General features: G+C 45.5%; 2 protein-coding genes across 3 annotated transcripts; both read right to left on the minus strand.

Annotated features, from left to right (window-relative positions):
* Positions 1-2,081: 2,081 nt before the first annotated feature.
* RNF122 (ring finger protein 122) lies at positions 2,082-18,907 on the minus strand. 2 transcript variants are annotated; one of them, XM_014786329.2, is made up of 6 exons: positions 18,515-18,907; positions 12,641-12,797; positions 7,641-7,686; positions 7,290-7,331; positions 5,970-6,049; positions 2,082-5,728 (listed from the first exon to the last, which is right to left on the minus strand). In XM_014786329.2, the coding sequence occupies exons 1-6, from the start codon at positions 18,537-18,539 to the stop codon at positions 5,614-5,616; spliced, it is 465 nt and encodes a 154-aa protein (XP_014641815.1). In that variant the 5' UTR covers positions 18,540-18,907; the 3' UTR covers positions 2,082-5,613. The 2 variants fall into 2 exon arrangements, with proteins under 2 accessions (XP_014641815.1, XP_004428901.1); XM_004428844.3 differs by having other exon boundaries at positions 5,970-6,052.
* Positions 18,908-31,341: 12,434 nt separating this feature from the next.
* On the minus strand, positions 31,342-37,333 carry DUSP26 (dual specificity phosphatase 26). Its single transcript, XM_087418496.1, has 4 exons — positions 37,189-37,333; positions 34,876-35,171; positions 33,221-33,435; positions 31,342-32,233 (listed from the first exon to the last, which is right to left on the minus strand). Exons 2-4 carry the CDS (start codon positions 35,094-35,096, stop codon positions 32,034-32,036), a joined length of 636 nt encoding a protein of 211 aa, XP_087274622.1. The 5' UTR covers positions 35,097-35,171; positions 37,189-37,333; the 3' UTR covers positions 31,342-32,033.
* Positions 37,334-56,766: the final 19,433 nt, after the last annotated feature.

Here is a 56,766-nt window from a genome sequence, read left to right on the forward strand (position 1 = left end):
AGGCAAGAACTTTACGTTACAACTCTTCAACATGAAAAGGATAAAAGGTCCCAAGGTTAGAGGGGACCTGCCCCTTAGCTCCCAGGAAGCACCCAGGAGATGGTGCCAGTGGAGGCAGCTGTGTGGGACGTAGACAAGCTGAGCCCTTGACACCTCGGCAAGCTTCCCCTACTCCAAACTGGGCACCAAGGATGATAGATGTGAGAGAACAGACGGCTCATTGGTTAAGTAGTGTGTACAGGATGGGAGAGAGGGTTGATCTGTGTAAGACAGACTTGTGAATAATTCCGGGAGGAAGGCAAACACTACAGATGGGGAGAAAGTTGGTGGCTCAGGGTCAAAGGCAATTTAAAGGGGAGAAAACAATACGTTTTTGGTTTCTGGAATGTCAGTTTGTGATGGAGATTCATGTTACAACATAACATTGAAGACCACCACTAAGTTCTTGCCCCTTGGTTTTTATCTATCCAGGTTTAAAATACTCTAGTTTTTTCCTCATGGGACTTTTATAGCTTCTCTGTTTTTTGGCAGACATAAAATCTGAGCAAAATAATCTAATAGAGATTTGATCAATACTGAAGAAGGCAGAGAGGATGACTTTCTGGCTGGGTATAGTTGCACTATTGTGTTTGGATTTGTTTGAATTTTTCCTGACTTACGCCCAACTTGACATCTACTGTGCTTGCAAATCAGTTTCTCCCACAGTGAAGCAAATCTGGGTTTTCCTTCTTTTGGATTTGGATTTATTGGCCTCTCTTACATTGCATGATGTCTTTAATGTATCAAAGTCACCATGGATTCTATTCCTGTCTTTGAGGATATCAGCCACCTTCTTGAGATTTAATAAACATATATAATATTAAACATTTAGAAACTCAGAGCTGGTCCCTGGGGTTGCTTACACAATCATTTGGATGTAAACCCTTGGTAATTGGTGTATCTTTCTGAACCATTCATGAAAATCCTGGCCCATCAGGAGGGTTCTGCAATGGCTTCAGTGCTCTAGGTAATATTAGAGAACAGGCTGGGATGAAGAAAAGAAGGGTAAAGAAAGGAAGAGGGGAAAAAAAAGGAATGAGAGAGGGTGGAAGATGGATATGAAAAGTGTGCCAAGGTATAGCACTGGCAGAGAAGTGATAAAGGCCACGAAGAGCCCTCAGGAGCCCTCACAAACATCTTCTTGTGCCTCCTGGTACTGTTGTTTCCCCTTCATCTACAGAGCACAGGCCCTAGTTTGTTGCTGAGACTGTCACACAGAGACAGAATCAAGGGCCATGCCAAAGTACAAAGGTGACATGGGTCATGTCCTCCCTGCACAGTCTGCCAGTTTATCAGAGAAGGAACTAAAGGGGCAGGATGTTTTTAAAAATAGGATTGGTAAGAATCCAATGCTGTTGATGGTCTGGGGCATAGTAAACAGCTTGATTTTTTCCCCATGAATGGCTTTGTTGTACAAGCCTGCATGACTGGTCATCAGTTTGTCCTTCTTGTCTCCAATTTGATCATATCTGTTGCTCTGAATCCATGCATATGGCTTTAACAGAAGATTCATCTGTGAGTGATATGGTCAAGGGCACACAAGATGTTATTCTGATGCCCAGAGAGACCGACAAGGGTGGTAGAATGAAAGGCAGAGGTTGGGTTAGCCTTAGCGGGGAAAATATGACAAAACTAGGGAGGCATAAGAGGCCCTAGTGAAAAATGGGAAAAGCCCTGGTGGGGCATTGGGTGACTGAATTGGAATGGAAGGACTGATGGAAGAGAAGGGGGAATGGGAAGCCACAGTTCTTCAAGGAACCCAATCTATTGAAGTCAGTGATTTTCAAATTCTGCTCTGAGTTTCTCTTCTTCTTCTTTTTTCTTTTTTTTTTTTTTGTTGAGGAAGATTAGCCCTGAGCTAACACCTCTTGCCAATCTTCCTCATTTTTGGTTGAGGAAGATCAGTCCTGAGCTAACATCTGTGCCAATCTTCCTCTACTTTATATGTGGGTCACCTCCAGAGTGTGCCTGACGAGTGGTGTAGATCTGCACCCAGGATCCGAACATGCAAGCCCAGGGTGCCGAAGCAGAACACACTGAACTTCACTACGCCACGGCGCTGGCCCCTGCTCTGAGTTTCTCACCTCCACTTATGGTAGGTCTCCATAAGATTTCCTTAAGAGAAGTAATCCACTTGTGGAGTTTAAAAAATCCATGGTCCTAGATAATGGCAAGCACACAACTCATTTGACAGTTATCTGGGTTTTTTTGTCTTCCTGGACTGCCTCAGCCCAGGAGCTGATAAATAGCACCTGCTATTTTGAGTGTCTTTATGGGGAGCAATCTATCTTCAAAGTTATGTGGGGCAAAGAAGCAAATGATGAACTTAGATCTGCATGATCTGAGTTTGTGCCTTGGCCCTGATGTTTATTATTTGTGTATTGACGGGTAAGCCATTTATTTGCTTCTCTCAGCACTATTTCCTAATCCCAGACTCAGAGGGATATACACAGAAAGGAAAGCAAAATTTATCTTGTGAAAGAACTTGATGGGTTCATTATCTTTCAATGGATCCAATGTATTTGCTTGCCATAGATAAGATCCTCAAAGTTGGAATCCTGGTATGTATGATTATCACCCAGCTTCCTTCAGTTTTTTACTCTTTGAAACACGTTTAGGGCGCAAATTCTTCAGTAATGGGAATAGTATGAAGAACGCTGTAGTTGCCCATGAATATTTCATGCGCAGAGAAGAAAAGCATTGGCTTAGCTCCCAAATGATGCCCAGATCTTTTAAAACAACAATCTAAAGAAACTTCAGGATTCTCATTCCATCAAGTGCCAGGTTCCTGGCACCACACAGGACTATCTCATTCCAGCCTTTCCCCACCTCAACTTCATACTGAATTGTTTGTACTCTCTGGCACCTAACAGGCTAGTGGATCCTTGAATGCTTTTGTCCACGTTATTCTCCCAAGACACAGCTCAGGCATCATCTCCCCCCAGGCAACGCTGCTGTCACTTCCACACCAGTTGAGCTAAGGGTCTCTCAGCCATACAAGCTTGCTCCCCCAAAATATAGTGTGTTTACACCCTTTCCCAAGGCAACGCTGCCCGTCTCCCAGCACCGGGCACAGTGGCTGGCCTGGGAGGCAGGCTCTAGGAATGCTGACCTGAGTAACAAGACCACACTAATGACTACGAATTTGGGACTTGTGACTAACTTGTGATCAGCTGCTGCCAATTCACCTCTGATCAGCTAAAAAATATGGATTTCCCTTCTCTGCATGCTGTAGTACATTCTACCTAGCTGTACAGAAGTACTGAAAGTAATACAAGGCATTTTTACCCTGTCATTCTGACCTCAGGACAATGCTATTCAAGCTTGCAAACACAGACATTTTAGAGCCAACGTTTTAATCAGAATATGCCAAGACTGATGAATTTTCCTTAAGAGGAAGGGGAGATGGTGAGGCAGGAGCACGTAGATGTCAAAGCCAACCTGCAGACCACCTGTTTTCCCCACCTCATCCCAGTCATGCATCCAGGAGCTAGACGGAGGGCTCTTTGTTTTGCTTAGGAAATGCATTTTATTCCCTGCACTAAAGCAAGCTGGCAGTACTAGAGGAAGAAGTGCCCCTGAAGAAGAAAAGATCAGGCCTTGTAGGGTTGGCAGGAGCAAGCAGGGGGTAGAAGCTTTAAGGGGAAGCAGGAGTTACCCCTCAGAATGTGAAGGAGGAGGTGGTGGCAAGAACAGGTGCACCCTTGGGCAAAGGACCCCACCAAGACAGGTGCCAACTTCACTAGGACCATCAGGTGCCCCAGCTGCAGCTCAGGTCTGTCTAGCATGAGCATCAACTGTGCCGTCAGCCTCCATACCCGTTAGGCCTGGCTCCTCTGGGTACATGGGCATCTCTTGCACGTCTGTGACCTACCACTATACTACACTTTCCTCCTCCTGTGCACAGCACCTAGTGCTTCCCCCTGGGATGACCATTAGCACTGCCCTCTTCCACTGAGCAGGGGGCAACCACAGCCCAGCTGCTCTGTGCTTATGATGGCCAAGAAAACTGTTCCCATTTTGCACACCCATCATTGACTCAGCACCCCCTTGGACACTGACAGAGTGAAGCTGGAGGACATGGGTGCAAGATCTGAGTGCACATACAAGCATAAGATGTTAACAGTGCCACACTTCCAGACGTGGCATAGGAGGGCAGGATGTGTTAGTGATTGTCAGCTGGTGGGTAAGAAAAACATATAATAAGGGAAAAGGGATCAAGCCTCTACGATAGCAACCTGGACCTTTAGTTGTGTTAAGAGCACAACTGCTTGAATTGCAAGTAGAATTCTATTAATTTCAAGTCTTAGTTAATGGAATGCTCTGGTGGCGTACATCAGCTTTCTTTAAAAATATTCTAGAAATCAGATGAATGAGCCTGACTTAGTCTAGTCTTACAGTACACTGATATTAGTCTTACCTTATGTTGTACAGGCAATAATCTAATACCAACTTTTCTTTTTAAAGGTTAGGAACCTTTGTGTGTGTATGTTTGATCTGAGTATGGGGAAGTGAGGAGAGGCAGTTAGAGAACTTTGTTCCCTCTGTTGGCAGAAAAGGGCCAACAGACACGGGCCACAACCACAGGCAAAGGTTAGAGAAACTTGTTATTAAATTTAATTTTCTTTAAATACATACCTTTCTCCCACCCTCACCCACTTCAGGGAGGAACGGAAAACCCCCACCCCTTCCAGCCGGGGGATCACATGTACAAAGCCTGAGATGGTGAGGATGCAGTATAAAAATACTATTTACAAAGGGGAAGAAGGTATCTGTTGCTACCTTAACCTTCAGACACCCCCATCCCCAGGCCCCTTTTGCTCCTGGGAATCCACTTGAGTGTAGAACAGCCCTTCTTCTAGGGGGGGCTCTTAAACCCCAACATGGAGTAGGAAGCTCTGAGATTAGCTGAGGAAGACAGGGAAAGAGTAAGCACCTCAGATCCTAGCAGGGGGAGGGGATCTGCCCTCCATTACCCTGTCGTCAGCGGGCCGGCCGGCCAGCCTTTGTTTCAATAGGTCCCATGTAAACATTGACTTTCCTTTTATACATCCCTGTTCTTCCTGGTTTCCTACACAGCCTCCCTCACTTCCACTGGAGGCACTTGATTCCTCCATCTTTCCTTCCTTCCCTTCTAACCTTCCTATGGAAAGAGCAGGGAGGGGAGGGGAGTTCACAGGTGGGGCAGAGCCCATCTCATCCCCTCTTCTAGGTCAGGGCAGCTTGTCCTCGCAAGGGGAACCCTCAAGGGGTGTGCTCCAAGTTCTTGGCCAGATACAGGTGGATTTCTTTCCCCAGAGCAGGGACAAGGCAGGTAGATAGTCCAGTACCAGGATACAGTGGTCTTGAAGGGCGATGCCATCAGTACTGAGTAGCAGGGAACAAGGCTTCAGGAGGCAGAAAGGTGGGGCAAGGCAGTCTCACCCTGATGGTGGGAGACCAGCCCTGCACTACCTCCCCTTCAGGTGAGCATGACCATCACCACCCAACAGTCTTGTTCACTGCAGCTGTGCAGAGGGACCAGGCACCCACGAGGCAAGAGGTCTTCTCCAGGCCTTGGTGTAGAGGCAGCACTCACACCAGCTCATCCAATAGGATCCCGATGCTCTGGGCGGCCTCTGAGGGACCAGCAATCGGCTTGTTACACATAGGGCAGACACAGCGTACTTCTAGCCACTTCACCAGACACCTGCGGGCAAAAGAAGACCTGTTTTTCCTCTAAGAAGATTACCCAACCTACTCTAGCTATCTCTCATTCACAGAGCCCAGCTGCTTCTCAGAACAAGAAGTGTGTATTCAGACAAGATGTAGGGCATCGCTGGCAAGGGGTAGACGGGAGGGGGTAGGGATTTGGAGGTTCTAGAAGATGATCCTTGCTTATTTCTTTCAAAAGGCACCCCTGGACACACATCCCTGCTGTGGACACTTACTTCCGGTGAAAGGCATGTTGGCACGGGAGCACACCTAGCTCGTCCTTCCCCTTAAAGTCTTCCAGACAGACTGCACAGGTCTGCTGTGGAAAGAAAGGGGGCAGTGTGAGAGAAGATGGGAAGAACCTCACTCCCCCATCTTGAACACCCATTATCTCATCCCCATCCAAGAAAACTAACTCTAGCACAATCTCCTTATCAGCCAGAGAAACTTCAGTCATATTTCATAAAACTGCACTGACAGTAGGGTAGCCATTAACCATATGTGACTTTTAAATTTAAATTGGCCAAAATAAGATGAAATTAAAAATTTAGTTCCTCAATTGCACTAGCCACATTTCAAGTGCTCAATAGCCACATGTGGCTAGTGGCTTCCATATTGGACAGTGCAGACATAGAACATGTCTATCATCACAGAAACTTCCACTGGGTGGTGGTGTTCTAGAAGAATGGTTTTTAATCCTTTCTAGCCTAGAACATTTCGCAAGGGGCCATTTATCAATAACGAAAGGTAAGGATAGGGGTATGGTGTATGGTATACTTTCTTTAAATCCAGATTTACATCCCTATATAGTAACGCCCTCTATCTCAGCTGAATTACTCTTCCAGAGGAGGGCTTAGGAAACATCTGAACTTGTCAAGACGTAATAGTGGGCATCAAAAAGAGGCAAAATGAGGCCAGGGCTAGGCAGTCTCATGTCTAGCAATACCTGGGCTTCTCAGGCACTCAGACAACCACAAACACACTCTGTGCAGGAGTGTCTGTGATTAATAAAGGAAGCCTTGGGAAATGAGTTAGGTGACCTCGAAGGCATAGGTGGGAAAGGAAGAGGAAATAGGCTATTCCTAAAGAGTCAGTGCTGAAGGGACCCAAGGAGCTGGTGTGCATGTCGGGGGGGCAGAACAGCGAAGACCCACAGGGATGGAGATACTAGTCAGACCCACAGTCTGCTAGCGACCATGTATATACAAGGGCAACTTCTTCAGTGAAAAACCAAGACATGGAGCCTGAACATGGGGCAAGTTAGCTGAAATCTGTATGGAGTGGTATGACCACCCTTCTCTGAAAGATTATGCCCAGCAGGCTTCCTGGGGCCACGTGTCACCATTCATCTAAACTCTTCTGTGATCCTTTGTTTTCCGCCCGCGCTGGTTCCAGAAATAATGAATTCTGTATATTGATTACATGCTGGGATGAGTCTCTTTTATTTGGCCCAAGGAACTTAAAAAGTTCCTGAAAGGGTACAGGCTGAGAGCTGGAGAAGGTGCCATCTGCCTTACCTGCTGGGGCCCTCCCGTGTGCTGCCCCGGTACACTCACCCCATATAACTGTAACTTCTTGGCATCACCTTTAAGCACCACCTGGGAAGAAAAGAGGAGGCATGGTGTCAGAAGGAACCAACCTCAGGGGTCAGGTGGTATCAACCAATGAAGGGAGTCCCCAGTCCTGCACCGGAGCCCCTGCCTCTCCCTCCAGCGATGGGAGGGCTTTGGGCACTGCCTGGGCCAAGGCAGACTTGAAGACGTGAAAGGAGTTAGCCTCAGAGAGGGCCAGAGGTGAAGCTAACGGGGAGGCCAGGCCAGGCCAGCTTCCGCTTGCTTGCTCTCCTCCCCTCTCTTGCAGGGAAAGTGGAAGAGGAGGAAGTCTCAGGGAAAGACGTGGCCATTTACCTCCTTATATCCATATCGTTCACTCTGTGCCTGGTTCCGGAGTTTGCTGGGGGAGAAAGAAGAAGGGGAGAGAAGAGGTTACTATGCCTTTGTACAAACAGAGCCATTCAAAGCAGGACAGGCAGGCTGGTTGCTTGGGCATTCTTCTGGGGGTGGTGAGGGGTGCTCCCCATAGGGATGTCTCACCCCTAGACGCCCTGGGGTATGGTTTGGACCTATGCAGGCCACCCAGAGTGGATGAAGGACTCAGACTCAAATGCCTCAAAACTTACTGGTGGTCCCATGGATTGGGGAATTTGGTGGCAGAGCACCCCAAATAGTACATTCACTCACCCTGCCATTTCCCAGGAGGTAAATTCCTACAGGCTCCCAAACTATATAGATCAACAATTGTTTACTGAGTGTACAGAAGAAGTTGGATATTCTTAAAAGGGATATTTCCATTAAGCCAGGGTAGCAGAATAAGTAAGCCTCTGTTGACTTTGGGGAATTTTCCACCCGGAGAACAAAAGTATTCTAGAACCAAAGCACATTCTTCCCTTCAGAGTGCCAGGCAAACACAGGCGATCTCTTCTTTGTTTCTTCTTTTCGTTTCAAGCCGGTGGCCTGCATACAGCCTGACTCTCAATAGCCGAAAGGCGGCACGTTGTTACTAACGGCAACAGCACACTAGTCATCGAGGACTCGCTAAGCATGGACTGCTGCACTAACATACTCACATACATTCTCATCGATTCCCAACAACTTTAAGAGGGAGACACTTTCCTTTTTACAGATGAGGAAAGCAAAGTCCAAAGAAGTTAAGTAACTGCCCAGACTTCAGAGCTAGTTGGCAGCAGAGTCTGGATTTGAATCAAAGTCTATCTGATTACAGAGCCTAAGCTCTTTAACACACAATGTGGCTTGTTTCTCCAATTAGGTAGAACACATCATAGTCCTGAGAATATGATCTGGGCTTGGAAAATACCCTTTCAATCAGCAAGGCTGCAACTCTCTGAATGGCTTACTATGCAAATGGCCAATAATGATGCATATATATTTTTTTGCTGTTTCATTTTCAGTAAGGGAAACCTTCCGCATTCTGCAGGCAGCTCTACGGCCTCCTATGCGTGGGAGCCAGATGGGGCTCTCTCCCACTGATCATTCTATCATAGGTCTAGGTTATGGGCCTGAGCGTCAAATCCAGCTGACCACTTGTTTTATAGGGCCTATAAGCTAAGAATGGTTTCTATTCTTTGGTGAAAGTAGAAATCAAAAGACTATTTCATATTGTGTGAAAATTATATGAAACTCAAATTTCAGTGTCCATAAAATTTTATTGGAGCACAGACATGCTCATCGTTTACATACTGTCTACGGCTGCTTTTGCACAGTAGGGTTGGGTAGTTGAGATAGAGACCGTATGACCCGCAAAGCCAAAAGCATCTGACCTTTTGCAGAAAAAGATTGCCGACCAGAATTAGAGGAAGAGAATCTCAAATCATGAGCTTTAATCAAAAGGAGTGCGATAAGATGCTCCATGGGCATTGCAGAGAAGCTGAAACTGCACCCAGAGTGGTGAAAGAGGCAGAAGTGGGGGCAGAGCCACGCCTGAAGCACAACCAGGAAGCAGATAAGAAACATCAGGCTGCCAGCCACCTCCATCATTCCTAATAGGAAGTCAGGCACCCTGGAAAGGCCATCTATGCCCAGAGCCTCTTAGGAACTGTCCAAGTGGACTCCTGCCATGGGGTTGAAGCCCAGGCTGCCTATCCACTGCCTCCCTCCCTCTTCCCTTATTGGAGGGTTTCTGGTCATTGGACGGTTAGGCTAAAGGCCTAACCAGGCCTCCCACTGTCCCATCTTTAACTTGGCACTCTGTCCCCACTTCCAAATGAGAGGGGCAGGGAAGGATGCATCCAAGGCTTAAATGAACAACTGTTACCTGACTGAGATGGAGTTAAGCTGGGGAAGGAAGAAAGTGTTCTCATTGCTCACAGCCGCCTTCTGAGGGTGACACTGTTGCTGTTACCAGGTATGTACAGAGTAAATAAGGAAGTGGTGAGGAGCCTGCTTCTTAACTCAGAGACTGAGCGGATGCCACATGTCTTTTGAGCCTCAACTGTCTCACCTGCAACATGGCTATAATTAGTAGAGTGTGCAGGGCCTTTCTGCTTGCTCCATCCTAGGGTGCCAGGGGTGCCCTCCTTCCTCACCCTTATCCCTTTTATCTGCTGGCTCCCTTTAATGGTCTTACTCAAGGATCCTCCAGAAGCCAGACTGTCAGAGCCCAGGACTATGAGGACAGTGAAGGGCTTCAGAGCTGCACCTTCACCCTGCATGTAGACTTCCAGATCAATAAGGTACAGACTGTGATGAAATGAGGCCAAAAAGGTTGCAAGGGAAACAAAGCAAAAAACAAAGGCTCTGGGCCATCCCAGCAGGGGAGGCAGGGCCAACAACTCTGGACAGGTGGCCTTCTCAGCTGTTGGGTGAGCAAAGCAACTAAAAATACCCTGATTTCAATGAGACCGTTTCTAGCCACTGCCAGTGGGCTCTCCCTTGCTTCTCTTCCCTTTTGGAACAAACAATGCAGCCAGGTCCTGAAAATAATTGTTCCTTTCCTGCCTATTTGTACTTCACTGGCCCCTCCATCCTGTGTGGGGCAGAGGTCGCCTCTTAGGGCGTGAGGAAGAATCAGCGAGGGGGAGCTGGGGAGTGGAGGCTGGCCTTGGCCGATGAGCTAACCAGGTCAGGAGCTGGGGGTCATGGGCCTATTTTGGCTGAGGAGGAAACCGAGAAGCAGGGAGAGGAAGTGGCTTCTGTGCTTGTGTGTCTTGCTATATATAGACAACCACAGGCTGCCACACACCAGCCAGCCTCTGGAACCATGAAAGTCCAGGGTCGACAGGCTTCGGGCAGGCTGCAGAACAGAGGGCAGGGTGGTGAAGGAGCAGATTACTGCAGAGGGGACAGGTGGTGCCGAGCAGCCCCGCAGGGGGGAAAGCTTTTGGTATCCTGTGGTTACTGCTCTACTTTTTTTACTCTGGCCCAATGAAAATAAATCAGCCATACCTAGCTCCCCAGCCTGTCTTTCTGCAGGACCCCAATCGCTAACTGTAAGGGGGCGGCCATGGATGCCACAGCTGCTACTCCCCTTCCCCTTCACGGAATAAGAGGCAGAGAAAGGCAAATGTCTGGAATCAGACAGACAAGCTAATTGTCACCAGACTAGCCCACCTCTATCTTCCTTCATGGATGACCCTGGGCAGATCCTTAACTGCCCGAGCACGAATTTCCTCATTTATAAAGTGGCCTAATACCTAAATGGGAGGGATGTTCTGAGCACTAAGTGAGCTAAACATCTTACTAAATGCTGACCCCAATGCCTGGCACACTGAGGCACTTGGTCAAGAGTAGCTAAAAACCAGATTACACTTATTAGTGGCAGAATTAGGAAACGAACGCTGGTCACCCATTTATTGGCCCAGAGTGATTTTCTAGATTTTCTTCACTTGACCACCTTTGCAGCTTGGCATGTATGCATGTGTGCGCGTGTGCCTGAGTGTTCCTGTGTGTGTGTGTGTGTGTGTGTGTGTGTGTAGGGACCAAATAGAGCTGGTTTTACAGACTCCTCCCAGCATCATACATAAATCTCTGGTATTTAGTATGTCTCCATCTTTGGTCTCTGTGGAACTGCGTAACTTGCTTGATATGGGGAGATGGGGGTGGCTGGTAGTAGAACATGAGTTTGAGGAAGAAAACTTAGGCTTGGGGAAGGGGAAGCGGGTGGAGAGATACCAGAAATCTACCCTCCCCCTCACTTTAATATAGAAGCAAATTTTAGACACCATCGTACAAGAGGGAAAATAAACCACTATCTTTTCTGCAGACTTTTAAGTGGAAATTCCAGTCCTAGGGACTTTCAAAGTTCTGAAAAAGAAGAGAACCAAGGCAGCAACTGGGAGCACTGGGGAGCAGGGCCTGAGGGCATTTTCCCTTTTTAGAGGGAGTCTTCTAGCCTTAGGAATATGGACAAGTGTCTGCCCTCATTCTAGCCTCCTTCCAGGTGAAGCACTCACACCCACCAAGACATCTCAGTAAGGAGCCAGAACTTCTTTTCCCTTCATCTTCATTTAATCTTCTTAAATGATTTGATCAGACACTAGCTTAGACCCCAGCGGATGTCTAATCAGACATTGGCTGATATGTGTGTGGTGAGGGGCTGGTTATCACGGTGGCTCTAAGGACCACTAGCATGTTCTACTGGTCAGGGATGCTCAACACTCCCCAATATACAGGACAGTCCCATGCAATGAGGAACTGTTAACACCAATAGCGCGCCCTAGTCAGAAACACTACTTTAATTTCCATTCTAAATACCAGTCATGTCTGAAATTTTTGGTAGAAAACAGTACCAGTTCCCATGTCTTTCAACAGGAGGTGAAGAAACAGTTCCTGAAGCTTGGCTAGCCCTGCCAAGCTCAAGTCCTTCCCTGGATCCCTACGCAGTAAGAATAAGTGATGTTTTTAGTTTTTTCACTCTCAAAAGTAAGAACTTACAAGGCAGAGTAAACAAGCAGCTCTCCAGACATGAGCTTGCTAATATTAGCATCTGGCGGGTTGACAACAGGATTTCCCAAGAGGGCAGAAGAACATGCCCCTGGTGTAACTGATGCCCCCTATCCCTGGCCACCAAGAGGTGTGAGTGGGGAGTAGAGAGATGCCTAAGGGACCATCAGTGATATTACTCGGTCAGACAGTAATTCTAGGAAACCTTAGAATAACTGGCCAAGGGCAGGATGCAGCTCAACCCATGGTGACCTTATACGCTCTGGGACAACTTGATAGGCTGATGTAAATAGAAACGCCAGGCCTCAGGGGCCCAGTGAAGGGCAGGCTAAGCCCTGTGTCCCAGCGGGAGGCAAGTGACTCTGCTGTGGGAGCCTCACTTGGCTCACCCTACCCCTGGCCTCCCCCTCCCTGACTCCCCAACCCAGGTCAGCCAGTGAGCCACCTACCTGATAAAATAGCAGCAGAAGATGAGGCTGAGCATGAAGATAAAGATGCCTGTGCCGAAGATGACCATGTAGATGTTGAGAGGAAGGTCTTGGAAACTGATGGGTGGCATTGAGCAGGACTTGTTGGTACTAACCAGTCCCAGGCCGCAGAAACACCCTGCAAAGAAAGGGGAGGAAGAATTATATTATAGTTGGAAATTTACCACTGGGGCTGATGGTGCTCTGTGTCAGCAAGGATAGAGAGAGAAATGGCAGATTCTGGGCTCCAAAACCTCTGATTCAGGGGCAGAGGCTTAAGTTTATTTAATTAAATTAAATTAATTAATTAATTTTTTTGAGGAAGATCAGCCTGAGCTAACATCCATGCCAATCTTCTTCTTTTTGCTGAGGAAGACCGGCCCTGAGCTAACATCTATTGCCAATCCTCTTCCTTTTTTTTTTCCCTTTTTCTCCCCAAAGCCCCAGTAGATAGTTGTATGTCATAGTTGCCCATCCTTCTAGTTGCTGTATGTGGGACGCTGCCTCAGCATGGCTGGACAAGCGGTGCATCAGTGGGCACCCGGGATCCGAACCCGGGCCACCAGTAGCAGAGCACGCGCACTTAAACCGCTAAGCCGTGGGGCCAGCCCCAAAGGGCTTAAGTTTATTTCCTAGTCCTAACACTTACCAGCTATGTGATCTTGGGTAAAGTATTTAATCAGTCTATGAAATGGGATACTACACACAGTACTTAACACAGCATCCCCTTCTAGAAGATCCAGGATTCAGGCAATCGGCAGAAAATGGAAAACTCAATTCCATTAGGTAGAAGCCCATATAGTATAGTAGCAAAATGAAGAGGCTTAGGTGAGAAAAGGTAATTTGGGTTCCAACTCCTCCTCTCCCTAGCTATGTGACCTTTAAGAAATTACCAATCTAAGCTTCACTTTGTCATTTGAAAACAAGCGAAACACAGAGAGGAATGAAAATGATGGTGTAAGAAATGCTTTGTAAATTGCAAAGTGTAGTTGCAAAGGTCATTCGTCATTATTAAGCCACCTGCTCCAGAAGAAAAGCTGCACCAGGACCAGAATAGAAATCGTTCACTCCAAGGCTGGGCCAGCGCTCCAGAAAGTGGCAGGAGAGCCGGGGGAGGGGCAGCTGCAGCCTGCTTTTACTGGCCACCTTTCCCCTTTCTACTCAAAGCCTGGACTACACGCAGTCCCGTAATGGCAGTGTCCTCCCCTGGAACTTGCTAGAAATGCAGAATCTGGGGCCCACCCCAGAGGAAAATGAATCAGAAAGAACATTTTAACAAGGTCCTCAGCAGATTCCTAAGCGTTCAGCGTGGGAAGCACTGGCTAGCCACTAGATGCTCCCCCTTCTCCCATGACTCAGAGGTCAATCCTGATTGGTCTACCATTCGTGGTAGTCACCTTCCCCTTGCCAGGGTTTGGCGTTGAGGAAGGTATGTGACAGGGTTCTGGCTAAAGAACCAAAGAGAAGGTCTGCTGGAAAAGGAAAGATTTTTCTTTTTTTGTCAAGTCTTCCTGAAACACTTGGAATGGTGGCAGCCACGTTTTAGCTGGAAAGAGAGCAGTTCAATATAAAGCTGATGGCTGAAGGTGGCAGAGGAGACAGGGAAAGAGAAGGAAAGAAGAGAGATTATGTCAGTTGAGTTGGTGGATTAACCAATCCTGGAGCCACTCTCTATCTTGGGACTACTGGTTCTAAGAGTTAGTAAATTTTCTATAATGTTTAACCATAAAGAAAAAAAAGATAGCATATAAACAATAAGGCAGTTGAGTGTTTTTTCCTGCTTGCAGGCAGAAATAACATAGTGAGTCAAAAGGTAAGCATAAAACTTGGACTTCAGAAAGTGGTGAGGGCCGGCCCCCGTGGCTTAACGGTTAAGTGCGCGCGCTCCGCTGCTAGCAGCCCGGGTTCGGATCCCGGGTGCGCACCGACGCACCACTTCTCTGGCCATGCTGAGGCCGCATCCCACATACAGCAACTAGAAGGATGTGCAACTATGACATACAACTATCTACTGGGGCTTTGGGGGAAAAATAAATAAATAAAATTATAAAAAAAAAAAAAAAAGTGGTGAGACAAGAACACTAGAATTTACCATATACCTGCTACATCCCAAGCACATTCTCATGCTCCCAAGTTTTTCTTTGTAATGCCACAGTGAAACGATACTTTCCCCACCAGTGGGGAAAAAAGGCTCAATCTACAGTCAAACAGCTAAGAAGGCCTGGCTCCAAAGACCTCTGTACTCAAGTCTTCAACATGGGCACTTTACTGACATCTTGGTTAGGAGCCAGAATCCATTAACATACTTCGGAATTCTACATTATAATTACCAATGCTACCGCAACTCAGCAGAAGACTGGCTTGAAAGACTGGAAGTCATCTTTGACATTCTACATCTCATTCCTCTTCATCCCCTAGATCAACCCAGTGGCCATATAATGAGCCTCCTTCCACACCTCTTTCAGATTTTGTACCCAATTCTATTGCCAAGTCCCTAATCCAAACAGATTTTGGGCCCAATTCTATTCCAAGTCCCTATTCTAGACACCTAATTGATATCTGATCACTCCCCTAATTTAGCACACGTCTGACATATCCTCCCATTTGGTTTCTATCATCTATTTTCCAAACTCGTTACTGGCTTCAAGTCCTCCTAAACCTGCATGAACTAGGTCCCCTCTCTCAACCTTGTCAACCTCCCCCGCTCAGTGTCCTCCAGCATCACCCCATGTGGACCAGTCTCTTCACTATGTCTTGCCCAACCTTGTCCTCACCTGTCTCCACACCTGTTCATGCAGCTTTCTCTGCCTGCAACTTTTTCTCCCTTCCCGAAGTCCACCCAGCCTGGTCTTTGTGATATTCCAGTGACTTCTCTCTTCCTGAATTCTATAGTGCTCACAGTCTACACCACATGTTCTGGCTCCTGCATACTCAGTAACTGTCTTACATTGCCTAAGTGTTCCTAGCATCAACTTAATTTAACTCAAACATGCATTAAGCATTGATTATATGACAAGTACTACGAGAGACACTGAAGATAAAAAAACAAAGAAGAGTGACTGGCCGCTTTTTCCATCTAGAGAAGGCAGACACAAAGGTTTTCACCATGCTAAGTTAGGCACCATAGCAGAGGTGTGACTATAATCCTGAGATCAGAGATGCGAGTCTAACAAGCTTGAATGCTCCTCGTCCTGAGGACAGCAACTTGGACTTTTCTATATGCTCCAATGCCTTGCCTAGTGTTTGGCTTGTTTTTGATAACTAGTTGACAGATAAATAACTTGTGATTTTCTCCAGACAACCTAGTGCCCTTGACAAAAGCTCCCCCTTCAAAGTGAGGAGACTGATGTTGGGGAAAATAGCCCAGAAACTGCCCTCAGCTAATGGATGACCAGTCAACCAACAAGTATTGTGGAGGGCCTGATTTGCATCTTGACCTAGACATTGTGGGGAAACAAAAAGTAAAAGAAATAGTTCTTCTCCTGAAAGACTTTTTGATTAAGTTGAAAAAAATTAAATAACTAGCTATTAAACTTTGCTTTGCTCTATAGGAAGCCATTGCTTCTAGACTACAGCAAGGGTTAGAAAAAAGTTTTCACCACCTCTCTGCCCTCCACTCAAATATTTGCTCTCTGTAGGCCAAAGGAGATCAATTTTCCATGAAGACATCACGGGGGATTGGCTAGAGAGGGACAACTTTCAGTCGGCTCTGGAAAAGGGCCTCATGACTTCTCTTCCAGGGACAGGTGTCAATGCCAAGGAGGTCTTCCTCCCCACCAGGCGCATCTCCCCACCCCCTGCCTCAGCAATATATGATGCTCTAAGAGGGTCAAACCCACAATCTGCCTTGGCTCTCCATGCACCTTTTATGCGCTGGAGCCTGTTATCTTTAGGGTCCCCAAGAACCTCATTTGGTTTCCTGTTTTGAGACCTTGCAGAGCCAGTGGCTAATGCAGAGGGTATGTGTGTGCAGGCGCTCTGGCCTCCACAGACTCCTGATCAGTTTATCTGGACCACCTTATCTTGTCTGATAGAGGCTTTCCCTAGGACTCCAGAATAGGGTCAGTGAGCTTTATGTGATAAAGAAGTGGGGGTGAGAAGAGCTGAATAGCTAAGAGAAGATGGTCCATTTGCTTGTATTACAATTAAAAAGACATGGGAAAAAAATATATTGGCTAAAAGCTGAGCATGGAGTAGTTGTTCCTCTAAAACTTATAAGGACAGAATACCAACCCCAGGAAAGGGGTCCAGATGCTTTTCACAAAGGGAAAGTGGGGGAGGGACTGCTTCCTCATTTGGAGTCAAAGAACAGGACTCTCAGTCATTTTAAGTAGTGAAAAGATAAAGCAGCAAGTCCTCTGCTGGTCTAAAAACCTCACATGAAAGAGCGCTGCCCAGAAGAAAGGCCGGTGTTACTGACAGCTACCTTGCTGCTTCTCCTGAAGTCTCTGTTCCATTGTCTCAGCCAACCTATGAAAGCCTTGACATCAGAATGTCTCATCTCGGTGAGCAGGCTGGGAGCAGGAATGACGTCAAGAGAAGGGCTGGCCAAAAAAGACCAGTGGATCTGGGAAATGCTTCTCCTTCCCAGTCAACGGGAATCTTTCCCAGATGCTGGGACACAGGGTCCTCCCTCACCCTCCATCCTCCGCCCCCTCTCCCGCAAGGCAGGCCTATCACACACAGCCTGGTTCATTTTCAGGAAATTAGATCCTACCAGCAAGAGGAAGAGGGGGGTGGGGGACACTCATAGACATGCTGCTCAAACCCTGCCTTAAAACAAAAGCCTCTTGAAATAATTAATCCAAGATCTGGCAGGAGTCTGCTCTCAAGAATGGATTTTTTCCCCCTAACGAGCCAGCCTGCCATACTCAGAGATAAGGCCAGCTGCTTCCCTCCCCCCACCCTCTTCTCCAGAAACTCTCCAAGCGTTAGAACTATGCGGTCAGGACACTAGGGCCATTGGAGGGTCTCAGGGCCCATGGTATTAAACTGACCCACTCATAAAGGCCCCCCTTTCAGGTAGCTTGGGTGAGGAATCAGACCCAAACCCAACCTGTATCACCTGAACCGCTAAAAAGCCTCAGGTGAGATGAATTTAGCCTCACTCAGGCCAGGGAGGGTGGGGGCTCGGGAATAGGGTGGGAGGGGTGATTGGCTCTGGATGTACGGCCACCACAAGGTTCGGGAGCTAGTACCGTGGTCTGGCCTTGGGGTCAGAGAGCACAGCTCCCTCCAGGCGAGCCCTGCACCCAAGAGCAGCCGGGCGCCGAGATATCTGCAAGGCTTTATCAATTTCATAAAGCCACGCTCTGGAACCCGGCGTCTTCCCCCGGCACAAAGCCCCCTAGCAGTCAGCGCGAAGCCAACAAAGACGCAGAGGAAGCCGCCCCCGCGCCCCGTCCCGCACGCTGCATTGTATACATATTTAAAATAGCCTGCGAAGTTTCAGGCCGGGAACTTGAGCTCCCTCTAGGAGATCCCAGCCCGAGCGCGGATTTAATTCTCCTCCGACAACCACAACAAAGAGCAGAGTTTGAGCGCACAAAGGCAAGGGAAGGCGGCAGAAGAGCGAAGCCGCCACACAAAGGCCGCGAACCCCTCGGCTCCCACGACCCCCGCCCGCCGCACGTTCAGAGACCCTTTCCGGCCCTCGAGTTAGACCTGGATTTTTTTTTTCAAATTCCGCGCTGTGCACAGCACAGCTGGGCGCCAGGACGCCTTCTCGCCCGTCCCATTTCGTGAGAAACTTGTCTCAAGAGGGAGAACGAGCCCTCAGTCTGATCTTAAGCCCTGCGCCCCCCTCGCCTCTCCGGCCAGCCCAGCGCCCGCTCGCCCTCCCGCCCGGGGACTCACCGTTACACCACTGGAATGGGTGCATCAATGACCTCTCGGCTGGCTTCCTCGGGCGAACGAACGCAGGCGGCGGGTAAGGCGGGCAAGGTGGGCACCGGCTTGCGGGTCCGCAGGAGGGGCCGGTGCAGTCCGCGGCAGCCGCCTTTCTCAACAAGTCGAACTCCCTCCGGAATGGGGGGCTTCGGCGTGACCGGTTTTAGAGCAACAAAGAGGAAAGAGGAGAAAACAAACCCAAAGTCCCCCTGATCAAAGCAGCACAGAGGAAATGCAGGAGGGCCCCCGCGCTGGGGGAGATGCGGGGCGCCCTGTCGGCAGAGGCTCTCGGCCCGCAGAGGAGGGAAAAGCCGTGGCGGGTGGCTGCGCTCACGTCCCAGGACGCGAAGGTGAGAGGCAGGAGACTTCGAAACTGACACGAGCTGCGCACACCCCCCCTCTCTTATACTCCCCCTACTCCCCCCCCCTCCGGGAAACTCCGCCCCCGCCCGTAACCCGCCCTCCGGCCAATGGGAGCCTTCCTCCTGGCCCCGGGTATTATTTGCAGGTCCGCCCCCCTCCAGAGGGGGCGCGTCTTTGCTCCCTGGGCACCTCCTGCGTCACCTTCCCAGTCCTCGAGACACAAGTCCGCCCAGAAGCGCGCTGCACCAGGCGATGGCCGGAGCAGGCGGGGGCCAGCCTCCTCCGCCCGGGACCTGGAGGAAACCGAACAATTAGTGCCACATTGTTTTCCGCCTCCAGATCTTTGACGGCTTAGAATTTCTACAGCTCTTTGAGACGCCAGTTCTGGGGAGCTTTCCATTTCTGCTCCGTGGGCAAGGGCTTGGTCCTGGCGGCTAGCACGTGCCTTTGCTGTCTGCAAAAGGGGGAACTGAAGCAAGAAGGCAGAGCAGATGAATTACAAAAGTGAGCTCTGGAAAGAGCGTTAGTTGTCATCTCATTTTTGGCCAGCCTCTCATTTTACAAACAAGGAATTAAGGCCTGAAGCTTCAGCTTAAGGTTGACTGGTCAGGGCTCCACGCTCCTAACTAGCAGAATCAAACCCAGAAATCGATATTGGCAACACCATAAGGGCAGTGTCTTCAGCATCTAGCACCGCGTACGTGTTGAATGAATAGTAGTTGGAAGAAAGACTGAATCTCTTAATTGCCCGTCCAATATGCCTTCTTTTACCTGATATTGCATCTTTTCCTTCTTTCTTTTTCTTTTTTGTTTTCCTGTCTTTCATTTATTTAGAACACGTTCACCGCGAGCCCACTTTGTGTCAAGCACTGTTACACCGGGGACCCGTCGACGTAGTCGGAGTCAGCAAAGTTTCTACTCTCCTGGGGTTTAAATTGTGTGAGGAGACAGACAGTAATCAAGCAAGCAAATAAGGACTCAATCTAATCTTCCTATTAAACTTCATTTGTTAATTGAAGGTGATAACTACTTTCCCTAACTCTTAAATAAGATTATGCATATGACTGCTTTGTCATTTAAAAGCATGATGGTTAAAGTATCAGGTGACTTCATCAAGAAGATCTCCTAATTGGACAATTGCAAAAGCTTCCTAACTGGCCTCTCTGATTTTTGCCCACGTCTCAGACTTTAGAGCCGGCAAGAATCACCGTTATGTTAGAGGTGTTACATGTGCTAATTATCAGGCCTCCAGCTTAGAGATTCTGATTCAATAGTTAAAGGTGAGAGCCCCAGAAACGTTCATTTAACGGGCCTTGTCCCTCAAAATTCTCAGGCAGTTATGCTGAGAGAAATAATGCTCTGATGTTACTCTCGAGTCCATCCTCTCTGCTGGCTCCAGAGTTATGTTTCTAAGACATAAATCTATCATTTATTTCTCTTGCTTAATAACTGTTGGTCTCTGGTGTTTACAGGATAAAGTGAAACTCTCAAGTGTGACATTCAAATCGTTCCAGTCTGGCCTTGGCCTGTTTTCTAAAACCAGTGCACTCTTCTCTACACTGTTGGTCAGCCAGGAAGCTCTGCTGTTGCTCCTCGAACACAGTATATTCCCTCTGGACTGTGATTTTGTATGTAGCATTGCTTATGTTTGGAATGCCCTTTTTCTTTCTGTGCCTGACCGTTTGTAAGAGACACCTAAAAATTCACCTCTTCTGTGGCTCCTCAGGATCAGGTTTTCCCTATCTGCATCTCTTTCAACACTTTGCGTGTACAATGTAGTATGCTATGGGATTATAAAGATAAGTATGTGATTTCCTGAATTTGATACCTTCATGAGCCCTCCTCATAAGCGATTTTTCAAGGTATGAACCACTTTTATGGTGGTTCCGGTGTCTGGTTCATTAAATATTTTTGGAATGGATGTATGTACGTGCCTGTGTATAAATGACCATAGAGGGGCCAGCTCGGTGGTACAGCGGTTAAGTGGGTGCGCTCTGCTGCTGCAGCGCGGGGGTAGCTAGTTCGGATCCCAGGCACACAATGACGCACTGCTTGTCAAGCCATGCTGTGGCGGCGTCCCATAGAAAGTAGAGGAAGATGGGCACTGATGTTAGCCCAGGGCCAATATTCCTCACCAAAAAAAGAAGATGGCTTAGATTGGGAGATGCTGCTTGAAGGGCTTTGGTCTTGGGCATCCTTGAAAAGCTTGGTTCAATCCCGGCGTTTTCCTAGACTGAAGGTGCTATCACATTATGTCAATACAATTTAGATAACTCACCTCCCCCACCCCCACCAATGACATGATGGTTCATACCCCCAGCTTCTTGTGAGTCAGGAAGGCAAGTCTGCTTATTTTATTGAGGAAGAAACTGAAACAGTAAAGAAGATGATGGATTATACATTCAAAGCCACTTGAGAAATCTGAAGTAGAATTCTGTTTCTAAATCTTCTATGGAAAGAGAGAAAGATAATACTAGGCCTCCAGAAAAACTTCTCAGGAGTCAGGGATTCTCTTTATTTCCACTGCCCCATCCTAACACCCTCTGATACACTCCCTGTGTTGAGGCTTGCAGGCACTAGAGAAACACTTTGGGGAGAGAGAGCTAATTCTGTGGAGGAGCATGGGGCCAGAAGCCTTAATCACCCCATTTCACCTTTAGTAAGAGACTCCTTCTTCCATGGGCCTCCAAATCCATCCTTAAAATATGGAAGAGAATGCTAATGAGGTAAATTGTCACAGCATTTCCCCAAACTTTCATTTCTTAAGAAAATAATTTTTATGAGAGGAACATGCAATTCTTTGAAGGGGTGGAGAGTTGTTCATTGTACCTTTGGGCAAATGAGGCCCTTCACTCATTTTATTCTTAAAAGATCTGGCCTTCTTCTGTCCATATGCCCTGGATGTCTCAGTACCAGGATGCTTTTAGGGAACTGATGCAACTCTTGGCCCAAGGTGTTCGTTATTTACCCAGCAATGCCCCCAGGTCCTGGTCTGTGGTTCTCCAGGAACATGAACTAGCAATTTCCCCGCTCCCTCCCCCAGCTCCCAACCACATGGGAAGACCAATAGGAGAAAAAGGCATTGGTGTGACCTAGAGGCTGGGTCAGTTCTGGGATAATGTCTGGGGCTTTTTCCTAAGTATCTCTTAAGCATCCCCTGATGCTTTCTAGGTATTGGCAGCCCGGAAGGAAACAGAATCTATGGGGTTCAGACTAACCCAGTTCCCAGGAATTCTGCACAGTCCTGCCATCTCTTTGGATTTCTGGAATGAAGCCAATACTCAAGGCTAGAGCTGAACTGTTTCATGTGTGAAAGTGGAGATTCAAGAAAAAAGCAGAGGAGGGAAGAGAACCACCTTTTATTGACCACCCACTGCAGTCCATGCCCTGTGCTCAGTGCTATCCATATTTTCATTTATCCCTCACCACAGCCCTTCAGGTGTTACTATTTTCTACTTTTCTATATGATAAAATGGAAGCCCAAGAAGGTTAGATCTTCCCCCAAATCACATAACTCTAAGTTTTGGTGATGGAATTCCAACCAAACTCAGTCTCTCTCCACAAAACATGCTCCCGGCTCTGGAGTCTGGCATGGTAATAACTATGTGAAACCTTAGTTTCCTCCCCTGGAAAATTAGGGCTTGTACTGGAATCTACCACAGAGGGTCATATGAGGAAGAAAATATTTTAAAAATGCTTGGTGTGTGCCTGGCACATAAAAAGCCCCCAATAATTGTTAGTTATGGTGATCATTGAACTACATCATGAAGCATCATGGCTCAGAAGCAGCATAGGACCAGGAGCCAGTAGATCTAGTGTATTAATGAGGATACAAGCCAAGCCACCACGGTGGTTTTGAAAATATGTCCACGAAATCTTCGATACTCCTTCCTTCAAGAGGTGGAGCCTAGTTCCCATTCCCTTGAGATTGGGTTGGACTTTCAGAGTCCTAACAAATAGAATGGGAGGTGACAGTGCTTCACTCTGAAGGCTGGGTCACAAAAATGCCCTGCAGTTTCCTTCTCTCTCTCTCTCAGATCACTTGCTCTAGGGAAGCCAGGAGCCTTGTCATAAAGACACTCACCTCTGGAGAAGCTTGGAAGTGAGTATTTTAGCCTTAGTTGTGCCTCAGTGACTGCAGGCCCTGCCAGCACCCTGGCCACAACCTCATGAGACCCTGAGACAAAACCACACAGTTAAGCTGCTCCTGAATTCCTGACCCACAGAAACTTTGAGACAACAGATGTTTATTGTTTTAAGCCACTGAGTTTTGGGATAATTTCTTATTTAGCAATAAATAAATAATACAGCTACTGTACAAAGAGCCATAAGAATACAGAGGCTCAGACAAGCTGGTTTATTTCTGCCTCATGAATATTCCAAAGAAAGGAGGTGGTTCTGCTTCACGAAGTCACCCAGAGCCCCAGGTTCTTTTCTCTGGCTGCTTGGCCCTGTCTTAAGATATGTTCCTTGTTCATACGGTAGAAGCTGGTTTACCAGTTACGTGTCTTATGTTCCAACCACAAGGGAGTGGGAGGACAGCATTTCTTTTGGTAAGAAATAGAGCATTAGTTTTGTTCCCATTCCACTGGTGAAGACTTAGTCACGTGGTCACACGTGTCTGCAAAGGAGGCTGGGGAATGGAGTCTCTAGCTGGACAGTCATGAGTCTGGTTGGGCTGAGGGCAGATCTATTAATAACAGGAAGAAGTGGAGAATGGAACCTAGTGGATGCCGAGCAAGCTCTCCACTCCTGAGTCCTGGTGTTAGTGCCTTCTCTGTGACTTCCAGTCATTCACCTCTCCAGAGCTCAGTTTTTTCAATTACAAAGTGAAGGATTGGATAAGACTGGTGGTTTTCAAACCTTTTTTTGTTTTTAGTAGCAGAATCTTTTTATTAAATAATATTTAAGAACAGAAACAGCATGTATAAAAGAAATAAAAATAGAGCTGTGCTGTTTGAATCACTGTGGGGTTTCTCTGCCTGTCCCCCCTCCACATCTGTGGCCCCAGGAAAGCTCTGTGAAATACCAGGGCTCCGTGAAGCACGATCAGAAAATCATTGAATGAGAAGTGCTGGATTCCTTCCAGTTCTGGTGTTTTTGAGGTTGCGGTCACTCACCTGTGCCCTGAGCTGGGCTGGATCACAGCCTCATCTTGCTTGGCAGCTGGGAGCTTGTTGTACCTGACATATATTGGCAGAGAAAAATGGAATGAGCCTTTGTCTTGGGTGTCCAGCCTCACCTCACTTCCTTTCACCCCTTTCCTGATCTTATGACAAGGCTCTCTTTTCTCCTGATGCAACTGAGGGTCCCTCCATCCGTGGACCAGGGACCAAAGTGCCTGCATGGAGCTAAGGAGGAGTGTTCTGATTGGCCAGTACAACTCAGACTCATGCTCCACCCCTCAGGTGGGGATGTGGAGACTCTTGAAGAGGACTCTGTCTCCCTTCCTGAGTTGATATTTTTACCAACTCTCCTGCCTTCTCTTCTGGGCTGCCGTTGGCCTCAACTGGAATTAGGAGGTCAGGCTCTGTCAAGGTGATAGAAAGGGAATGTGGACTTATCCAGTCCTGACCCAGTTTGTGAGTGAACTTCAGGAACCAGGGAGGAGACGCCTCTCCCCTCTGATTTTTCCCTACCCAAACAAATCTCAGAATTCTCACAAATACAAACTGCCTCAGGGAAAGTTGCCTAGGGGGAAGGAGTTCCTTTCTGTGAGTCTGCAGACCATCAGAAGCTGGCTCTTGCACTGATAAACATTCCCCTCCTATTAACAAAATGAGGAATAAAAACCATATGATCATCTCAATAGATGCAGAGAAGGCTTTTGACAAGATCCAACATCCATTTATGATAAAAACTCTCAACAAAATGGGTACAGAAGGAAAGTTCCTTAACATAATAAAGGCCATATATGATAAACACACAGCCAACATCATACTCAATGGGGAAAAACTGAAAGCCATCCATCTGAAAACAGGGACAAGACAAGGCTGCCCACTCTTGCCACTCTTATTCGACACAGTACTGGAGCTTCTGGCCAGAGCAATTAGGCAAGAAAAAGGAATAAAAGGAATCCAAATAGGCAACGAAGAAGTGAAACTCTTGCTGTTTGCAGGTGACATGATCTTATACATAGAAAACCCTAAAGAATCCACTGGAAAACTATTAGAAATAATCAACGACTACAGCCAAGTGGCAAGGTACAAAATCAACTTATAGAAATCAGTTGCATTTCTATATACCAACAACGAAATAACAGAAAGAGAACTCAAGAGGACAATCCCATTTATAGTTGCAGCAAAAAGAATAAAGTATCTAGGAGTAAATTTAACTAAGGAAGCGAAAGACCTATACAATGAAAACTATAAGACATTATTGAGTGAAATCAATGATGACATAAAGAAATGGAAAAATATTCCATGCACTTGGATTGGAAGAATAAACATTGTTAAAATGTCCATACTACCTAAAGCAATCTACAGATTCAATGCAATCCCAATCAGAATCCCAACGTCATTCTTCACAGAAATGGAACAAAGAATACTAGCATTCATATGGGGCAACAAAAGACCCCATCTAGCTAAAGAAATCCTGAAAAAGAAGAACAAGGCTGAAGGCATCACACTCCCTGACTTCAAAACATACTACAAAGCCATAGTAATTAAAACAGCATGGCACTGGTACAAAAACAGACACACAGATCAATGGAACAGAATTGAAAGAACCTCATATCTATGGACAGTTAATCTTTGACAAAGGAGCTGAGGACATACAGTGGAGAAAGGAAAGTCTCTTCAATAAATGGTGCTGGGAAAACTGGACAGCCACTTGCAAAAGAATGAAAGTAGACCATCTTCTATTGCCATACACAAAAATTAACTCAAAATGGATCAAAGACCTGAAGGTGAGACCTGAAACTATAAAAGTCCTGGAAGAAAATATAGGTAGTACACTACTAGCCATCAGCCATAAAGGGATCTTCTTGAATTCCATGTCTACTCAGACAAGGGAAACAAAAGAAAAAATAAACAAGTGCGACTTCATCAGATTAAAGAGCTTCTACAAGCCAAATGAAACCAGGATCAAAATGAATAGGGAACCCACCAGCTGGGGAAAAATATTTGCAAACCGTATATCTGACAAGGGATTAATCTCCATAATATATAAAGAACTCACACAACTGAATAACAAAAAAACAAACAACCCAATCAAAAAATGGGCAGAGGAAATGAACAGACACTTCTCCAAAGAAGATATACAGATGGCCAATAGGCACATGAAAAGATGCTCAACATCACTAGTCATCAGGGAAATGCAAATCAAAACCACACTAAGATATCACCTTACACCCGTTAGAATGGCTATAATCACCAAGACAAAAAGCAACAAATGCTGGAGAGGCTGTGGAGAAATGGGAACCCTAATCCACTGCTGGTGGGAATGCAAACTGGTGGAGCCTCTGTGGAAAACAGTATGGAGATTCCTCAGAAAATTAAAAATAGAAATACCTTATGATTCAGCTATCCCACTACTGGGTATCTACCCAACGAACCTGAAATCAACAATCCAAAGAGGCTTAGGCACCCCTATGTTCATCACAGCATTATTCACTATAGCCAAGACATGGAAGCAACCCAAGTGTCCCTCAACTGATGATTGGATAAAGAAGATGTGGTATATCTATACAATGGAATACTACTCAGCCATAAAGAAAGACAAAATCATCCCATTTGCAACAACATGGATGGACCTGGAGGGTATTATGTTAAGTGAAATAAACCAGAAAGAGAAAGACAAATAGGGCATGATTTCACTCATATGTGGAAGATAAACCAACACACGCACAAACAGAACTGTTTGGTGGTTACCAGGGGCTAAGGGGGTAGGGGGTGGGCACAAGGGGTGGAGGGATGCACTTACATGGTGACTGATAAACAATAATGTACAACAAAAATTTCGCAGTAAAAAAAATAAAAAAGAAAACGTATTTTGTTTGTTAAAAAAAAAAAAATTCCCCTCCTGCTTCCTGAGAACAGGGCTGGGCCTCTTTCCACTGGCTTCCAAAGTTCCTTCCTGAGAGAGTGTGCCTGCCACCTTCTCCCAGGCCGGCCGATGCTGAACAGGAATTTGGCAGAGGGCTTATGTGTCTGCCAAATCAGGGGAACAATCCCAGGCCATTTTGAAGGCCCGCGACCACCGCCCACAAACAGAACATTCCAAGAATGGGGGTGGGGTGAGGATTGGGAGAAGATGAGGGAAGGTGGACTTCTTACGACTCTGGGCATCTTAGGATGAGGAATATCTTAAACTCCTGGGTAAGATATTAGGATACAGTGGTGGGGGGTTGATTTATCCCAGGGCTTGTAGGTAAATGATTTAAGGAGTGAAGCAGGTCCAGTGTAAGAAAATAGCGATAGGTTATTATGAACTAGAGAGCAGGCGCTACCTTGTCTAAGTGGGGTAGCCCCTGCTCAGACTGTTGTCACGTGCAAATGTGGGCTCACTGTCCCTTTCAACTTTTTGGTTTTTTTTGCTGGGGAAGAGTCGCCTTGAGCTAACATCTGTTGCCAATCCTCCTCTTTTTGCTTGAGGCAGATTAGCCCTGAGCTAACATCTGTGTCCGTCTTCCTCTATTTTTCATGTGGGTCGCAGCCACAGCATGGCTGACGAGTGGTGTAGGTCTGCACCTGGGATCTGAACCCTTGAACCTGGGCCTCCGAAGTGGACCAGAGCACATGGAACTTAACCGCTACACCACTGGGCCGGTCCCCCTTTCAACTTTTTAAGAGAAACCAGAAATCCAAATTTTGTGTAATGTTTCCCAGTTATTGAAACACTGCATGAAAACAGAACACCCTCTGCTAAGGGTTTTGCTCCCAGGCTGCCTGTTTGCTATCCCAATGTAAAGCCCTTGACAGATGAATCCTCCTCCCTGTACTGTGTGTCACCAGTTTTCAATTTTTAAAACCGTGTTAGAGATTAGTCCTGGCATTCATAACCAGTGGCTGGATGTTGTCGAGGAGAGGTCTTCCTGGTGAGTCCAGGGGCTTGTATTAGTTTCCTATTGCTGTTGTAACAAATCACCACAAACTTAATGGCTTAAACACTGAAAATTTATTATTTTACAGTTTTGTAGATCAGAAGTCTAACATAGTTCTCATTGGGCTGAAAAGAAGCCCAGTCAGCAGGGCTGCGTTTCTTCCTGGAGTTTCTAGGGAAGAATCCATTTTCCTGCCTTTTCCAGCTTCTAGAGGCGGCCACATTCCTTAGTTCACGGCCCCCTCCCTTGTCTTCAAAGCCTTGGGGGCCAGTCCTCATCAAATCTCTCACCACAGTTTGAAAAGCTTCTTTGCTTTTAGGAGTCACGTGATTGGGCCCAAGGATAATCCAGTGTCATCTCCCATTTTAAGGCTGCAGTTTTAATCCCATCTGCAGATAACTCTTTTGCCACCTGAGGCAGCATATGCATAGCTTCCAGAAATTAGGGTGTGAACAGGGCTCTTCCCTAAACTTTTGGATCTTTTGCTCCTCCTCCTTCCTCAAAAAAAGCTCTGAGGACACAACCTATGATAAACAGGGTCTATCTTTCCTTACAACCTGGCCCACTCTCGCTCTCTTCAGGCTGCCTTTTCTTTAAGGGGTCTTTCGAGCGCGTGCCCCTGGGTGCAGCCACGCCGAGCCCTCTCTAGCCAGCAGAATTCTCAGCCGCCTCTCCCGTTCCAGCCCCATCTGCCACCTTGGGGCTCAGAGGCGGTGGTTTTCTCTCAGCTGCCTCTCCCTGTGGAACCCCTCAGCTGGCATTAGTTACAGGGGTGAAGGCCTGGGCAAACATTCCTCCCTCTCCCCAGAGGCGGCAAGACTCCGGGCCCTGCCACAAAGGTTTGAGTTGACATCACAGAGCCCCGGCTGGAGGCGGTGAAGGGCAGGAGCAGGGCGGGATGACAAGACTGACTTGGGTTGCAGCTCCCCAGGGCCGAGGCTCAGCCGGCTGGAAGCACCGGATACATTTAACGAGAGCACATTTATTCCTCTTCATTTTCAAGTCCTTTGCTTGCGTTCCAACAGTCAACTGCCCAAGAGCAAAATGCGGGAGACTGGACTTTTAACCTTGGTTTTGGCAGGTGAGAGCGAGACCCGCCTGTGACAGGCGTCACTCTCAGCCCTCTTGGTGGATAGGACTGACTCTCTCTGTGCGATGACCAGGCTGTGGCCCCCTCTTCTCTCCCTTGAACCATCTAGGTCCCCAACACACACACACACACACATTTACAACCTCGAATGGTGGAGTCAGAGGGAGCTAAGGCATAGCAGTATGATGGTTACATACACAGATGCTGGAGCCAGAGCACTGGGTTCGAATCCCAGCTCTTCCACTGTTTTGTGTCCTTGGGAAAATTACTTCACCTCAGTTGTCCTATTCCTAAGCAATGACAATTCCGCCTATTGTGTGGGGTTTTGATGAGGATTAAGTGAGTTCATATCTGTAAAGAGAGCAGAGTGCCTGGCATAGCCATAATATGACTGTTAAATAATAAAAATACATAATCAGCTCTGTGAGGATAATCTGGAAGCCTGTTCTTTGGTCAAATATACTTTAGTAGCTGTAACTCTCTACTAGAAGTTAGAATTAAATTCTCGAATTATTCAGCTTGAAAGAAGTCTAGGGGATGTAGCTTAGGCACATTCAGACTGTGCAAATATGGTTGTGGCTGTAGTTGACATTAGAAATAATGCACTTTCTAGACCAGAAAACAGGAGGTGACAGTTCTACTGTATTCTGTACTGGTCAGATCATAGCTACAGTCAGTCCCTCTAAGAACTTGAGTTGTTTATTTTATTTTATTTTTTTAGTTATACTTAAGTCCTCTCACCCATGGTTTGCACAGAGAATCAGTGCATTTTAATTAGAATCAACATTCCTAATGAAGGCCTCACTCTATTCCTTAGATAAATTTGTCCCTCAACAGTAACCAAAATTGGAGACCGCAGTCAATAGATCTTGCTAGCCTTCCATCTTATAGGTCTAGCCGGAAGCCTTGAGACCAGTTCTGGTTGCCACAATGAGAAAGAGCTGCCAATATTGGCAAGGCTGGGGAGGAAACTTGGAACAGGACAAATGCAGACTCTTGGAAACAGTCAGAGCCATCAAGCTGAAAGTGGGAGGACACAGGAGAGCCAGGAGAGCTGGCTTCAGATCGTGGAAGGGCTGTCACAAGAGATGGAGCAGAGAAAGAACACTTATTAAATACTGACTGTGCTCAGAGCTTTATATCTCATATCTAATTAACCCCATGGATGTAGATAGAACTACTGTATGTAACTAGGTGGGGACGTGGCAAAGCGACTTGCCCACATGCCCTGATTGCTGTGTGCTACAGCCAGGCCTGGGACCCTAGGCTGCCAGAGCTTTCAGCCTCATTTCACTACCACTGTAACACGATTGCATGATGCATGTGTGACATTGGAGCTTTCCAATATTTAGAGTTGGTAAAATGGTGCAGGAGTTATATAGTGGTTCCCTCCCATCAAAGGTGTCCAAGCAAACGCTTGATGACTATCGTCAAAGATACTGAAAAGGTGATTTATTTACGTCTTGTTGGAGAGTGGACATGGATCATCTAAGAAGGTAACTTCCCGCTGGAGATTCTGAGTTTCCGTACTTTGGGGTACAATCTACACTTTAGATATAGTAAGTGATTTTTTTCCCCTTTCCTTTTCACTTCCTCTTCCATCCCATCCCCTTCTCCCACTCAGGCAGATATTCTGTTCTGGGAACACAGCTTGTTTAAAAGCAGGGATGTGGTGGCTGGCAGTTTGGTGGTTGGGGTAACAGAGAGACCATACTATTGACTCTGGTCGTTGAGTCTAATTTTTGACTAAGTTTACTAAGAAGATTATGTTACACTTCTTTGAGGTAAACCTGGAAAGATTAGAAGAGGAAGCAATTACATCCCTTCTCCTTCCCTCCCCTCCAATTCCTTGGCACCAGGCTAAACCTAACCCCCTGATTGTAGGATTTAGGGCTGGAATTGATTTAAGAGAATATTCTGCTATCCCACCAGAATGGGGACTTGATAGAGAAATCAGGTTGACGTTTTGAAAATAAAGTTATATTTCTTACACCTCTGAGCTTGTGAACAGAGCCATTTTAAGCTTGGGAAATGGAGGGTGTGCCCTCTGAGCTGCTACTCAAAAGTGGTTGCAAACCTCAAGTTTTCGGTCCTCTGCTGCCCCTGTGTGGACATAGCTGGAAAAAACAGTTCAAGATTTCGCTTGCAGAGGGAGTGTGAAATTGGACTTGGGAAAAAACTCCCCATAAGCACTGGGGGAGACTTAAAGGTTAGTGGGGGCTTATGACCAGTATGAGGGAGTCAGGACCTGTTGCTACCCCCAGCAAGGCTGGGCTTCTCAGGAGAGAGGTGGGGAACTCATTCGAGCTGTCAATGACGTCAAGAGACACCTTCGTGTTCACCATCTTTATTTTTCCTTGAAACTTGGATCTAGCAAGCGAGTGATCATCTCCTAGTCATGCACCTCTACAGTTTTTGGCCACGACCAGCACCCACAGGCACACTGCCAACCCTCCCACACCTCCTCTTCCCGTGCTTGGAGTAACAAGTCTGTAGGTTTCTGTCTCTGGTTTCACAGCTTCCACACCATCTCTTCACCGTCTGTCTCTACACTACTGTCTCCACACAAATCTACACCATCACATTCATGCTGGCCGCATCCCTGACTCCCTGCACAGGCACAGGACAGAGGCGGCGCTTTTGTTTTGATAAGAGAGAGGGGAACGCTGGAGCACAAAGAGGGGAGGGGACTGTGAATCCTGGAGCACCCTGGCTGGAATCCAGTGGTGTCTGAATCCTGGGACCACTCTGACCTATAGCTCCCTTCCCTGGGCGGTTCCCTCCTGGGCACCCACCACCCTGCCCAACCTCACTCCCCATGCCCTCCCGAGAAATAGCAACAGTGGCCTGGGGCCTCGTCCCAGCCCTCTCGCTCTCCTGCTTACAGGAGAGGAGGGTTATCTGGGCTTCCTGCTACCTGCCACCTGGGCCTCCCCTCTCCAGCTGGGAGCCAGGGCCCACACACCTGGCCTGACCTCCCTCCCCTCCCCTCATGCCTCCAGACCCTGCCGCAGCCTGCGGTCCAGGGCCAGGAGCTGCCTCAGGAAGCCCCGGTTGGGGATGATGCCTCGGTGGTCCTTGACCTTCTTGATGGCCTCTACAAGGGTGAGGCGGTGGTACAGCATGAGGTAGGCCAGAACCAGGGTGGCAGATCGGCTCACTCCCACGGCACAGTGCACCAGGATCTTCCCTGTGAGGACAGACACAAGGGACAGCTGGGGGACTGTTTGTGATGGGTTGGAGGAGGCTAGGGAGAGGGCTACTTGGACAGGTGAGGAGGAAGACAGGTGAGCAGAGTGCATGGAGACAGAAGGGGGTGCAGACGAGGTGGGTAAGAATGCAGATCCCAGCAAATGGATGAATGAGATGGAGAACAGGCAGCAGCTCAGTGCCCATAAACCCCTAAAGGGCTCAAAGGTAGAGACTCACCAATAATGTAAAACCGAGCTTCGCACAGAGCAGGGACTCAGTGGACATTTGCTGAGTGCATGGATGGAAAACACCCTGTGTCTAACCCGGCCCTTCCGCATCTCCCCCACGCTTCTATCTTGCTGTTTCTATCAACCATTTTTTGGGGTGGTGTTTAACATATTTTTTATTTACATATACATATATTTTTCTCATCACTAAAGCAAGACATACTTAAGGTAGAAATAACTGGAAAGTAAAGAAATATGTAAAGAAGCAAAAAATTGAAAAATACGTCACCTATAATCTCACCACCCAGGTGCAAATTGCCACTCTCTTAACATTTTGGATTATTTTCTTCCCGTCTTTTTATGTATTGCCTTTAAAAAGTGGTTGAGAGAGTATTTGTCTTTTCTGTTTTTTTTTTTTTTAAAGATTTTATTTATTTATTTTTTCCCCCCAAAGCCCCAGTAGATAGTTGTATGTCATAGCTGCACATCCTTCTAGTTGCTCTATGTGGGACGCGGCCTCAGCATGGCTGGAGAAGCGATGCGCCGGTGCGCGCCCGGGATCCGAACCCGGGCCTCCAGTAGCGGAGCGCACGCACTTAACCGCTAAGCCACGGGGCTGGCCCGAGAGAGTATTTTTCTTTCCTGAGCATTTTGTCATGTTGTTAAAATCTCTCTCTCTCTCTCCATTCTTGAGCCCTTGGGCTGTTCCCTAACTCAACATCCATCGGTCCTTCCCTCCTTCTTGCTTTCCCTCCTACCTCCCGGCTGGCTCAGCGCCCGGTGGATGAAGTCAGCAGCCGTCTGGAAGTGGATGCTCATGTCAAAGGCTGGCGAGTCGTGGGCCTCGACACCCAGGTAGCGGATGCCCAGCCCCTGGTAGGCCTCGGGCGTGCCTCGCCACCTGCTGTGTGAGGCATTGAGGACGTGGGTGATGCCCAGGCGACGGAGTTCACGGCTGTTGTTAGCTATGTCCCTGCATTGAGTAGAGGTTAGAGGGAGAGTGGGGCAGCTAGGCTGTGGAGGAAGAAGCCCTTTTCCCTACCCTGTCCACTGCCTAGCTAACGTCATCAGCTCCAGGCCTCCGCTTTCCTTACTGACGACCCAGAAGGGAGGAACCAAGATGGGCAATGACCTGGAGTCTTGTCCTTGAGCAAGGGTGGAGAGTACTGGGGAGGTTTTACCTGGAGAAGAGAAGACTAAGGGGGTGGGTGGACAATAGCCATAATAAAATATTGAACGAGTGCTCCGAGGCAGTGGAATTTTACTTGATCTGTAGGAAGAACTTGCTGGATCTGTACTTTGTGTAAGGAAGTACATTCTAACAGTGGAATCTAGCTGAAGAAAGACTGGAGAGTCTTCGGAGAGAGTTATTTCCTGTCCCTGGGGTATTGCAGCAGAGAGAGGAGGTCAACGTGCAGGTATGGATGCAGCAGTGGGAATGTGGACATCAGGTGACCCACTCACATTTAACGTCCCCGCTAACCTTGAGAAGATACGATTCTGACACTTGCTCCCACACCTAACTCTCCCGGTATTTTATACTCTCTTGGACAACCAGAAGCTTCTTGTGTTTTGCCGGGTATTCCATGCTCACATTTACCCTGTTTCATGATGTCACCCTCAGGTGTTCACATGGCCCACACCCCTCAGCTCAGTGGTAGACCCCTCTCAGGCAACATGGTCGTATCTCAGGGCAAACGCCCTGTCCACTGCAAATTCCTCAAGCAGGAAGAGCACTGAACTTGAACCTCCAAGTCTTGGCTCTGCTACTTACGACCCGTGTGACCTTGGGCCAGTCACAACTTCTCTGAGCTTCAGTTTCCTCATCTGTAACCTGGGGGTAGTAGTACCTACCTCACAAGGCTGTTGTGAAGATTAAGAGAGAAAATGCATGTGAAAAACTCCTTTTATACTATAAAATCCTTGAGCGAGAGAAGTGGGGACCATTCTTCCTTTGATGCTCTTCTCTCCACAGCCCCCTTCTTGTGGAACCTCTGCATACACTGCGGCTTTGCTTGGTCAACCCTTCAGCTGACTACTCACTGTTCCTGGCTCCCAATAACTGCCTTTTTTCTGAGCCATAGCACGATAGATGGAAGGTCAGAGAAGTCATCTCTTATGTCTGGTACATAGCATTGGCACTCAATAATAAATACTTGCTAAATGAATGATATTATTACTTGAACAGAGTCTGTCTGTCAAGAGGTGGGTATATCAATAATCCTGCCCAAACTCCCCTAAACCTTCCAGCCTCTATTCTCTGCCCAAGCCCCCTCCCCCCCCCCCAACCTGGAACCAACAACACAATGCAATGCCTCTCTTCCACCCTTTTCTTTTCCTCTTGCACGCACACACACACATGTGCACGCACACACACACACTCAGCCATGGTCCCAGTCTGCCAGGTACATACTGGTCTCCGAGATAGAGGCCCGGCCAGACCTCATCAGCGTGGTTACAGGCTGTCTTGCCTGTGTAGAGGAGCCTCTCCAACTCAAAGACATTGAGAAAGGGATGCTGAACGGTTGGCATCTGCTCCAGGGCCCCTCTAGTGCGGACAGGAGACCTTGAGCTACTCCGGGAGAAGCGAGCCATAAAAGTCATGGAAGCCCAGAGCCAGTTACCAGGGCACATCTTAGAGGAGGCAGAAACCGCGGCAGCTGCAGGGGTGGCTGTGGGGCTGGTGGGTCAGTCTCCAGGTAGCTGTTGCTGGAAGAGGAAGGGATGTGAGACACACCTGAGTGAGTCCACAGCAGCTGCTTCCCTGCCGGCCAACTGGGCTGCGCCCCGGGGAGAAGATTCTCAAGGGAGGGAAGGTAAGTCTGGCCCTGGCGGGGCCTCCAGGATTATCTTCTTCAGCTGCGGCAGCTCCTTTCTCCCTGCTCTTTGGCTCTGCCACGCAAGGAGGTGGGAGAGTCACATGTCCTTGTTTACAGGGACAGGGAGCAGCCCAGCTGCTGGGTTTGTGCTCCACCACCCCACCCCCACTCCCAACACACATGCATAAACACAAACACAAACATTTGATGTTTGGGTGGCAGTGCCCACTGCTGGAGCTCTTGCCAGCCTGAATCTGGGTCTCATCTGCCTGGGGCGACAGGCAGAGAGGCTAGGGAGCTGGGATGGGGGTGGGGGTGGCTTTGGACCCATCAAGAGAGAATCAGCAGGAAGACTACCCAGCTGGGGCCATGACCCATGCCAAGCCTACTTCCTTCGTGCAAGAGAGATGGGCTGCCTTAACCCATTCCTGCCCCATCACAGCCTCAGAGATAAGCCTGCTGTGGGAAGTGTGTGTTGGGGATGGGGTGAGTGGGGAATAGCAATAAAGAGGAAGTGTAAGTTTTTGAAAAATACTTGCTGAATGCATGAGCTAATGAAAGAAGATGCCAATGTAGGCACACAACAGGCAAACCACCTCCTTCGATCGCATAAAGAAATGATTGATTAAACCTCATCTCTACTGTGAGAATTTCTGAGTCGAGGCAGGGCTGGAGTATTGTGTCTAGGTGTATGTGTGGGAGAGGCAGAGGGTGGGGCGCTGGAGAGGGGAGAGGAAAGGAAAGGATGAGGGCTCTTGCCAGGCCCAGGGGCTCGGAGGCTGGAATCACCACCTGTCCTGCTTTTGGAATCAAGTGACCCTATGAAGCACATGGGGTCGGCAATGAGGGGCTTAGCAGGAGTGCCTCTGACTCTCTGTGGACAGCTGGTCCTTCTGAAAGTGGGACCATACATTGAGCTGCAGAGCCGGGAAGGGTCAGCCTTTGAGACTTGCCCTGGGACCCTCATGCAGAGAGGCTGCTGGAACAAGAGCCCTCCTCCTCCCCCTCCTCTCAGGCTATGGTTCTGCACGTCTGAGAAGGTGGGCTGGCCAAAGAGTCCCCCTCCCACTCCCTTCCCAGTCTTGTGCCCCAGAGACCTCAGCCGAAAGTCCAGCAGTGAGAGGCCATCTTTGTCCTGCCCATACTCTGGGCCCCATCCCACACTCTCAGCCAGGGCCCAGCTCTCTCTTTCCGCCAGGAAAGAGACCAAGCACTTTCAGGGCTCAAGAAGCAGGGGTGTTAGGATCAGCACTGGTGAAGGGAGACTGGATCTTAGAGGGTTTAGGGAGAAATATTTTTTCGATGGCTGGGTCAGAAGGAGCAAAGAAATATAGCACCACAGCCATCATCATCATTATGCTTATCATCATCATCATCATCATCACCATCATCATCATCATTATATCACCATCATCATCAATCATTATATCACCGTCATCATCATCTTCCTCTCTCTTTAGGCCTAAACCCCATCACTTTATTCCAAAACAACCTTTTCTGGAAACAGCTTCTGCTGCCTGGGTGACGCTGAATGGTAAAGGGAAGCAGGAAGGAGGCCAGGTGTAGGAAGGAGCTCCGTGGGACAGTCTTTCTCCTCGGGGTGGAGAAGCCCCATTCTGTCCCGGGATACACCCCTCGGCATTCTCCAAGCCCATCCGCCAGCTCTCGGGGCCCGGGTCCGCGGCGCCCCTCCCTCCGGCTGCTGTCGCGGTTGTAACAGGTTCATGGCTGTCGCCCCAGCCCTTGCCAACGCAGACAGCCTGGCGCTGAGCGTGGAGGGAGGGAGCCCGGGAGAGCGCAGCTGGCTCGGCTCGCAGGCCCCGGCCCCCGTGCCCGCGCTCCCCACAGCCGCGATCTGCGCGCCTCCCCCCGGCCGGGAAGGCGACCACCCGCCGCAGCCCCTCTACCTGAGCGCGGTGGGGTCTCAGTCCCGGAGGCGGCTCGCGGGCGCCGGCAGCCCCACGGCCATGACTCTCCCGCCGCCGCCGCGCTGTGCTGCCCCCGCCAGACCCGCTGACGGATTAGCATCTATTTTTAAGCCATGACACGCACGTCGAAGCAGGGCTCACATCAGTCGATGACACACAGGGACACAGTCTCACACCCTGGGGTCCGGGTGGACACGCAGCGTGGGCCGGCCCGCCGCGCTCCGAGCCGGCGGTGTTCACAGACCAGACACACCGCGCAGCCCGAGCAGCCCCGCCTCGTGCAGGCTCGTGTGGATGTGTGTTCCCGAGCTGCGCCAATAACGAGGCATTTTGCCTAAAGATGGCATTATACAAGTCGTCCTAGATAGTGTCTTAAACACACACGCTCCTCCCCAGACAACGTTAATTAATCACATAGACACGATTATGTATACTTGTATATTTCTCGTCCTCAAGAACACCATGTCGTAAATAACAATAGTCGGTAACCTTTATTAGTATTTACTATATACCACCTGTTTCACATATCTTAACTCATTTTATCCTCACCACAAGTCTATGAGGTAGGGAGCATTATTATTATCCTGGTTTTTGGAGGAGACTGAGGCCCACAGAGGCTAAGTAGTTTGCCCAGGACACACACTAGTTATCACCAGAGCTGAGCTTCAACCCTGGCAGGAAGTTTACGTCCTTAACGCTTTCTAAACGAGTGCCCCCCACACAATGGAGAAGGCACAATGGACTTCTATCAGGAAGCCATTTCCACCAGCTCAGCTCATAGTGAACTCCACTTTCCCTGAACTTCTGAAGAAGTTCACATCCATACCTCTTTGCCTGTTAGCTTCCCTGCTTCTTACTGGCAGTGCATTGTCAGCTCCCAGACTGTAAACACTTTGAAGGCAAAGACTGTGTTGCCTTCCCCAGTGTCCAGCTCCTGTGATGGGGGAGGTGGGGGCCATAGTGAATGTTATCAGATGATGTTGAGAATCAGGGGACACGGACACCAGGAGAGCTGTCTCGCGAGAGGAAGGCAGGAAATAGATAAGGTTGGACATCGCTTAGGATGAGAAGATGGGATCAACTGTAGCTGAAATCAGGATTGACTACATTCCCACAGGGGTGGCAGATGAGGCTTTGCTCTCTGGGTCAGAGAAAGTACAGGCCAAAGTGACCCAATCCCCAGGTCAGTTCTGTGCTATAGAGGAGGGTCCATCACAGGCCACCCTCGAAAATGAATTTCCCTCCTCCTAGCCTTTTCCTCTGTAGAGAAGCAAACAGTTCCTTCCCATTTTCCCTGTGCCTTCTTGGTATACTAGTTATATGACAAAATGGAATCCTCGTAATTTAAAACAAAGAATTGACCTGGGAAATTTGAAATTTTAATTTGTAGAGCCAGGAAAACCCAGGTAAAAAATTGCCACAAATCGAATTGTGAAAAAGCACATATCACAGTAACCTCATTTTAAGTGACAGAGTCTTAAGGATTGGTAGGTTGAGAAGATGTAGATGAACTTGATCTCGATCTTTAGCAAGACTTGTGTTTCAACCCTGCCTTGCACTTTTCTCAAAAAGCTGGGAAAATATGCTGTAAAGCATACAATGATCAATGTGGGCAGATGTTTATGGGTAACCATAGAAACTGTCCATGGATAACATCTTCATCAGGACCACTTCCAGGGCTCAACCTACCACTCAAGCGGCTTTGTACTTTTCTTTGTAACTAGGAGGTTTATTATGTTTCCAGGTGACACCAAACTAAACCAAGGATGGAGAGGAGGAGGGAGAATGGAGGAAAGAGTTAGCAGGGAGAAGGTTGGACAGGAAAGGGGAGGAAGGGAAGAGAAACAGCAGTATTGATAGTTTATTATCTGTCAATTCCTTGGGCTTTCACATTTATCAGCTCATTTAATCCCACCCACCTTTTAGGTGGTATTATTCTCCTGTTGACTACATGAGGAGACTGACACTTGGCCAGATTAGTTAACTCACCCACAGCTAGTGAGTGGCAGAGCATGGGCCCAAACCCAGGGCTCTCTGATTCCAAACTTTCATACTTCAAGACAAGGCCGAAGGGTCACTTCATCTATAAAGCCTTTCTGGATCCTCTTATTTGTCCATTTCCTTCTTTGTGCTCATATAGACGTCTATCAAAGGATCTATGAACTATATTTTACTTCACATGTTTCTACATTTGTTTAAATCTCTGTTCCCAATACTAGAAGTCATGATGGATACACTACACTAGAATGAACAGGACAGAGATGGAAAAATGAGGCGACTGAAAGATAGGAAGAGATTTCCAAATGGTCTCAAAAGAATTGCCCTCTGCCCTCCAAAATAATTAAATACAGAGAGAGCGAGAAGAAGTTCAGTAAGAATAGAGAGGGAAAAAACCCTGAGAAATACCAACAAATATGTATTAAATGGAATTCTAACTGCTACCATTATCTATGGGCTGGGCACTGTGCTAAGCGCTTTACGTATATTAGCTAATTTAATCCCATAAAGTAGGTATTATTAACTTCATTTGATAGTTGAGGTTTAAAGGCTTAGAGTGGTGGTAAATCCACTCTGCAGTGGCCAAATAGCTAATAAGTGTTATTTGAGCATGAATTTAAACCTAAAACTGTTTTAAACCAAAGCCTGTGTCTCAAACCACTGTAGTACGTGTATTTAAAGAAAAATAATAGTAATAGTTAAAATGTATCAAGCCCTACTGTGTGCCAGGCATTTAGCAGCGATTGCATACATTTCTCACAAGAATCAGGAGGAAGGCATTCTCAAGCCCCCTCCCCTCCTTGTCCCTTAGGGGGCGTCGCAGGATCTGTGACGTGTGTGCTGCTGGTGGTTGGGTGAAGCGGCCTCTCATTGTCGAGTGTCTCCTGCTGCTCTGTAATCCTTTCCCCTACAGAGACTGAAGCAGAGAGAGCAGAGCCTTGTTTCCTTCCAACTGCCCCCTGAGTGCTGCCACGCCCGTCTCTCTTGGGCTGGTCCACCCTGAACTCGGATGCAGGTTTAAACAGCGCTTTCACATCAAGGTTCAAGCAGCAGAGGACTGACAGTTGTGACTCTATTTAGCATGGGAATGTGGAGAGGGGAAACGGGGCAGAGGAAGACTCCAGTGCTTTGAGGGTGCCCAGTGTTGACACTGACTTTTTCTTCTACATCTCCGTCCTCTCAGTCCTTTGGCTTCTTCCTCGGCCCCTACTTAGCACCTCCTCTGCCCCAGGTTCCTGCTTGCGATTTGTGTTCCTATCCTTTCAGGCATCCACCAGGTGTTAATGGATTTCTCCTGCCTGGGCTCTAGTGGGCTCTGAACTGGGGAGGAAGGTCCTTTGAGCAGAGTGAGAATCTGGTTTTTGCTTCATCGCTAATACCTTTCTTCTATGCCTCTCTACCCATGCATTCCCAGGCCACTTTCCTCTGATTTACCCAGGGGCGAACACATCTTACCACTGTGAATATTAATTTTCTTCTAAGAATCACACATTATCGCAAGGAGCAGATATCTTTTCCATTAGCCTGACTTTGTAATGAAAATAAACTCCAGGGAGACTGGTGCTCCTATAGCGGAAATACACCAGGATCATTATCTGCAAATTACACAGGATGCAAAAGGAATATACTGTAAATTTTACTATTACAAAAAAAAGAGAGATAAACTCTAGCCAGAGTGGGATTACAGATAAGTTTTATCTTGTGCTTTAAACTGTCTACACTTCCCAAATTTTCTGCAATCAGTATGAATTAATTTTAAATATGTCAGTTCTGTGAAATTTGTTGAAACTTCCTTTATGGCTTCATATGTGGCCAATTTTAGTAAATGTCCCACACACGCTTAAAGAGAATATTACATCTCTGTTTTGGGATGCAAATTTCTGTCTTTATTTCCCTTTTATATAAGGTTTTAAAATATTCTAAATTCTTAATTTTTTGGTTTTGTTTTACCAGCTTTTGAGAGAGGGATTAAAATCTTCCACATGTTTGTAGGCTTGTTAATTTCTTCTTCTAATTCTGTCAATTTTTGTTTGGGAGAGTACCAGGCTATGTTATGAGCTATATAAAGTTCACAGATTTTTAAAAATTATTATTAAAAATTTTTTTTTGTCAATAGGCAGTCTCTCTAAGACTCTCTGTCTTTGTCTGGTATATATATATAATATATGTATATGTGTATACATATATATCTCATTCTTCTATTTTAAGTGTAACTCATAAACTGTTTGTAGTTAGATTGAAAAAATTAATCTGTATTTTAATCAGTGAATCTCTTTTTATATTTATTGTGTTTACTGGTATTTTAAAAGTGATTTCTGCCATCTTGTTTTGTGTTTTCTCTTAGTCAAGCTTTCTCTTTCTTTTTTCCTTTCCTTTCTTTGGTTGAATTTATCTAGTGTTCCTTATTCTCTTTATTGAGCTCTGTTAATTGGGAAGTTAAACAAAGTCTATATTTAATTGGTACTTTTACTCTCTCCTTGAATAAGACAAGGATTTTAATTTCCCTCAGAATACTTTCTCTCCCATCATTTTTATTATTATTGTCGAGTACTTTGAATCCAGCTTTAAAAAGATTTCTTTGTTTTAATGGTTATCAGTCACATAATGCACATAGTTTAAAGAATCAATGCACTATGTGTACATACATATTTTATATCTATATCTATATCTATATCTATACCTATATCTATATCTATATCTATATCTATATCTATATCTATATCTACTACATCTTCTTTATCCATTCATCTGTTGATGGGCACTTAGGTTATTTCTGAGTCTTGGCTATTGTGAATAATGCTGCAATGAACACAGGAGTGCAAACATCTTTTCGAATTAGTGTTTTCGTATTCTTTGGCTAAATACACAGAAGTGGTACAGCTGGATCATATGGTAGTTCTATTCTTAATTTTTTGAGGAATCCAGTGGGACAGGGGGAAGGGGGAGGGCAAAAGGTATAATAGGGCACATGTGCACGGTGGCAGATGGCAATTAGACCTTGGGTGGTGAACACGATGTAGTCTTCACAGAAATCGAAATATAATGATGTACAACTGAAATTTATATAATGTTATAAACCAATGTTACCTCAATAAAAAAACAAAAGAGAAAAAAGACTCAATGCATTCTGCAATACTTATACAAAAATAGTGACCCTCTGCCTACTGTCCTCCATCCATGTCTCAAGCAAGCATATTGAACAATTTCAGGTATTTTTAAAATTTTCTCTCTCTCAATATGTGTATATTGCTATTTCTTGATTTTTCAGTTTTAGGCATTATCTATTAATTTCTCACTCTGAATGTTGAGGGTTTATTTCTCTTCTATTCCATCCTCCCCAAGATATATGTAAACATCCCCTCCCTATGCATTTTTCTTATACAGCTGTATTATAATTTTGTTATATAAGTGTTCAGTGTTTAAGATATTACAACTATATAATTGTTACTCACAGTTGAACCATGTTGTTTGCTATGATGACTTTTCCTTTCTTGCCTGACCTTCTCTTTTCCCTTCAGTTAATAATTACTTTTTATTTGGTTGGTTGCTTAAGTTTTAATGGATGTCTCACTAATTCAGCCCCACACTTTTTTCCCACTTGCCTAAATCTTCTGTCATAAACATGTCAGTTATTTTATCAGGATCATTTTTTTCCATAAGTCTTTTCTGGAACCTTCTGACTTATCACCATCTGGATTGGTTGCTCTCTACTCTAGTATACTAGTTGCTCTCTACACTGATACCCTGGGTTCTCCTTTCATTCTCATGCTGGGAATTCCTTTTGCCTCTGGAAGCCCTGTTTCCTGGGCATCCTCTACTTTTAGTATGATACGACCATGCTCAAATATGCCTGATACCCCCCAGTCAAGAGACCCTCTGTTTCACTTCCTTGGAAATTAAGCCTTCAGTCTTATGCTGGGGAGGGAAGGAGCAGTTGCCTGACTGTGCAGTGATGGGAGCTTTGTCAAGTTTAACTTAGACTCCCAATCAAGTCCATGTTTTTATTTCATCTTCTCACTCCAGAGATACCTAGAGTTGCCAGTTTTCTAGACTTTTGGATGTTCTGTGGTAAATCAGATTGATCACCAATATTCCCCAAAGGACTTGCTTCTGCTTTTCAGTATCTAACATTTTATTGCTATTAAAATATTTCCTGTTCTTTTCATTCTGGTGGGTTTTCTGTTTTAAAAAAAAATCTTTCGACTGTCTTTTTGGTGGGGTTTCAGGAAGAAGCAGAATTAAATGCTTGTTTTCAATATGCTTTCTTTAACTAGGAATGCCAGCTGGTTTTTGAAAACACACAAAAAATGATTGATATTCTAATTTTTTTCACGTTCAATATTTCTTTAGACTTACCAGCGTATTTTAACAATTCTTTTACATACTCTTGCTTCTTTATCCTGTTCACCCCTTCTAGGTTCATTTTTTACTATTTAGTAGTTCTTTTTGTAAGGCATGATTAGTACTAGTAAATTTCTAAGTGCTTGAATGTCAAAAAATTTCTAATTTGCCTTGACTTGTAAATAATATTTTGCCTGACTTTAGAAATTTGGCTCCCAATTATGTTTCCTCAGCACATCAAAAATATTACTTCATTGTCATCCAGCATTTATTTTTGCTGATGAGAAGTCTTTTCTCAGTGTTCTTGCCATTACTTTAGTGTAAGCTGCCTTTTCTCTTTGTTGGCTTTAGAATTTTCTCTTTGTCCTTGTAGAATGCTGGCTTCCCAAATAGTACCTGAATAATCTCTTGGTACAATAAATTCACAGAATTGAATTTATTGTTTATTAGAGTAAGGAAGAATGCTAATTCCACAGATAGCATCTCTGAGAAGGAACTGGAAGGCCTCATTTATTGAGATTTTGAAGTCTGGTTTAAGCTGGGTCTTTCCATGTGGGGACGTGACTGGAACTGGGTAATTATCATGATATAAGAGTTTAGGATTTGTGGAAACAGCAAGGTGAGAATTTTGAGATGAGGCATTTAGAGGGTCTCAGAATGTAATCTGTCTGTTGATGATTTCTTGAGCTGCTACATGTTTTGATAAATTCCTATGATGAACTATGAAGTTATTTACAACTTTTACCTTCTTGGACGAGAGTCACCTGGCATAGCAAAATTATGCTAATGAAGACAAGGGAATAGTAAAGTCATGTTGATGCAGACACCAAATTAGGTGAGGGTAGACAGTTTTGGTTTTCATTGTCCTCCCTTGTGGCTGTTTGTCAGCCTCAGCTGAAGGATAAAAGGCCATTAGTATCTCGGTGTGTGATCAATCTAGATCTTCACTGCTATTTGAGGTATCACAGTCATGTATCAAGTTTCTGGAAATGATTGGTTCAACCTCCAAGGTTCTGAGAGTATTTGTTTCAACCTCCGTAAGCATCAGATTTTTCTGCTTTTTTTGTTGGATGATTATTCGTTGAATTATTTGATGGGACAGCTGTTGTGCTTCAGCGTTCAAGACTCTGAAGACCACCCTTCTGAATACTGCAACAAAGGCAGACACACTAAGAGGAGGATCATATTCAGAGTTTGTGGTCTGCTTCTCACTGAGAGCCAGAGTGCCCAAATTAAATCAAGACAATAGGTCACATCTCTAACATGAAGATCTCCTGGGCCGGCCCTGTGGCTTAGTGGTTAAGTGTGCCCGCTCCGCTACTGGCGGCCTGGGTTCGGATCCTGGGTGCGCACCGACGCACCGCTTCTCCGGCCATGCTGAGGCCGCGTCCCACATACAGCATCTAGAAGGATGTGCAACTATGACATACAACTATCTACCGGGGCTTTGGGGAAAAAAAAAAAAAGGAGGAGGATTGACAATAGATGTTAGCTCAGAGCCAGCCTTCCTCAGCAAAAAGAGGAGGATTAGCATGGATATTAGCTCAGGGCTGATCTTCCTCACACACACACACAAAAATAAATAACATGAAGATCTCCTAAAATCAGATTTGGTATTCATAGCCAAATTATCTAATTTTCTGATTTCTCTGTTTGCCTTTTAAAGATTTTATTTATTTTATTTTTTCCCTCCAAAGCCCCAGTAGATAGTTGTATGTCATAGCTGCACATCCTTCTAGTTGCTGTATGTGGGACTCGGCCTCAGGATGGACGGAGAAGTGGTGCCTCGATGCGCACCCGGGATCCGAACCCGGGCCACCAGCATTGCAGCGTGCGCACTTAACCACCAAGCCACAGGGCCGGCCCTCTGTTTGCCTTTTAGATCTTTTTAGTAACATTAAAGATTCCAGAGACATCTGTAAGGATGTAAGTACAACGTTCTTCCCCTAAAAGAGTACCTATTCCCCCATGAGAGGGCAAGATCAAATCTAAGGCTGCTCCATTCTGCACCATTGCCTATCTAATTTCATGAACTTTTCAGGTGAGAAGTCCCATAGCCTTGGTGGCATTGTCTAACTCATCTGCTATGCTCTAGAATTTACCTTACTTTTCAGGCCTCTTGTAAAGCATGAAGTGAAGAGATTTTGGGGAGGAAAGAAAACAATCTAGAATTCCCCTCAAGTGGGTAGGGGAGGGGAGGATAATTTTCCTCTACCCTTCTAAGTTCTTGGCTGGGGCTCCTATAACAAAAGACAGACTAACAAGAGAAAAGCATACAAATGTATTTAATATAAGCTTTATGTGACATGAGAACCTTCATAAGGAAGTGAAAACCCAAAGACATGGTTAAATATGAGTGTTTTTTTTTTTTTTTCATTTTTTTGTGAGGAAGACCAGCCCTGAGCTAACATCCAATGCCAATCCTCCTCTTTTTTTTTTTTTCGCTGAGGAAGACTGGCCCTGGGCTAACATCCGTGCCCATCTTCCCCTACTTTATATGGGACCCGCCACAGCATGGCTTAGCAAGCGGTGCCTCAGTGCATGCCTGGGATCCGAACCGACGAACCCTGGGCCGCTGCAGCGGAGCGCGGGCACTTAATCACTTGCACCACTGGGCCGGCCCCAAACTTGAGTGTTTTAATGCTAGATTTGATGAAGAGTGGGGAGTTGTGGAAAAATGTGATAAATGTAATAGGACAAAAAGGGTATGAGCTGAGTAGAAAACTGGAGGAAACAGCAAAGCCTGTTAATCCAGCTTCCTTTTGGTGTCCTTCCGTTGTCTTTGGAGATAATGATACTCTATTCCTTCTGGTATAGGGAGGGCACCTCTTACATGAGGGTCTAATGACCTGCTTTGGGGAAAGGTCAGAGAAATCCTTCCTGCACCTGCCATTTCTCAAATTCTTTCAGCTTGAAATATTCAGTATGCCAAGGTTCCACATTTTAGGGTAGTGTGTCCTGAACCCCTTCAGTAGGATTTAGGTTTTAAAGTCAAGGCCCTGTTTTTCTCCTACTTGAGTTAAGTCATCTAATGATCTATTTTTCCTCAAAGAGAAACTGAGGGGCCAAAATGGATCCTGGGTGACATTAGTGACCCTCCTGGAAGCAGGCATTGGTTAACCAAGGTAACATGTTCCTGTCCAGCTTAAAGAGAGTAGTCATTAGGTCTTTTTGCCACAAATCCAATATAGTCATTGGAGGACACCCAACAATCTATTTTTGGCCAAAGTAACTCTATGGGATTGTCTAATGGTTGTAAGGTTTTGGTGCCACTCATCAAGAATAATTTGGGAGGCCGGCCCGGTGGCGCAAGCGGTTAAGTGTGCGCGCTCCGCTGCGGTGGCCTGGGGTTCGCCGGTTTGGATCCCGGGCGCGCACCAACGCACTGCTTGTTAAGCCATGCTGTGATGGCGTCCCATATAAAGTGGAGGAAGACGGGCACTGATGTTAGCCCAGGACCAGTCTTCCTCAGCAAAAAGAGGAGGATTGGCAGATGTTAGCACAGAGCTGATCTCCTCACAAAAAAAAAAAAAAAACAACAACAATAGTTTGGCATCAGGCAAGGAAATCTGTAGTATCGAGATCACTAGGGAGATTTTCAAACTCTGCAGTATTAATATTTTAGGCCAGATAATTCCTTGTGTGGGGGTGTTGTATTAATAAAGAATTTGACTGACCTTAGTCCCTGGTTTCCGGGATGGAAGCTCTAAATCCTTGGAATTTCAGAGTGATAGGCGTGTCTTTTTTATGCTAATGAGGTGGTTCATGGTGGGTCCCTAGATATTTTGGGATGGGGGCTGGTCACCAGAAAGACCAAGCATATGATTAGAGGTTTGGAACTTTCAGGCGTTCAACCTGTGAGGATGGGAAGGGACCTGGAGATTGAGGTCATTCACGTTAATCAGTCATGCCTACGTAATAAAACACCAATAGAACCTATGGACGCTGAAGCTCACAAAAGCTTCCTGGTTGGTGAACACAATGATATGTCTGGAGGGTGATGTGCCCTGACTCCATGGGGAGAGGACATGGAAACTGTGTGCTCCCTCCCAGTCCTTGCCGTACGTGTATCCTTTATAATAAAACTAATTGTAAATATAGCATTTTCAGTGAGTTTTGTAAGTCATTCTAACAAATTATCAAACCTGAAAGGGTCAAGAGAGTCCTCAAATTTATAGCCATTTAGTTAGAAGTGCAGGTAGCCTGGGGACCCCTGAGACTTACAAATGGGATCTAAAGTGAGGACAGTCTTGTGGAGGACTTTGCCCCTAACTTGTGATGTCTGCATTAAATCTAGGTAGTTACTGTCAGAATTGTATTGCAGTACCTGGGTTGGGGTTGGTACCAAATGGGGGGATCTCCTGTGAAATGTAAGATGTTTAACAGCGTCTCTGGCCTCTACCCACTAGATGCCAGTAGTACCCCTGTACCCCCACCCGCCACCCCCAATGTGATAACCAAAAATGTCTCTAGACATTGCCAAATATCCCATGGGGGGCAAAACTGTCCCCAGTAGAGTACCACTGGTCTAAAGCAAAAGGAAAGGAATGTGTTCTTCTTGCAAGATATGTGAAACTGAGACAGCTTCCAAATACATACCATCTATTCTCTAGTTCCCTTCCAAGGAAATTTAGTTATAAAAGTTCCAACAAAATGTCCCTGAGTGTTGTCTTGGTGGAGATAGGAACTTTCTTTTCTAGCTATGACATGATGCGGGTTTTAGATTTCTGGATATCTGGCCTACTGTGGAGTTTGCCATCTGAAAAGTCACCTACTGGTTGAATCCAGTTACTCAGGAACCCAGCTGATTTATTACAAGGACCTGGAACCAAGGGGAGCTGGGTGGCTCCTAAAGGAAAAAGAGTACAAACTCAACAGTCAGCTTGGTTGTGTGCCTCAGGCAGTTCTTGAGTAAATTATAGCCAGGTATTGGACTCACATTAAGGAATGTCTAAAGATGCCAAAAGCAATATTAAGAATAGAGGTCTAATGCATAAAATAGTGAAAAATATCCTTAAATCAGCAACAGAGAAAACAAAATAGCTAGGAAAACAGACAACAAAGGAATGCAGACTAAAGAATGACACTCTGGTCATGTTGCATGGACCTTGGGTGGGAGCTATCTACATCTCCCACAGTCATCTTCTTGAGCCAAAGTTCTTGGGTCAATGTTGCCTCTTCCCAAACATGTCTGTTTCTGCAGCTTCCTCAGAATGGTCAGCTTTCCAATAGGGACAGCCTTCCAGTGACTTATGGCTTAAAACAGCACAAATTTGTTTTCTTACAGTTCTGGAGGTCAGAAGTCTAAAACCCATCTACAGGCTGCATTTCTTCTGGAGGTCTAGGAGAGAATCTGTTGCTTGCCTTTTCTAGCTTCTGGAGGCTGCCTGTATTCCTTGGCTAATGGCCAGTCTTCCATTTTAAAGCCAGAAAGATTTTCAAATCTTTCTCTCTCTGCTTCTGGCGTCACATTGATTTTTCTCTGTCTGTGACCCTCCTGTCTTTTTCTTATAAGGAGGCTTGTGAATACATGGTGTCCACCTGGAAAATCCAGGACAATCTCCCAATCTCAAGGTCCTTAGCTTAATCATATCTGCAAAGTCCCTTTTGCCATGTAAGGAAACAGAGTCACAGATTTCTGGAATTAGGATGTGGACACCTTTGGGAAGCCACAGACATGAATCCAAGAATCAACTCTTTACAGTTTCACTTCCCTGTTAGTTGTTAACAGTACCTGATAGGGCTCTTTCCATAATGATTCAAAGGCTGTGTTTCTCTGATGTCTGTTTCAGAAGACCCGGTCTCCAGATTTTATGTCATGCAAGGATTGTTTAGGGTGATGTTGAAGAGAGGCTGCTTCTACTTGTTGATAATAAGACCTGGTCTATTGCATGAGTCCCTTGAAATAGTCAACCATGTCTGCTTGCAATAGATGAAGTCTAGACTTGGAGGTGATATTTCTAGACTTGTGGGCCAGCCTGTTATTAATTCATGGGAAGAGAGTTGATAAGTCCCAAAAGTAGTTGATCTCATCATTAAAGTCAAGGGGAAAAACTTAGGCCATAGAAATTTGAGAGTATCCAAGAATTTTGCTAATTTGAGTTTTAGGATCCCATTTTTTCTTTCTCTCTTTCCTGAATATTGGGCCGATATGAGCAGTGAAGTATCTGAGTGTGGCAGGGCTTTGCAAAGCTCTTTAATAACAGCCTAGTAACAGTCCTAGTAAAATGAGTGCCCCCGTCACTAGAGAGACAAGTTGGAATCCTCCAGGTTGGAAACACCAGATCAAGTAATTTTTTTTCCTCTGCAAATTTATCTCCATCTTGTATAGGCTTTCTAAAGTTTTTGACAATGGCTCACAGCAAGAGCATGATAAGAGCTTAAAATCAAGTATAAGATTAAGTAGTAGATAATAACAACAATAAACAAACACATAGAGACAGGGATTGGATTGGTGGTTACCAGAGGGGAAGGGGGGAGGGAGGAGGGCGAAAGGGATAATTCGGCACATGTGTGTGGTGATGGATTGTAATTAGTATTTGGGTGGTGAACATGATGTAATCTATGCAGAAATAGAAGTATAATGATGTACACCTGAAATTTATACAATGTTATAAACCAATGTTACTGCAATAAACAAAAAATTAAAAATAAATAAAAAAAATCAAGTATAAGGACTTTTCCTTGTTCAAAGAGAAGTTTAATTTCAACAGGTAATTGAGCTTTGAGGGTTTCCAGCCAGCCAAGAGGGAAGGGGAATAGATCAGAGGAAGAAATAGGGGCAGAGGGAAGTTCAGGAACATAGAATTTGAGAAGAGGAATAGTAAGATAAAGTTTGGAGTTGTGATTTAGTGGGATCTAAAAAGAGAGATTATTTTGGGTTTTTCACATTTTCCTGTTGCCTTGGCCTAGGAATCTCCTAAGGAAGCAATTTTGGAATCTGACTTTCTTTTAGGCACTTTCTCATAACAATGAAAAAATGCAGACCATTGGATGTTTAATTTTTTTATTCTAATGTGCTTCTCAATCAATTTTGTTCATATCAAAATTTCCCCAGAGTGGCCACTGTAATTCTATATTATCTTTGTTGAAACTATGCCATTTAAAAGGATAAATATTAAACTGTGAGTTATACATATATAGAGGAAAGTAGCAGAAATCTGGCCCAGAGGGAGTGCAGACTTAGGGTTAGGTTGAGACAAACCCATCAGAGTCCAGGGTCAGTCCACAGTATTACTTTTGCGCTTCATGTTTGGGTGCCAACCTAATGGCTGGGCCATCCAACTACAAACCCTGACAAGGTTTGCAGTGCCAGGAGAGCAGAGAAGTTTTGGAAAGGAAATCTCTTCCAGATCTAGACTTACACGAACAAAACAAGACAAGACCGAGTAAAGTTCTAAAGAGGGTTTGATGAATGACTCAGGGCAAAGTTGGTCCACAGATTGCTGATCTGGGAAGAAACCTACACAACTTGGTCTCCAGGGCTAGTTTGATGAATGAGTTTATTATGGGCCTATGCCCATCCTTTCCCTGTGAACTTTCCTCTAATAGATGCACAACAAAATAACGACAGAGACAAATACTAGTGTTGCAGGTAACAAAGCAGATTTCCACCAAAACAAGTTTTTTAAAATTTAATCATATAACCAAAGGATTCTTTAAAATAGTTTGTTACTCTCAGAGGACAAAATAAATTCAGGATTTGGGGAGCTCGACAAAGAGAAATCAGAGTTCTACCCAGTGTGAGACCTACTCACCCCTCCACTGCAGTCAGAAGGCTCCCCAGTGGGAGGCTCAAGGAATGTGCTATTTCCAAGCCTAGGGTCTTGGACCTTGGTGGAAAAGACATCTTGATCTTGACTAGATCTCAATGGAGGCTCCAAGACTGTCAAATGCCACATTATAAATGTCACCAGAACAACCTGTAGATAAGACAACGCTGGATTTATAGCTTAACCGTGATAAGGGAGAATGCTACCTGGACAGCATCTGATAGGGTCTCTGAAGGGGGAAGGAGAAGGTTGGATTAATGGAGATTTTGAAGTCTGGTTCAAGGTGGATCTTTCAGTTTGGGGCCCTGATTACGATTGGGAAGTGATACGATAGTTTAGGATTTGTGGAAACAGCAAGGTGAGAGGATTTTGAAACAAAGAGTTCAAATGGTCTTGGAATATAAACTGTGTGTTGATACTTTCTAGAGTTCCCAGGGCTTTTTGATAAGTTCCTATGATGAACAATCAAGTTATTTGCAACTTTTTCCTCCTTTGACAAGAGTCACCTGGGATAGCAAAGTTAAGCTAAGGAAGAAAAGGAAAGGTCAAGTCATGTTAATGTAGACAGTAAGCCATGTAGGAGCAGATTGTTTAGGTTCTCAGTGGCCAAGCTATGTGGAAGCTGATTATTTTATTTCTCATTCTTAATGCTCTGTAGTTTTACGAAGAAGTATTTAGATGTGGTTTAACGCAGGCCTGAGTGTCCCCAAGATGTGGAAGCTGGCTTCGCCTAGAGCAAGTGGTGAGAGAGAGAGAGAGAGGGAGAGAAGGAGAGAGAGAGGGGGAGGGGGGGAGAGAGAGAGAGAGAGATTACCCAAAATGGAAGTCATAGCCTTTTTTTTCTTTTCTTTTTTTTTTGAGGAAGATTTGCCCTGAGCTAACATCTGTGTCCAACCTTCCTCTATTTTGTATGTGGGTTGCCGCCACAGCATGGCTGCTGACCAGTGGTGTAGGTCCGCACCTGGAAACTGAACCCGGGCCACCAAAGTGGAGTGTGCTGAATTTAAACACTAGGCCACGGGGATGGCCCCAGGAAGTCATAGTCTTTTTATAACCTAATATTGGAAGAGATATCCCATTGCTTCTGCTATATTCTATTTGTTTTGAAGATGATAACTAAGTCCAGTCTACACTGTATGGGAGGGGAATTAATTTCTACCACATGAAGGGAGGAGTATCAAAGAATTTGTGGACATTTTCAAAACCACCACATTCAGGGAAGTCTGTCTTCTACCCTCTTCCATTTTGTATTCCTCCCACTATGTGTAATGATTTAAAAAATTAGTTTATTTTTCCATTGTTTAGTATAAGAAAAAAAATTTACCTCTTCCATCTTTTTTTTCGGTTGTTTTTTGATAAATGGTAGCTTGCTATTTATACTTTCTCCAAAATATTTTTTTTCTTAAACTTAACAATATGTCCTGGAGATCACTTATTTACAATATAAAATATACTCTTTATTCTATTGTGTAGTGATACCATAGGATATTCAACCAATACTCCACTGATGGACATATGGCTTGTTTTCAATCTCTTGCTACTGTAAATAGTGCTGCAATGAGTTCCTTCCAATATTATTAAAAATTTTGGGCAGTGGGTTTCAGCCCATTGAATTGTGGAATGCTGGCTTTTTTCTTTTCTTTTTTTTGAGGAAGATTCCCCCTTCCTCAAAAGTTCCTAAACTGAACTTCCTTAGTTCAGTTTGGCCAAGACCCTGTCTCAGGGTTTTGTTCTTAGGAGAGAGTTCACAACTGTGTCCAGGACCAACATGTTGTGAAAACTCAGGGTTCTCATCTTGCATGGCTACTTTTGTTGACAGCAATAGTCAGGGGTGAAGAATTTACTCTGGTTTCAGATGTGAGGTGGCAGTTTCTGTTCACAGGCAGGAAGTTGACTCCCAACTCCCAGGAAGTTGGCTCTATACCGTTTCCCCACAGCAGCTGATGTGCCTGTGGTCTCAGCTGTTGTTTCTGCTCAGACTTTGAAAACCCAGCCTGTGTGGTCTCTGTCCGGTCTTGGCCCCACTGTGGGACCCTTAGCTTCTGCTCTCTCTTACCACTCATCTAGTTTCTGGTATGTACAGATTTCCCTTCCTATTGCTATGTATTTTTCTCATCAACATTTTATGCTGAAAAATCTCAAACAAAGAAAATTTGAAAATATAGTGGAATAAATACTATCTATCCACCATCTAGATTTAACAATTATGAACATTTTGCCACATTTGTTTTTTCTATTTGTGTATATATATGTATATTATAAACCTATATTTATATAAATATATATATGGTTTATTTCTTATCTCCTCCTATTATATATATTTATATTATCTATTAATAAGTTATATATATCTTTATATATATAACTAATTTACAGACTCCAAAATACTTTCACCCCAAATACTTTAGCACGTATCTCCTAAAAATAAGCACGTTCTCATATATAACCACAGTGCCATTATGACACCTAGGGAAATTGACAATAATCCTTTAATGTTGTTTTTTTTTTTTTTTTGCTTGAGGAAGATTAGCCCTGAGCTAACATCTGTGCCAATCTTCCTCTATTTTGTACGTGGGTTGCTGCCACAGCATGGCTGACAAGTGGTGTAGGTCCACACCTGGGATCCAAACCTGCGAACCCAGGCCAACAAAGTGGAGCACATGAACTTAACCAGTAGGCTATGGGGCTGGCCCCTTCGATATCTTTAAATATGCAGCCCATACTCAATTTTCTCCAACTAAGGAGAAATTTTTATACCTTATTTTTTTAACCAATGACCCAACAAAGGTTCATGAATTACATTTGGTTGTTATGCCTTTTGAACTTAGAATATAATCCCTCCACCATGTTTCTCCCCCATTACATTGGCTTATTAGATGCACCAGGCCAGTTGTCTTAAAGGATGTCCCACATACTGGACTTGTTTGACTGTTTTGTCATAGTGTCATTTAAAGTTTTCCTCTACCCCTGTATTACCTGTAAACTTAGAAGATCATCTTGACATTTTTCTCACCAATGGTCAAACCCCCCTGGTGTTTAATTCAGCATTAGCATAAGCACTGAAAGTCTATTGTGTCTAAGACACAGTCATTACCTGTCAGTCTTTATTTATTTTAGCAACACAGAATTCCAGAGATTAGAAAATATAATCACTGAAAAAAAGCTTGTTATGACCTATAATTTGGCTGCAGAAGGGAAGACTGGATAGAAATTAAGAGATTTTTTTTTTAGTTTATTAGTGTATCCTCCATCCTTGGTGAGGTCAGATGTGCTTTCTTTTTTTTTAAAATTTTTTAAATTTTATTTATTTATTTTTCCCCCAAAGCCCCAGTAGATAGTTGTATGTCATAGTTGCACATCCTTCTAGTTGCTGTATGTGGGACATGGCCTCAGCATGGCCAGAGAAGTGGTGCGTTGGTGCGCACCCAGCATCTGAACCCCGGGCTGCCAGCAGTGGAGCACGCGCACTTAACCACTAAGCCACGGGGCTGGTCCACAGATGTGCTTTCTTATTAGAGGGTAAGAGTAGATTAAAAGGACTTCTACCAGTATTATATCTGTTACAAAATGTTCCTAGCAATAAATATTTGTAATGAATAAATAAATAATACAGTTTCAAGCCAGGATTACTTTTCTTCGATCTGAAATAGTTCATGTTAACTTCTATAGTACGTCAGGTCCATGGTCTCAGGCGTGTCTTTAGGGCTTTTCCATACTTCTTATTCCAGGTTCAAAATAAGTAACAAAAATTAATTTAGCCAACTCTTAATTATCCATGGGGGGAGGAAGAGTTAGGGGATTTAATGTATGACAGACTAAACAATACTTATAACGGCTATATTCTTTACCAGTGATCCTGAGAAGCTGTGTCCCATGAACTCGTTGGGCTACTTACAGCTAGAGTTAGTGAAGGGTATATGGATGTTCCTTGTACTATTCTTGCAACTTTTCTGTTAATATACAATTATTTTGACATAAAAAGTTAAAAATAAAGGTGCCTAAAATGAATGAGATAGCTATATCGAGTGTATTTCTATCTGGGCACCACACATGCATTATTGTTAATACATTTTACCTATATGCCCTTATCAAAGCATCTCTCCCTTCCTCTGGGTATAGTTCCAACATGATTGGTTTATCCTTTCCCTTCCTCTGGGTATAGTTCCAACATGATTGGTTTATCCTTTTAAATCTGTAGATTAAAGGAAGCAAATCAGAAATCCAGAGTGGTGATATTTAGCAACTTAATAGCAGTGGGAGGTGCAGGAAAAGGGAAAAACCCAAGAACTAAAAAACGTAGAGGCAAATAGTCCCCAATACTTCAGTAGCCCTGTTTTCCAGCATCGCAAAATAACTGGATGAATGAGTTGATATTGATTAATGAATTCATATATGTAGAGCAATTAGAACAGTGTCTGGCACATGGTAAGCACTAAATAAATATTAGCTATTATTAGGCTTATCATGGCATTCTTGTCACACACCGGGCCTGGTAGAGATATTCAAACTCTTTTGTTTCCAGGAAGGCAAGATACTTCAGAATCTATTGTGCCGGCTGAACTGTCGAAGGAGAGAATGAAACCCCAGTGCCTCTCATGTGCTCTTGAGAAATGTAGACCCAACTGTTTCTCCTGCCCCCAACTGGCTGCTGTAAATTATGCAGTGTGTTCCGCTGGGAACCTGCCCCAGTGGCTGTAGTAGCCATGTGGACAGAGTGGAGCTGTAGCTCACTTTCTAAGGCAGCCATATATAGACCATCCCAAATGGCTTAAAGGCATTTGGGGAGACAGAGTGGAGGAAGGGGGATAAAGGAAGGAGGAAGCAGTGGAAATGGCTGAGAAAGACGCCAACCCTCGGCTATCTAGAAAACTCAGCTGTTCACAATGAGTCATTTCCTTCAAGTTCCCTGGTGTCTAGGACTTCTTTCTAACGATGGGATGAAAGGTTTTGCATCTAGTAAGGGAATTTCAGAGCATAAGAAAGCAGGAGTAAATCAAGGAACACAAGGTTTGAGTATTGGTTCTAGGCCTTTATTCACTGCCTGTGGCACATTAATCTCATTGAGCCTTAGTTTCTCACCTGTACATGGGGAATGACTATCTCTACCAGGCCCTGTTGACCTCACAGGGCTGTTGTGAGGGTCATAGATCTCACACACACACACACACACACACACACACACACACACACACACAAACGCACACCTATAAAGTGCGATACAAATTGAAGGGGTTCTTTGCAAGTTGAATGAATGATGGGGCGAGGAAGCCTTTCCCAGACTCCTCCAAAATCGCCCCACAAGGCAGTGGAGCATATTTGCTAAGGGCATGGGCTTTGGCATCAGATACCTGGGTGTGAATCCTGGCTTTCTGCCTGAGTGATCTGGACAAGTTACTTCAAGTCCCTAAATCTCAATTTGCTCCTCTATACTCTGATTTGATTTGTT

The sequence above is a fragment of the Ceratotherium simum genome, chromosome 28 (assembly GCF_057802395.1).
Source record: "Ceratotherium simum simum isolate JZ-2026a chromosome 28, ASM5780239v1, whole genome shotgun sequence".
Taxonomy (NCBI): domain Eukaryota; kingdom Metazoa; phylum Chordata; class Mammalia; order Perissodactyla; family Rhinocerotidae; genus Ceratotherium; species Ceratotherium simum.

Excerpts from the sequence above, each read along its gene's own strand:
- DUSP26 (XM_087418496.1), bottom strand. The coding sequence starts at position 35,096 with ATGTGCCCTGGTAACTGGCTCTGGGCTTCCATGACTTTTATGGCTCGC. Across the intron at positions 33,436-34,875 it reads GGCCTCTATCTCGGAGACCA|GGACATAGCTAACAACAGCC; the intron begins GTATGTACCTGG and ends TACTCAATGCAG. Across the intron at positions 32,234-33,220 it reads GGCGCTGAGCCAGCCGGGAG|GGAAGATCCTGGTGCACTGT; the intron begins GTAGGAGGGAAA and ends CTGTCCTCACAG.
- RNF122 (XM_004428844.3), bottom strand. The coding sequence starts at position 18,539 with ATGCACCCATTCCAGTGGTGTAACG. Across the intron at positions 7,332-7,640 it reads AACGATATGGATATAAGGAG|GTGGTGCTTAAAGGTGATGC; the intron begins GTAAATGGCCAC and ends TTTTCTTCCCAG. Across the intron at positions 5,729-5,969 it reads CAACATGCCTTTCACCGGAA|GTGTCTGGTGAAGTGGCTAG; the intron begins GTAAGTGTCCAC and ends TTTTGCCCGCAG.